Here is a 71,266-nt window from a genome sequence, read left to right on the forward strand (position 1 = left end):
TTGTAATGCTCTATTTATATACTCTAATAATAAAAATGCATATAAATAGAGCATTACAAAGGAACTCATTTTTTAACCATATAACCTAGGGCTAAAACTAATTTTAGAAATTAGTGCATCACATAAGAAGAATATTAGTAAAATTATTTTTAGGATTTTATTTGAGGCCGTAACAATTGTTATAAGTTATAAAAATAGCTATTTTTTAGAGAATTTTAGTTTAAATTCTACAAAGACTTTTTGGGTGAACTCAATTAAAATGGATTGCACATGGATTATGGAACACGTAAAAAAGTTCTAGGTTTTTCGGAGAAATAGACGACCACCGATTTTTAGAGAAACAGAATATCGCTATATCTATGAACAGTACCACAAACAGTGAATGGAAACGCAAAAGTGGTGTGTTTGACGATACGTCGGACCGAAGTATTGGTAGGTCTGTGAAATAGGCGAAAAATGTGATAGATTTGTGATAGTTAGCCCAAAAATAGTGGATTTGTGAAATTAACTCTAACATTTAGACGGAAGATTGACAGCCTGATAATCCCTCAATTAGCAGATATTACCCAAAAAGGTAAGGAAAGAAAGCAATGAAAAGTAAACTACTTTCAAAAATAGATGAACAACCACCGGAAGATGAGAGAATTGATTGAATTAACCTAGAGAAGACAAAGGAAAGCATGCATCTTTTACATATAGGAGGCAGCCATTGTTCGATTTTTTTTTCATTTTAGTCTTTTAAAACTAATATTTTAATAACAAAGCGTAAGAAACTAAATATTCAAGAAATAGCTCTTTTTTTCACGCTAAATTGCTTGGCGTGACTCCCTAACTTGGTCACGTATATAGATGTGGCGTGATATAAGGATCGGTGATGTCATAGGAGGGAGGTGAATTAGGATTGTAGGACCAAGATAGGCGATTAGAAGGGGATGAAAAGACGTCTTAACAAATTTCTTTCGAAGTTGATGGCCTTCTACTATTCTTGAACCCAACACACATCAAACACATATCTCGGACACATAATCCATTTCAAGTTAGCCGAAATCAAAATCTCTATTGAAAGAGACATCAATCAGAAAATGTGAACGTTGGATGCTCCAGCGTGTGCAATTCATCAGATCGGTCATCTTGCTACCCTCTCTGCAAGAAATGCTCCAGCATGCTGTTTATTTCATCGTCGCACCGTCCAACGTATACATCTTCACCGGACCACTATTTGCATCCTCTCTGCAACAAAAGGTCTGATATACATTCATACCCATCGTTGGACCATCCGGCGTATACAAGTCCGTCAAAGCTAGTTTGCAACCTCTCTGCAAGAAAAGCTTTGGCATACACTGATGCCCAACGCTGGACCATCTGGCGTGTACTTCAATTTTTGCTTCTTCGTTCAAATGCTCCGGTGTGTATTGCATGTGAACGCCAAATTATCTAGTGAGTTCATTTTCTTCAGCACTGGATCATCTAACGTGTACAATTTTTCTGGACTCAGTCACGAACACACTAACTCTATTTTCTCTGCAACTTTAGTTAGTTATGATCATAATTGTAGTACATAACCATACCCAAGTAATCTCAAAATCATCAAACCAAATCAACACTATTATCAATCACTCATCACATATGAACCAAAGAACATTTCAACTTGGTTTCTCAAGGGCACTTAAAACTATTCAACTCCAAAAACTTCATAAAATAAACCTATATCAATTACTATACAAATATACTCTAGACTTATCTAGTGTGTCTACTATACCATTCAAAAAAAATTAAACCTATCTAGGAAGGTAAGTTGCAAGTATGTAAGTGCAGAAACGTAAATAAGGTAGATAGAGCAAGCACGGCACAAGGGATTTTTATCTCGTGGTATCGATGGCATTAATGTCACCTCCAGTCCAGGTTGGAGCTCCACCAAGGATATGCTCTCGGTCACCAAAACTCTTTTGACCATAGCTCTTAAGCCACCAAGCCACCAAGGTAAGATCTCAAGCCGGATGAGCCACCAAGCCACCAAGGTAAGGTCTCACTACTAGCCTCTCTTCGGGTCACTTACCGCTATCTTCACTTTGGAGCTTGAGTCACCAATACAAGAGTCTTTGTGTCTCCGTACAAGCTTCTTGCAGCCACTTCACACTAAGTCGGAGGGTCAACAAGCTTGAGGTACCAAGGCATAAGGTGCCGACGAGTCACCAAGACTACAAGGTGCCGGCGTACCTCTAGTTACACAATAGGATCACTCCTTGATCCACTCTCTAGGAAGCACAAACTAGCAACAACTCTATCTAGGTCTAATAGCACTAATTACTCACTAATCTATATGCTAATTGCTTTGGATGATAACTTTAAGCACTTTGATGGCTTGGATGTTTTCACAAGTGTCTATGAGCTTCCCTTGGACAACCACACCTTCAAATGACTGAGTAGAGTGGTATAAATAACTTCATACATACGGATTAGCCATTGGCCCAACGGCTCAACTTTACTGTATATGCTAGATGATTCGGTGTAAACAACATTGTACTCATGGGACCATCCGACGTGTATATCATTCAAAAACTAGCTGTTGGAACCCCACTCAGACCTTCTGTGAATGCCGGATGTTCCAACATGTTCACCAGCTTAATCGCTGGACCATCTGACATGTACACTTGAGCCAACTGAGCCACTGACATATTCTCTGCACAAAATACTCTGGCAAGTATATCTTCAGAGCACCAGACCATCCGACGTGTATCATCTTTGTCTCTTTCTTCTGTCCAAACTCTCTGGGTTGCGAACTTCATACATTGAACCTTCCGGTGTGTACAGTTGACATAGGCTGAAACACTCTGGTGTGTGCAAACTCCTCTACACTAGACCATCTAGAGTGGTCATTTTTCCTGAGACTTATCCAATTCAACCAATCGGTGACTTCTTCATGTATTGCATATATGAGACCCACTAAAGTATATACTTTATAAACATGTTGGTCACATTGACTACGTTGTCATTAATCACCAAACATTACATGCACTAAGAGGGTCATGTTCGCTACCATCTCCCCCTTTTTGGTGATTGATGATAACACAACCAAAGCAAGTGGCAAATAAATGGTACCAAATGTAAATGACACAAATATAACAAAAATTGTAAAAAGCATGATGCCTTACCACTTTAGTTGGATGCATGGTAAGAACAACCAATTGATACCAAATGTAAGGAAAAAAATATCATCTTGTCCTACCTTGTTCTTACCTTCACTTTGTCCTTTTTTTTGTTGTGGCTCCCATTTTCTTCATCACCACTATTTCTCTTGATCGAACCATGTAAGAGCTTCCTTCTTCTCTCTCATTGTTGATTTTGGCATCCATAATCATCTTGCTTCCTTACTTGTTCTCCCTTAGATATGTCATCTTGTTTATCATGCTTCTTGCACTTACTTTGGTCATCAAAATTCTCCCCCTTTATCAACAATCTAAAAAAAGCTATAAACATATGTTGAACTCAAGGAAAAACGTTAGAGCACTTGAGAGAGAGCTTCATAAATCATGATCCGATAATAAATGGTACCACTTGTGGGAATACAATTGAAAAGGTTATATGGATACCAATTGAAGATAAAAACAATGAATCATAATTCATGAAACTCATATAATATGATCTAAACCCCCCTATATATGTGCATACATATGATGAGAGAATAACATATGCACAACTAGATAATATGTCAAGATAGGAAGTTTAAGTTATATTATGCATGAAGGTGGCTTAAATGTACAAATGAATTGACAATAATACTAATTAAAGCCTTTAAATATTACATACCTCGGAGACTTGTATATTTTTCTTTGAGCGTATATAAGATAATACTTGAAACACATGTTAGTCTCAAAATCACTCCACATAGGATATACTTCCCCTAAATATGTCATACAAATGCTGAATACTTGTAAGATACATGTAGTTGTCATTAATAACAATGGGGATACCCTATAGGTTGATTCATGACATATAAAAGATATCAATTAAAAAACTAGTGCTATATAAAAAACCTACAACTAATAAACTATTTAGATTACTCATGGGTTAGAAGGAAACAAAAGCAACCTACCATATGATAAACCTACACTAGGTATTACGATAAATTGAAATATGCATATGCAATCCTAGACGAGCTAAAGGTATACATCAATTGAATAGATTTTGCATGAATAAAAATTCTAGCTACTATTGTATCTTTTACCTTTGAATGAGGATTCAAGTATGTGATGATCAAGGTCTTCATCAATACGCCAATCTTGTATACTTAGCTTCTTTGCTTGATCTTCGTCTTGTGAGCCAAGTCTCCAAAATCCCTAATACTGATTTGGGGCTTTCAAGTCTTCTTTGGAATCCAAACCGATTGGGGTCCCTTTATATTAGTGATGACTTCTTTGGTCACCCAAATAGGTTGGTTGCACCTCTGGTCCTTTCTCATAACCATATGTGCAACCACTTTACCATTATCCTTCTTCTTGAACTTGTAGTGGTTCCTCTTGATCTTAACCTTATAGTTGGGCTTACTGTAGAGGTTGGAGGTCTTGTTGGAGAAATTTATCATCTTCTTCTCCTTGATATCCTTCTTGATTTGCTCGCATCGGAAGGACTTATGACCTTTATGACACTTGAAGCGTGTCATGGTGGACCCTTTCACAAGCTTGTTCACCGTGGTAGCATAATTATCTTGAGGAGGTTGTACATGTTCTTTGCCCTTTAATCTTGCTAAGTCATTTTTTGAGTTTCTCCACTTCTTGTTTGATCTCATCACTCTCTTATGTAATGAGATGATTAGATGTTTCTACAATAATATTCTCAATATATGTCTCATTACAAAGGAGTGTGCTACATAAATCAATCAAATCATCACAAGAAGTATAAGTATCTGCCTTAGGATTGAAATTAAAGAGAGAGTTAGATTGCTTCAAATGAACCTTAGGTTGAGATTCAATGCACTCAAATTTTGCCTTAAGCTCTTCCTGCTTCTTGTTTAGCAATTCGAATTTGTTCAATAATTTTTTATAATTAGAAACAAATGTAGCATGAATATAATTAAGGGCATTAAATCTTTAGCTTGTTTCTTTAAGGTCATTTATTGCTCATTAATCAAATCAAGAAGTTCTTTTTGAGAAGGTGAATCCTAATTGGATTCATTATCATTTACTTTTTGTACCTTTAGCCATAAGGCACTTGTGAGATGACTTACGTGATGATTTTCGTGATGACGACCTTGAGGAAGAGCGGATGGTGAAACTCTCATCACTTGAGCTTAAACCATCTTCACTCACCCATCTTCCTATGCTTGCGAATACTTTGCATCTCCCCTTGTCCCCCTCTTGTTATTGGTCTTCTTCTCTTTCTTGATATGATCAATTATGTTGACTAAGTTCTTCATAGCGATTAGATGATCAATCTTGGTGTTGATCCTCTTAAGGATTTTCTATACTTGTGAGATGAGCTTGGCAACCTTGAGATTCATTTCTTCATCACTTCTGGTGCTTTTCTCATCTTCTTTATAACTCTCTTCATCTTCATCACTATCATGTTTGCTTGAGCTTGACTCTTGCTCTTGCCTCCTCATCTTCGCCTCCATATGTGGGCATAAAGCTTGTTTGTTTATGAGAGCAAAGTTCTTGGTGTTAGATGAGGAAAAAACTTCAACTCCCATGTTTATGATCATCTTTTGAGTGGTGATCTTGCCGAGGACTTGACTTGGAGTCATATATGATGGAGACTATCAACTTATACTTTAGAGAAGAGTTTTAAATATTCTTCTCACTACTTGATCATCTTCGATTGGTGTCAAACCTAGCCTATTCAAACGTGAGTACATGCCATTTGCACTTTTATAGGGAAGTTGTTTGATGCCATTAAGCTTAGTTACTAGCACATGATATTTCTCATTGCGCACATCATTTGTGCCTTCATGTATTTCAATGAGATTAATCCAAATATTATGTGCATTGGTGAGAGAATAAGCTCTATTGAAGGCATCGGTGCACAGAGATGATAAAATGATACTCTTCGTCAAATGCATTTAATTGCCTCTACTTGTTGGTGACACAAGATATCGTCCGTTCTTCGGTGACTCTCCAAACATCTAAATCTCGAACTTGCACATATTAAGCCATTAGAATTTTTCAATGAGAAAAGTAAGTGCCGTTAAAATGTGAAGCACTATGAGTATCCATCACAACCTCAGACGTCACAACTCTAAGCGGTTAAACCTCTCAAGAGCATGAGGCTCTAATACTATGTGTAAGGATCAGTGACATCCGAAGAGGAGGTGAATTAGGACACTTCAAACTATTTGGCTCTAAGAACTTTACAAGATAAACTTATATCAATTTCTGTGCTCTAGGCTTGTGTCTACTCAACCATTCAAAAAGGATTGTAACCTATTTAGGAAGGTGAATTGTAAGTATGTAAATGCAGAAACGTAAATAAGGTAGAGAGAGCAAACTCGACATAATAGATTTTTATCGCATGGTATCGATGGAATGAATATCACCCCTAGTCCACGTTGGAGCTCCATCAAAGATATGCTTCCTATTACCAAGACGCTTCTAGTCACGGATCTTGAGCCACCAAGCCACCAAGGCAAGACCTTAAACCTGATGAGCCACCAAGACAAGGTCTCATCACTAGCCGCTCTTCCAGTCACTTGCCGCTATCTTCACTTCGGAGCTTGAGTCACCAAGACAAGGATCTCCGCGTCCCCGTAAAGGCTTCTTACAGCTACTCCACACCAAATCGGAGGGTCAATAAGCTTGAGCCACCAAGGCATAAGTTGCCTGGCGTACCTCTAGGTACACGGTAGGATCACTCATTGATCTACTCTCTAGGAAGCAAGAACTAGCAACAACTCTCTCTAGGTCTAATAACACTAATTACTCACTAATCTATGTGCTAATTTCCTTGGATGATAACTTTAAACACTTTGGTGGCTTAGATGTCTTCATAAGTGTCTATAAGCTTCCCCTAGACAGCCACACCTTCAAATAACCGAGTGAAGGGATATAAATAGCCTCATACCCATGGACTAGCCGTTGCATAACGGCTCAACTTTACTATATACGCCAGATGATCTGGTGTAAACAACATTGTACTCACCGAACCATGCGACGTGTACATCATCCAAAAACTAGCCATTGAAACCCCACTCAAAACTTATGTGAATACTGGATGTTCCGACGTGTTCACCAGCTCAACCGTCGGACCATCCAATGTGTACACTTGAGCCAACCAAGCCACTGACATCTTCTATGCACAAAATTTTCTAGTGAGTATATCTTAAGAGCATCGGATTCTCATTTCTATTTTCATTTCAGCCCATGTAGCAATAGTAGGTTATCCAATAGCTTCACGCTCATTTTTGAACTTGCTCTCACCAAATTAATGCATACCTATCAAATTCAAGAGAAGCCATTGCAATCTTCTTTTCTTCAGAGTAATTGTGCATGCGAAAGTTCTTGTCAACCTTTAACTCCCGTGTGAAATATGCTTCCAGGTCAATTCCACCTTCAAACTATTTGCGCACTTGATGCACGTTTACACTCTTGCACACTTCAACAAAAAGGATTACACTTAATTGCACAACTTGATTCATGGTTTATGCACTTGTGCAAACCAATCTTTCTAACTTCTTTCTTGAGCTTTTCTTTTTTTGCAGCAACTTTCTTTCTCTCTCTTTTTTTGACACTTTTTTTAACTCGAACACACCAAGACCAGATATATTACTAGCACGATTAGAAGATAAAACCCAACACAACCAGCAGCTAGAACTTGACAGGATCAAAGTTTTCGCAAAGGATAACTTGGGCTATGACTTTTTTGGTGGGATTTTCACTTATAGATATGAAATTCACAAGAATATAGAACAACACAAAATATACACAAAGGATGATGATCAATGACTAAAACAAATACTCTAATGGATAGAAACTTAACCAAACTTACCAAAATAACAGATGCAAATAAAGGACTTTGGCAAAAAAAAAGGTTTTTAGTGGATAGAATGAACACAAAATATATAGAGATAGGAGTAAATGGTCCTAGCATGACAATAGAGGCTCTGATACCAAATGAAATGATATAAAAATAAAAACTACATGTTTGAATTCAAATTGAATTAAAAAGAGAATATCACATGAAATGATAAAAAAACATATAAATAGAGCATTGCAAAGGTATTCACTTTTTCACCAAGTAATATAAAGTTAGAAATAATTTTAGAAATTATTACGCCACATGAGAGGAATATTAGCGATTTTTTCTAGATTTTTGGAAATTTCTTTGAGGCTTTAAAAATTGCTAGAAGTTCTAAAAGTAGCCCTTTTGGAATTTTTTTATTTTGAAACCTACACAGGGTATTGAGGTTAATCCTTTTTAAATGGATTCATCATGAATTATAGGGCCTACAGAAAAAGTTTGTAAATTTTGGAACACGGCAACCCTACTGTCTAAATAGAGAAAGAGGGAAAGAGAAAAATTTGGAATCTAGTGGTTATTCATTTGACCTCGATGGTTGTTCTGATTCACGTCAAAGTATTTGCCGTGACTCAAGAGTGCCACGCTAGCCCCACATGTAAAGGCGTTGAGATGGATGCTAGCGTGGGCACCTTGGTCACGCGTGATCAAGTTGGGGAGTCACGCCAAGGATTTCGACATGGCAAAATGAGCTAGTTCTTGAAAATTTAGTTCCTCACGTCATGTTATTAAAATATTAGTTTAAAAAAGGCTAAAAAAATTCCCCATTGTCCTCACGGCAACATACTTTCAACCGTAGGTTTTAAAGATACAAGTTCAGTTTAAACTTTTGTTTAAAAAAATACAATTCAGTATAGAATAGTCATTTTTGTGAAAATAAATAAATATTTTCCTTTAGACCTTAACCAGTGACCCATATTTTCACAACTAAGTCCCTTTCTAGAAAAATACAAATAATATCATAACTTGAAAGACACTCTTACATATCAAGTTCTTTATTAAATGTAAGTTTGCATTCACACATGCATGTATTAATCAGGATAATAAGAGCATGGGTCAGTATCAGAATAACACCATATCATTCTACCATAATATAGTTCACACCTGGTCCCAAATTGCCTTATATTTCTAACCACAAGCCAAACAGAATGCTTTACTTTCTGTAGCTCCCTAAATAAAGTAGCAGTGATCCTAAAGCATAAAGTTTTGAGTTCACACTGGTTGGATACATTAAAGAAAGTGTTGCCTTTCATTTTCGGGTCATTTGGGATTGAGTCATGCTTGGTCAAATTGAAGATCACACAAAACTTCGAATGAAGGGAACATGATATGATTGTATCTTCCTGAGTACATCCATATGAATCCTAGGAGAGCAGTATCTGGTAAGAAAATACATGGAAAATTTGTAGGAATAGTAGGAGTCCATTTCATTGTTCTAAAGGGATACATGGGATCCCCCCTCCCTCCCACCCACAGGATTCTGTTCCTATGAGATCCTCCATACGTCCTACATAAAAATCATACATTTTCATGTACTACAATTATGATAGCCTGTCATAAAATACATGTGATGGTCAGGAAACAGTTTTTTATGCATTGCTTTGATCAAATCATCGTAAATAACATAATTTCTCCTGGAAACTTAAATTTTGGCTTCATAGCAGCGTAAAATATCAAACTGCTTGAATAAAACAGCAGTGTTCTAAAAGGTGGCCGCCTAACCCACCTAAGTACTAGGTGCCACCCACCAGCCTAGCGCGTAGCACTTTTTAGAACACTGAAAAAAAGCCAAACTTTCTGATCAGATGATGTCCATCGATTCTGAATGGTAAAGCAACTGATTGTCTATAGAGCAATCTTCTCTTATTAGGAGTATTTATATATGATATACACAGACAAAGATCAGGTGCAGTTGCAGTAGCAACTGCACATGATCTGAGCCGTTCTTTTCAAATCAATGGTCCAAGTTCAGTACTACAGTACATTGGTCACATGGATTGAAAAATTGCTATAATCTTCATGATGATCTGGACCTTGAATTTTTATCTTGCAGTGCTATCGCAACTGCTTAAGTTGCAGTTACAATAGCAGCTGCACAGGAATACAGGATCCATGTCCGACATACACAGGCAGCACAAGATAAAATTGAGCTAACAAACCTTCATGATGCCTGCAACAGCTCCTTGATATCATATCCTTGCAGCTGAAGCATAATAAGAAAACACTTATTAGTTGTGTAGTCTCAGTGCTAACTGATTTACCCTTCCTAGAACAAAAATGAGAATTTGAAATAAATTTCAGGAATATAAGGTCTACCTGAAAAAAGGTTAGCAACAATATTACTCCGGAATTCCAGACAGCATGTATTGTAATAGGAGTGAGAAGATTGCGAGTTCGAGCATATGAAAATCCTAACACAACACCTGTACACATAAAATTGATGGAGATATGGTCACTAATACACTGTTAAATCATGCTAATGCAACAATTCTACATATTACATGTGAGTTTGAGATTGTTTATAATTATGTTTGGTTTAGCATGCTGCACTTTTCTTTTGCAGTACCATGCCAAGTCAACATTATTAATGTAGTCAATTACCAAGCACAAAAAGCTGTGGAAATTCTCCAGGTGTCAGATGAGCGAAGGCAAACACTGCAGCAGTAATAAGCACAGAATATGGAGTAGAAAACCTGTACCAGAAATAGATTATTCACATCTTAATAAGACAAATATTTAGATTGTCCCAATATACTGCGTTGTACTTCTACACATGAGAGTTTTAAATGAAAATATCCGGACCAAGAAAATAGTACACACATACTTACGTAACTTACCACATAGTCAAGGACACCATTAGAAATCCTCGAAACACGGTCTCCTCCAGAATTGGTGCCAGAACCCCAGTGATGCCCAGCAAACAAGCAGTGCTACCAATAAAGGAAAAAGATTTAAAAACCAAAGTATGTATATCTTGCCTGACTTATAGGCAGTAACTTATGAAAGCACAAAAAAAAGTCCAGGTAAACCAAACCTGATACTTGATGAACCAATCAGTGGTAATAAAAGGACTAGTGAGTCAGTCTGCAAGAAAAGGTTCAAGAACTAGATCACTAGAGGTGAAGTGTAACATGCTGGACATACACATTTATGTGGTATGTAAAATAGTTTGCTTTTATCTATATCTTCGTTATGTCAACTAATTCATCTAGACGAGAGGATGCTAATGGAAACATCATCTGAGTCCTGGCAAACTCCATGTATCTGTGTGATCTGCCATTGCTTCATCCAACAGATCATGTTGTGAAAGAAAATAAAAAAAGTGCATGAGGCAGGTCAATGGAAGAATTTGGTTAAGTGTTTTGAAGAGTTCCCCCACCCCCACCCCCAAAGAAATTTTATCGAAGATAGATAGTTCAGAAGTCATACTTTTCCTAATAAACATTTTTTTTCTTTAAAAGCAGAATGGATGTAGGATAACATTCAGACTGCCCAATAAGACAATAGAAGACTAGATGTTGAAGCACAAAATAGGCCAGACCTCTCTCTGTGGAGTTTCACCATTCAGAAATGTCACTGCCGCTCCAGCAAAAGCAATAGCAATCACTGCAACAAAGAGGCCGATTCCAGCCCACAGAAGCCACCCATTTTGCAAGTTAAGTGGTTCCCCAAAATCTGAAAGTTCAAGAATACAATTGCATAAATAGACAATTGTCCAGTGACTAGAAAGCTGGGAACAAACTGAATACCCACAAGTACACAATCATAGTACGAATGGAAAGCAGCACAAGCGAACACAAAAGATATTGCCTTAGATATTAGTTAATTCCATTCCGTTAAAATATCTAGTAAAAATTCTATTATTTATAAAGCTAATCTTGGGAAAGGAACTAACGAGTGAAGCAAGAACGTGAAAGTAAACACAACAAGACCATATTCTGACCATAAAGTAATATATCATCTGAGAATGGTCGAAAGGTATTGGTGATGCCAAATATAACTCCAAGCACAACCGCTGTCGTGCTACTGCACTTGCAAAAAATAGAAAATGTGAAGTAAATGTCATGCTGAAACATGATCTTCAGTGCATGCAGATGATTTTAGAACTGAATTGCAATGTCTGGTACAAATAAAGTTTATACATAGGAATAGGAACTTAGATCCATACAATTGTCCCAAAAAGAGTACTTCTGCCTTCTCATTTAGAGTTGCCTCCCCAGCTTGAAAACCTAGTTGCTCCAATACAGATTGCTCAACCATTCCTGTCAGGAGAAAGCTGTCTCAAGAACAATCAGCAACTTCTTCAAGGAGGCATTTATAGCAATTGAAATCCCTGCTTTTAGCTATTGCGGATCACAAGATATCAATCACACTAGAACATTGCTTCGTTGCATAGAATAACTGATAACACGTTACCAACTGGACTCTGCATTACATATTTGCATAATTGGATTTCTTTTTACATGACACCGTAATTGCAAATGCTAATGCATGGTACCAATCGGCAAAGTTGCAGTACCTTACTGCACAGGCCACCATGGTGAGGGAAATGGTTGGCCACTCCCACGGCACATCCCACCGGCGAAGGAAAGGCCACTCATCCAACCTTTTCTCCTACCAAAACAACATCAATGCAAGGTAATCAATCAAAATTTACAACTGAACACTGAAATAAAAAAATAAAAAAATTCACCGGTGTGCCCACAACAGCATCTCGTGGCGCACGCACCTTGTTGGGTGGAGGCGAGGGCGGTCCGTTCTCGTTTTCGTAGGAGCAGCGGCAGGCGAAGCTGCCCGTCCTCCCCGTCCGCTGGCCAGTCCTCGGCGACCGCGGCACGAGCTGATCCACCACTGCCGCCGCCAGGGAACGACGACCGGTTCTTGGCGAGGGGAATGAGTGCGGGCTCTGCTTGGAGAGGTGGAGGTAGAGGGATCCGCTGCGGTTGCACGGCGGCGGGCGGAGGCGTTGGAGGAGTGACTGCGGCGACGTCATCGAAACGAACCGTTGGGATTGCGGAAGCCACGCGGGATAAGGCACGCGGGCAAGATTAGAAGGGATTTTTTTTGGTACTTTTGAAACTTGAGAGCTTCTTTAAAAGTTATCTAACAGTTATGTATAAAAGTTGTATATATAGCTGGTAAATAATACTATAGATAATATCTCTAATAGCTTAAATATAGTATTGTGTATAAAACTAATATAGACACATGTAATAGTCTGTAAAATCAATAGATTAAATGACTAATATTTACTGGTTAGTAATTTAACTTTTATCTCTTCTTATTATTCTTCTCTCTACATAGATAAAAATCTAATATGGATAACTATATAGCTAGTTAGCATATATAGTTAGAGACAACCTAAGACTCAAGACAACTCTCGAGTCATTTAATCTGTTGTAAAGGAGTTGTATAAACAAGTTACACTTATCTGTAACGTTTTTATATAGATTAGGTATATGCTTTCTTTTAATACATGAAAACCAACAAAAACACACCTACATAATTATGCGTGCACACTAAACAAAGAAGCCTGGATATGAACCCTTGATACAAACCCTAGCACACTACCATCGAATCAAGAAGTGCTTCTTATTTAACATAAGATATAATTGTTCACATGCTACTGGCTAGAACTTAAATCTATGATATGTTATTAGACCTCACACGTCAGTGAGTAAGGTGGCCTCATGCATTATATACACACGATGATATATAGGGGTTTGAGAGTTGTATTAATAGTATATAAGGAATTGCCCCTTAAGATAACGCGCACATGGTATCCATTCTAGGTATTGAATAACACACACAGTATCTGTTCTAGGTATTGAATAACGCAAATGGCATCTATTTAGGTATTGAACCCGGGTTGATGGAACAGACACTCTAAGAAACCAAGTTGAAATATGACTTAGTTTACTTGTGATGAGTGATTGATATTGTCATTTATTTGGTTTGATGATCTTCGGTTTTGCATGAGCTTTGATGTGATTTGAATTGATTTGGGATTTCATTTGACCATATTTATTATGGACTAATTAGAATTAGAGTTGGAGATATGTGTTTGCTTGTCTTATGGTGTGCAGGTGATGGATGCAACTTGGTGGTCGACGACGGGATGATCGGGGCCAAGCGGAGTGCTTGGTGCCAGACGATTAAGGAGGCCGGGAGGAGTCAAGGGTGATCCTAGCTGAACATGTGGGGCTCAAGCAAAGCATTGAAGGCGGATGGAGACGACGTGCTGATAAAGTTAAGCAAAGGGGATGCCGGTGTACGTGACAAGGTGGTCCAAGGAATAGGGAGCGGGATAGACTTCCTGGCGGTCAGGATCGCATGATGGAGTACACGCGTCGACATCGAAACTTTTGCTTAAGGTGTAAGCAAGGAGGTGAGGTAAGTCACGCTTTGAGAAGCGTGCAGGCGATTTCACAGTTTGGTCTCAAAACCGTGTGATGACTGGAAGAGTACGTGGCACCATCACGAAGCTTACGTCAAGGCGAAACTAAGTCGTGAATGCTCCACAGCCGTCCGATAAATGGAGAAGAAAATGGACCAAAATACTCTTGGTGATAGATAAGAATGTACTACAAGATAGGGGCATTTTGGGGAAAAGCTAGAAAACTTAGGGGTCAAGTCTCATAGGCTTATAAATAGAGGGGTAGAGCTATGGAAGAGTTTGAACTAGCCATTTGAGCCATTGTATCACCCATACGAGAGTCTTATGTTAGAGTTTTAGTAGAGAGTAAGAGGAGTGCTTAGCCTATGTATTAGGTAAGAGTTTTGTGAGGAAAAATCTTTATAATCCGTTTAAAATAGGGCCGACCTCTGCTGCAATTTAGTTTATTTTTCTTCATGTTATTGTGCTCACCTCTTTCTAGTTTCTCTCTATTGATTCCCTTATAGGTTTGCAAGTTTTTGGTGTTTCTTTGTGATTTTCGTTTTGGTTTTTAAGCTGAATTTTCAGCACCTTGGTAGGTTGTTCTTCTTATTGCTAGAGGCATAAAATTCACATACGACTGTACACTTATGGGTCTTGAGTACCCTTGCCTCTAGATCATCAACTTGGAGAGGTTCTTTATCTGGTGATCTTTTCTTTGAGCTACAGTTTTTCACCTTCGCAGAGTTGTTCTTCTTGATGCTAGTGGCACATACTCATGTATTTGAGCGGGTCTTGAGTTCCCTTGCCACTAGACTATCATCTTGGAGGATAACCTTGTCCGATGACCATCTTCTCTAGTTTATTTGAAAGTTGCGAGTTTTTGTACACAAATACACATGAAATGGTCTTGAATGAAATCTATGGTTCATATTTCACCCGTGCAGTTATGTTGCCATGGAACTAATCTTCTTGCTTTGTCTCTCTAATTCTTTTGCTTCCGCTTGAACTTTTTGAGGTGCGTTAGGTGAGAAATAAGAAAAGATCATCTATTTCGAAAGAAATTTGTTGAGACGTCTATTAACCCTCTCTTTAGTCGTTATTCTCGGTCCTACACGCTCTTAGATAGATGTGTTATTGATCCATGAGTGCAAGTTTGATATAATTCAATTAAGTATATGCTCAAGTATTACGCCTTCTAGGTACTTTGGTTTGATAAGTATTGCGAACCCGATAGAGTAAACATGTGCCTAAAATGTACCAAAAATATGCTCAAAATATGCACAAAAGTATGGTTAAATGAATTTTAAACGGCTAGAAATGATGCAAAACTACGACTAAAAACGATGAAAAGTATTTTTCTGGATTTAAACTTAATTTTTCTAGAATTAATACTAATTTTATATGCAACAAAACATATTAAAAGCATTTATTTTATCAAAGAAAATATTTTTAAACTTTATCATAATTAAACTATATTATCTAAAACTATTTTCCAAATTAAAACATTTATTCTAACATTTTTGAATATTTTTTACACTAGAAAAACATTAAATATTATTTACAGGATTAAAAACAGAGCTAAAAACATATTAAAAAATTTATCTAAATCATTTTATATTTTTGGGTTTTTTCTAAACATAAAACCTATTTTTGGAATAATCTATTTTCATGAATTATTTTTCTAAAGAAAAATCGAATTACTGCGCAACGCTGATATCAGCACGCTGACTGGACACGCTGACTAGGACTGTCACATGACGAAATCGCCACCACGTCATCAAAACCACCGAGAAAAACCACTTCGAGAGATAAAATGGATGGTTTAGAAAATCAGAGTTATCTGGACAAATGTGATAGTTTGAGAGAGTAAATAGACATATTCCTAATATTTATAGGAGCATCAAACAAACATGCATTGCAAATTTCTAAACTCTTCAATTTGATGACATAAGAATGTTACACCAATGATGCCGTCATGCAAATTTTAATGAGAAAATAAAGAAAAGAAACAGCTCAATTCCTCGCCTAACAAGAATATGACTCCGACTGTCTGACACATAGAACAGAGGAAGACCTATCACTACCAGTCTTGCACTCTCATTTCCATCAGATCTTTGTAATCTTGGGGGCCACCACGGGCGGGTTGTTCTTGGCCATCTGCTCCCGGAGTCACGGTACGCATTCTTGAAGTCGAAGTCGCAGGCGTGCTTCTCGGCGTGCCGGTGCACTGAGCAGAACGTGCCGCCGCACCGGCAGGAGAACCCAAGCAGCCCAACCTTCTTGCGGCACGACGCGCACCTGTTCGGCGCCGCCTTCACTGCAGGCGCCTCGACCGCCGGAGTGGCAGTAATGGCAGCAGAAATCTGAGCTGTCGGTTGCTCAGTTGCGACCGCCGGCGCAACGACGACTTTGTCGGCCTTGACCTTGTCCTCTGCGGCAGGGGCGGCGTCGACGGTTTTGAGGTAGACCTTGTAGCAACTGGAGCACAGGTTCTTGGACGCTGCGGACCCAAAGAATCCGCACCTGTTCGCGCGCATGGTCGCGGCGCCGCCGCCGGAGGCCTCAGGCTTCTCTGTCCCCGCGCAGCCGTTCTTCTTCACTGCCGTTGCTTCGTCCGCCGGCGCCGTGGGTAGCGCAGACTCAGCGGCAGAATCTGACCCGTCGGCTCCTCGGGCGCAACCGGCGCATATCGATCTTCTTCTCGGCGACAGGAGCAGCAGCGTGGTCGGTCTTGACCAGGTGCTCTTGTAGCACTTGGAGCAGAGGTTCTTGGTCGCAGTGTTGCCGAAGAATGGAAACAAAGTCGATATAATTTGGTTTTAGTTTATAGGTAATGAGTTATTAACAATATCTAAATTGAGTTGAGTTTAGTTTGTATGAATTTGTGTATGTATGATTTTGATTGAGTAATCAAAATTGGAGAGAGAAATGAAATTGATTATTTTTCAGGAGAAGTTGAAATGATATTTTTGGGGATTGTACGTATCGGATGGTCCGGTGATGAGCAGTTATGCTCAATGAATGCTTTACTGAAATATTTTTTAGAAGTTTTTCCTCTGCTCAATGGAGAAAGAGAATTTTACACGTCGAATAGTCCGGTATGTACACCCAGAGGCTTTACTGGAGTGTTTTTCAGAGTTTTTGCATTCGTGCAATGAAAGATGGGATTACACACCGGATGGTCCATACTCAGAAATAATATACACTGAATCATCTGATGTTCATAATTTTTTTGAGATGAGCATTTCTATATGATTTTTTTTATTATGACTAATTAGAGATAGAAATGAAGAAACGTGTGTGCTTATCTTGTCATGTGTATGTGATGGATGTAGCTTGATGGTTGATAATGGGATGATCGAGGCTAAGCAGGGTATTTGGTGCTAGACAATCAAAGAGGACGAGCAGAGTCAATGGTGATCCTAGTTGTATACGTGGAGGACAAGTAAGGCATGAGATGATGGATGAAGACAGTATATTGACAAAGTCAAATGAAAGGGATGCCAGTGTAAATAATAAGGCGGTCCAAGGGATTGGGAGCAAGAGAGATTTGTCGGCGGTCGAGATCGTAAGACAGAGTATACACGCCGATATCGGGTGGCTTACGTAAGCTGTAAGCAAGTGGCGCTGAGTCATGTCTTGAGAAGCGGTTTGACTTCAAAACCGTGGGAAAGTGTGAAGTGCACATGGCATCATCGCGAAGCTTGCGTCAAAAAGAAGCTAAGTCATGAAGGCGTCATGGCCGTTCGATGGACAACAAAAAAGGTGGACAAAAATGTCCTCCGTGGTAGATAGGAGTGTATTGGAATAGATGGGTATTTTGAGAACAATTTAGAAAAACTTAGAGGTCAAAGAAACTAGGCTATAAATAGAGGGGATAGCTAGGTGACCCGTCTTGAGCTAGCCATTTGAGATTGTGTGCTAGAGTTTTATATAAGAGGAAGAGGAGAGCTTAGCCTATGTGTTAGGTAAAAGCTTTTTATAAGCAAAAATACTTTGTAATCTGCGGAAAATAGGATATTTCTATGTAAGAAATGAAGTTCATGTTTCTTCTTGTGCTTATGTTTATCTTCTTCTATTTTCCCTCTATTAGCTTCCCTGGTAAGTTTGCAAGTCTTTCTGTTTTCGGTTGTGTTTTTTGTTTTTGTTAAAGAGCTGAATTTTTCTATCGCATTGGAGTTATTCTTCTTGTTACTAGAGAGATATTTATGAGTTGAAATTAAACCATCTCTTACCTCTAGATTATCAACTTGGACACTCTCTTCACCCAGTGCCTATTTCTTTGAATCACAGTGAATCAAGTTGAAAGTTTTTTTTAAGCTATGACTCTTGAAATTGATTTATATGGAACCTAGAGTTTATATTCATCCATGAGAGCCATGCTTTCTTCAGAAATTTTTTTGCCGTATTTTATTTCTCTTAGTTTTGTTGCTTTCGCGTGTTGATTTGAGGTGTGTTAGGTGAAAAGATTAGGATAGTCTATCCAAGAAATTGGTGAGGCTCCTATTCACCTCTCTCTAATCGTTTTTCTCGATCCTATAATTGGTATCAGAGCTAAGTTGAATCACTTATTAATCTTAACCAGCTTTGTGATCTGTAAGCGACAATAGAGATATATGGAAAGATTTTATTTTTTGAGGGTCGTGACTTTTTGTACTAGAAGGTGCACATGATGGCTTATTTCTTAAGCTAAGGAAGTGTTATATAGGAGATTATAGACTCTAATTATAAAATTCCTATCACTTGCACTTCTCAGGTCTAGATTGAACAATATGAAACCAACAATATGGCTAGAAATATATTGTTCACCAGTGTAAGTCGTAATGAGTTTGATAGAGTTCAACACATCTGTACTGCTGGAGAGATTTAATCCACTCTTAGTGTCTTTCATGAGGACACTAACCAAATCAAGGCTAGGCATCAGAGCACTGAAAATTAAGAATATCATATGTTTGTGCAAGCACGCAGAGAGTCTTTGGATGCTATGTTTGTAAGATTTGATGGAATTGTTAGCAATCTTAGATCCACTGGAGTTTTGCTTCATTCTGATCATGAAAGGGCGATCAAGCTTCTCTATACCCTTGATTGTAGCATTTGGAAAGTAAAGATCTCTAGAATTGATGAGTCATCCAGTTATGATACATTAATTTGCGATGAACTCTTTAGCAAGCTAAAAATCACTGAGATAGCCAAGGCGGCTAGGATAGATCTAGGAACCTTCTATCACATCATGGCGTTGGTTTCATGATCTAGTGGTGGCAGTCAAGCTAGAGTTGGTTTTTCTTATACTAACCTTTCACCTAGTAGATTTGCTTTATCTTCCTTGGTCTCTATCAGAGAAGTGCATGTGGATACACTTGATGATGAAGATTTGGCATTGATCGTGAAGAAGTTCACCCGCTTCTACAACAACCGATGAGATCGGAGGAGAGATGGTTCTCATACTTGTTATGAGTGTGGTTACACTACTCATTTTAAGACAAACTGCCCCAAGCTCAAGAAGAAGAAAGACCGCAACAACGACCATGACAGGCACAAGAAGCCCTTCTTTAAGAATTGTGACAAGATGGCTAAGAAGGCGGCTTCACGGGCTTTTATGGCGGTGCTCAGCGACATTGACATGTCCTCAAGTAAGGATGAGAGCTCAAAAGAGGAGGAGCCGCCTGTGAAGAACAACAAGAAGAATAAGGACCTCACCAGCCTTTGCTTCATGGTAGACAACAATGACAGTGACCCCAAACTTGATCCTTCTGAGGTATCACATTTCTACAACTAAGTTTATGTTCAAGTTGATACCTTGAATGATGCTCTTGTTAGCTAGGATATATTACTTAAGAAAGTGGTTAGAGAGGTTAAAAACTCAAGTCTAAGCTAGAATATTTTTTTATCTGAGCTTGAGTTGCTTAGGTGTAGGGCTAAGGATGAGGATTGTGAAAGTTGTGTGATTGTTATGACTGAACTTGCCAAGTTTCAGACTCTGCATGCTAAAGTCGCCAGTCGGCTTGAGACTGCTGAGAAGAAGCTTATTGAGGAGTTTAGGCATTTGCAAAAATTGCCATTTGCTCGCAAAAGATATTGAAATGAAAGATAAGTGCATCAAAAAGTTAGAATATAGATTGGACAGTGCTGGATGTTCTAAGGATGTGCAGCCAAACTATTCCACCTGCATCATCTTTAAGGATAAACTCAGCTGGGTTAGAGGGAAAGTTTAGAATCTCATGGCTGAGAATGAGTACCTCCTTTCTCTTGTGGAGAAGTACTCAGAAGTCAAGAGCAAAATGAATTTGATCTTGGCCAAGACTAAGATATGTGCGGATAAGGCATGGTTAGCTCTAGGGTTGGGTTTAGAGAGAGTGACCTACAATGGGCCAAGTAAGACTGTGTTCACCACATCCATTACCTTAGAGTCTGAAAAATCCAAGATCAATGTCACATAGCCTATGCCAAAAAAGAATGATCCCACACCACAAATCAAGAAGAGAGAGCTTCAAAAGATACAACCCAAGAGAGTTCCTCAGCCTAAGATGAAAGCTCCTATGACAGAATGTAGAGTGACCAACAGGCAAGTTCCTAAGAGATGCTATGTGCACACCTACTGCTAAAGAGAGGGTCACTTGGTTGAGTTATGTTTTCACTGTAAGAGAGATGAGCAGTGCGAGTGGGAGTGGAGCACCCGGAACATGTACCGCCTTTTTTTGGCATACATGAGCCTTTTTCTCGTTCTCACTCACGGGTTTCTGACACTTTTTAGTTCTCTTCTAGAGACAGTGCCTAACGTAGATCATACCATGACTCATATGGTTTTGGTCTGTGTGTCAGCGGCTTTGAGTCACAGTGCTGGTCCATGTTTTCCTCATCGTGGTACTCACCCCCAGCATGTTAGGTCTGATTTACATACACATGCTTTCATTTCATCTTCTCGAGTGACTCGGTGCTGGATTCCCAAGAAGTTTCTGACTTACCCCAACACTAAGTACTCGAGCTTGTCTCACTTTGTGTATGTGACAGGCGGAGGCCTAGAGAACAAGTGGGTCATTGACTCCGATTGTTCACGTCATATAACCGGAGATGCATCATGGTTCTCCAGCCTCACCTCGACGAAGAGGCATGAGTACATCACATTCGGGAATGATAGAAAGGGAAGAGTGAATGTCAAGGGTATGGTAAAGATGAGTGAGAGTTTTACTCTCAAAGATGTGGTTTTGGTAGAGCATCTGGGATACAACTTGTTTTCTATATCTCAGTTGTTGGACGAGGACTTGGAAGTGCGCTTCAAGCACAATGCTTCTCGAGTTCTTGATTCCTCGGGTGCTTTGGTCTGTCAGATTTCTCGATAGGTGAGTTTTTGGAGCCAAATTTTTGAGTTTTATGGGTCTTCTCAGTGTTTAATTGCACAACCTTCTTCTAAGTTTTAGATATGGCATAGGAGGATAGGGCATATGAGTTTTGATTTGCTCACTGCAGCGAAAATGGCCCTATTAGGCCATGATTATGATTTTAGTGATTAACGATAACATAGTCATTGTGACTAACATGTTTGTCAAGAATATATGTTAGTAGGTATTGTGGAAGCAATATATCAAGAAGCTACCACTGTCGGGACAAAGTCTGATTGAATTAGAAAAGTCTTAGGAAGATTTGCCTCACCAGATGGTTCAGTGTAGAGGAGTTTACACTCACCGGATTGTGTCCAGAGGCTGATAACCTCACCAAATAGTCCAGTGAATAAGGCATGAGACCACCGGAGTGTTTCTAACAAAGGGCAAGAAGGTTGAGGACCTCATCAAATAGTCTGGTGATATGCACTGGATAACACTAGAATATTTCCCGCAGAGAAGAATGCAAGTGCAGAAGATTGAAGATCAACCCACCATATGGTCTAGTGCCTTGTGTGTTAAACTCACCGGAGTATTTCTGATAAATAGGGAGAAGGCTGAGGACCTCACCAGATAGTTCAGTGATCTGTACTGGGTAACACCGAAATATTTTCTGCAGAGAAGAATGCAAGTGCAGAAGACTGAAAACCAATGCATTGGATGGTTCGGTGCTTGGTTTATGCACACCGGATTATAGCACCAAAGCATTTCTTGCAGAGGCAACTGCAAGTGTTAAAGAATGAAGAACAACCCACTGAAAGGTCCGATGCTCTAAATCTGAATGCACCAGAGCATTCTACACAAAGAGGCTGTAAAGGTACGAATGGATAAAAAATAACTCACCGGAAGGTCCGGTGATAGATTTGAAGGTACACCAGAGTGTCTGGTGTTCACAGAGGTATTGAGTAGAGTTCTAATGGCTAGTTTCTAAGGTTATACTCACTGGATCATCCGATGTTAGTATTACTATTCTCACCGGATCATCTGGTGCTAACAGCTTTTCTAAGCCGTTGGGAAAACAACTAGTTGGCGGGTTTGAGGCTATAAATATCTTTTTACTCAGTCATTTGAAGGTGTTGCGTGCTACTGGAGTCTAGAGGAAGCTCATACACACTTGAGAAGACATCCAAGCCACCAAAATGCTTAAAGTGATCCTCTAAGACGATTAAGCACAAGATTAGAGAGTGTTTAGTGCTTAGAGGCCTAGAGTAAGTTATAGCTAGGTGCTGCAGCTTGAAGAAGGGACCAAGGAGTAATTTTATTTTATACCAAGTGGTACTTCGGTGCCTTGGAGTCTTGGTGACCGCCGGTAACTTGAGCCGAAGTTGCTCAAGCTTGTTGACCATTCGACTTGGTGTTGAGCAGCGATAAGACACATGTACGGGGACACAGAGACCCTTGCCTTGGTGGCTTAAGCTCCGAAGTGATCACGGTGGCAAGTGACTAGAAGAGAAGCTAGTGGTGAGATCTTGCCTTGGTGGCTTGGTGACTCATCCAGTTTGACGCCTTGCCTTGTGGCTTGGTGACTCAAGAGTCATGACCGGGTGCTGACTGGGAGCATATCCTTGGTGGAGCTCTAACATGGACTAGGGGTAGTGTTTATGTCATCGATAACATGGGATAAAAAATCTATTGTGCCAATTTACTCTATCTACCCTATTTACGTTTCTGCATTTACATACTTGCAATTTATCTTGTTAGAGTAGGTTGTAATCCTCTTAAGCGATAGAGTAGACATATAAACCTAGAGCACTTTTAGATAGAAATTGAGATAGGATTATCTTGTGAAGTTTTTGGAGCCATTAGATTTTAAGTGTCCTAATTCACCTCCCCTTCTTAGGACATCACCGTTCCTCACACTCACACGGTTGAGTGGTCTTGGCTTGATCCTAGGATTGTCAAAGCTCATGTTTGAGAATAACCTTGTTTATGCTCCTTATCGATATGGAAAGATGGTTTCCACCTCTCACCCACCAGTTAATCTAGTGATGATTGAATGAACAAAAAAACTTCTCCATATGGACACTGTTGGTCCTTCCCGAGTTCGTTCAGTGCGTGGGAAGTGGTCTGTAATTATCATTGTTGATGACTACTCTTGCTATTCTTGGGTATTCTTTCTTGTGAGAAAGTATGATGTATTTTCACACTTTTGGGGTTTAGCTTTGACCTCTCGTTCGACCGCCTTGTAATGCCTTTTAGATTCATACGCTCCGAAGATGTGTGCTAGAGTTTGGTGGGCCTCGTGGAATTTGGGCTCATCACTATTAACGTTTGGTTTGGCATATTTGCTATTATGCTCAGCAACATCGGCCTTGAGCTTTTCATTGACCTTTTTTTGATGATATGGCATTCGTCGAAGTCGTGTTGGCTGGTCCGATGGCCAAGACACCACTTCCCATCACCTCGACTCAGGCCTTTGTTTTCCCTAGTGTTGCGCGACTTGCTCCTGTCTCGTATCTGGACCCTTGCGCTTGTCGTTGGGTTTGTTCTTCTTACCCCCGTTCTTCAAGGACTCGGACTTGTCCTTGCCAGATAAAGGATTTTTTGTGCGTACCTGGGCTTCTGCTCACTTTGCACACTTATCGGCCAATTCGAAGAGCTCTTTGACTATGTGAAGCTTCTGAGTATCCATCTTCCCAAGCAAATCCGTGTCCTAGACACGTTGCTTGAAGGCGATGATGACTGACTCATCGGAGATGTCTAGGATTGTATTACTCCTGTCACTAAACTGGTGAATGAAATCTCAAAGTGATTCATCCTCACCTTGGTTCAGCTGATGGAGATCATTCTCCATTCCTAGTTCCTCGAATGTGCCTTGGAAGTTGGCTATGAATTGAGCCTTCAACTCGGCCCACGATCGGATCGAGTTAGAAGGAAGGTTCAACAACCAAGACCTGGTAGGTCCATCGAGAGTGATCAGCAGATAATTAGCTATTACCTTGTTGTCGCCACCCACTACTCAATAATCGTGGTATAGATATGTAACCACTGGTTGGGATTGATTTTCCCATCATACTGCTGGATTGGGCCCGCCTTGAACTTCTCAGGCCATCATATTGACCTAAGCTCGTGTACAAAAGCTTCGCAGCCTCCATCGAATTCTTCAAGAGGAGGTGGGCGAGGACTACACGCATGTTCCTTCATGCAGGGGAGTCACGTCAACCATCTCATCCTAGAGATCTGCAATCATAATGACGACGGTCATCCTCATGGTGTTCCTCACGGTGGTTGTCTATCATTGTACGTAGATCATACCGATTGTGGGGAATGTGATTCTTTAGGTCTCCCTGGTTCATGCGCCTATGGATAGGTAGTTACAATTTGGCCCATAAAGTGGTGCTCGGGCTCAATCACCTGAGCTTCCTGCCTAGGACCCCTCGACTTGGGGATACTCGCGTCCGTGGCTCCCCGAACTGACGTCTTGCTAGTTGAGGCGCCTAGAGTTGCTAGGATTGTTCGCTCGAGCAGCTTGGATCTGGGCCGCATCGAGTAAGGTCCTGACCTTGTTAACCATAGGGGTCAAAGGATTCGTTGGATCCAACTTCGAAAGAGATCTTAGAATTAGATAGGCTCTCTAGACATTAGCATCTGGAGTGCTGAAAACATCACTGCCCAGACTTAGTTGTGGTCAAGACGATGTTGCTTCGTGGTTTGTATTCTGAGGGAGCTCGTCCCTTGATGTTTGAGCCACTAGCGGTGGAGGTGTGCCCACTAAAAGTCGTTGTTGAAGACTAAGAGGTACCTGACCTCCCACGGTTCGTCGATGGAGAGTTGTGTCAAGGACACGTAAGGCTCCAGCTATAGATGTCTTTGGTAGCATATAGCCAGTAATGCTGGTACCATGAGAGGTGGCTGAAAGGACAATGATGTCGCCTAAAGGGGGGGGTGAATAGGCGTTTTACAAAAAATCATCCCCTTTTACCGTTGGCCTAAACTTGCAGCGGAATATAAATTAACGAATTTTTCACAAGTGAAAAACCTAAATATGCTAGGCTCAACTAGTGCACAATCACCCTAAATAAGTATGGAAATTATAATCCTAAGTTGACAAAAATTACTCTAATCTAGCGAGAGATATGCAATAAAACTTAAATTCAAAAAGGCTGAAAACACTGTTCATATACCTGAAATTACTGTTTATCCGGATACTCCGGTGAAGACCGGAGTCTCCGGGTTGTACAGGTCCGAAATCTCCGGTAAAGTCCGGATTCTGTACAGAACTGAGCCCGAAACTGAATATAAATGATGGGTAGAGAGTTCTAGCTCAAACCAAGTGATGTCGTGTGTTCCCGAAGATGATTTCAAGTAGATCCACGGAGAACCTACACTCAAATACACACAAACAAGTAGATCGAGCAATATGCACAAAGATTTGAGCAAGAACATAAAAGTAAGGAAACAAGAGAGGAGACACAAAGATTTATTCCCGAAGTTCGGATTCACCACCGTGAATCCTACGTCTCTGTTGAGGAAGCTCCAACGAGCCGGGTCTCTTTCAACTGCTTTCCTCGATCCACTCTTCATTTCTTCCCTTGTGGAGGCGAAATCTGAAAGTGCCTAGAGGGGGGGTGAATAGGCTTTTCTGAAAATTAAAACTAAAACAGCGGATTAAATCTGCCGGATACTCCGGTGAAGGTCGGATACTCCGGTCTGGTCCGGAGTATCCGGTATAGTCCGGAATCTCCGGTCTATACAGGAAATCTAGAACAACTACGAATTAAAGCAAGTAGCTAGAATCTATAGAAGAACCTAGGTCTACTAGATATCACAGAGTTAAAATAACAATTAACACTATCTAGATGATCACTAGAGCAATTTGTATGAAGAATCACAAATTCACACGATTAAGCAAATTGCACAAATAAGAAAGCGAGAGATTATCTCGGAGTTCGGCCACCTCACAAAGAAGTACCTACGTCTCCGTTGAGGAGCTCACAAAGAGCTGGGTCTTTTCCAACCCTATCCTCTTCTAGCGATCACAAAGATCAAGCTAGAATTTCTTACTCAATTCAAAGATGATTACAAACTTCCCGTGGCACTCCACAAAGTTTGGGTGCTCTACGGGTGACGTCTTGCCGTCTAGAAGCACGAAGCTTCAAGAGTAATGATCACAGCGAATGCTTGAGGAAGAACTCAATGCTCAAAAGGCTTAAACCCTCTCCAAACACAAACTCACTAAATTTTGCAAACTTTGCACTAGAGGTGGTTGGAGGGACTTTGAATGCTCTTAAAGTGCTCAAAGAGTCTAGAGTTCACCAGCAACAGCAAGCCTTAAATACCATGAGGTGTGGGAGTATTTATAGCCCTCTCTCAAAAACTAGCCGTTACTGTTCTGTCAGACCTGACCGGAGTATCCGGTGAACACCGGAGTATCCGGCCTCAAATCCAAAAATGGCGTCAGAACGGTCACAGAACGTGTCAGAACTAGCCGTTACAATTTTGTTAAGTTACCAGAGTCTCCGGTGAACACCGGAGTCTCCGATCCTGACAGGGCTTTCAAAAAGACTAAGTCCGGAGACTAGCCGGACCCTCCGGCCTCTCCAGGTACCGGAGTATCCGGTGAACACCGGAGACTCCGATCTTTTTATCAAAAAGATTAAAAGGTAACCGAGACACCCCTGCCGGAGTCTCTCTCGGAGACTCCGGTTAAAACTTATCCTCCTACCAGAGTGTCCGGTGAACATCGGAGACTCCGGTCTTTTTCAATTAAAATAAAGACTTAACCGAGACTCTCTGGCGGAGTCTCCCCGGAGACTCGGGCCTAAAAACCCATAAACTACCGGAGTATCCAGTGAACACCGGAGACTCCGGTCTTTTTCTAATAAAAATAAATCGGAACCGAGACTCTCTGCCGGAGTCTACCTCGGAGACTCCGGACTGAACACTGAGTACCGGAGTATCCGGTAAACACCGGAGTATCCGGACTCAGTGAACTTTTGCAGAACTAACTTGGTGTCCGTGGGTGAGTGTGTCTCTCAACTTGTTGGTTCTAAAGGATATCTTGAGCATTGAGACACTAACCAAGCAATCAAATGCAACCCTCTTAATAGAGTGGCTATCCTAGACTCAATTTCAAAAATAAAACAATTTAAATCCTATTGAGTACTCTTAGTTGCTTCTCCTTTCGTTTCGACGGGCGTCAAATGTCATGTGTCTTCTCAACTAATACTTAAACCTGTTCATAACTTAGATAAACATATTAGTTCCTTAATCGTTTTGTCATCAATAAGTTAAAACCCACTTAGAGGGCCTAGATGCACTTTCAATCGAGCCCTTCACAAACTTTCCCGCAGCTCACCACAAGCATGGGAGCTCACCGGCGACACCTAGCCGGCTAGGAGGCTTCACCTCCAAGAGTAACAAACGCTTCGAGAACTTCTTGTCAAGAACTCAAGTGCTCAAGATCAAATTTTAGCTCACTTGCACTCAATCTTCCAATCTCTCAACCCAACTCACTTTTCCTCTCAAACGACACACTAGAATGGAGTGGGAGAGGTTCTTTTGGCTCTAGAAATGTGTTCTTTTCGTGCCCTTACAGCAGCCCCAAAGGATGGGGTGAGTGGGATATAAATAGCCCACTCCAAAGAACTAGCCGTTACTATTCTCACACACCTACCCCGGAGTATCTGGTGAACACCGGAGTATCCGGTCTCAAATCCAAAACGGCATCAGAACGGTCACAGAACTGTGTCAGAACTAGCCGTTATGCTCTTTTCTGGATTTTACCGGAGTATCCGGCCTATACCAGAGTCTTTGGTCGGCACTTAACACAGAAAATAGCCCCGGAGACTTCCCGGAGTATCCGGCCACTCCAGGTACCGGAGTATCCGGACTTCACCGGAGTCTCCGGCCATTCCAGGTACCGGAGAATCCGGTCTTCACCGGAGTCTCCGAGTACAGCACAGCTGACCTCCGAAAAACGGCGATAACTTTTGATTCCGGAGTCCAATTTTGACGATTTTGGACTCTATGGAAAGCTTATTCAGAGGGCTACACATCCCAACTGAATTCATGACCTAATACACATAGGATCAAACTAGGAACACTTCAAAACCCATTTTGGACACTTCCACACTTTCCGCTTCGGACTCTTAACAACAAACTCTCACTTTGTGTTTGGTTGGGAACTCTTGAGCACTGAGACACGACAATTAGCTCACGTTGCATCCCTCTTAATAGTGCGGCATATCTAGACTCAATTTCAAAGATAAAACACATTTGAACCAATTTGAGCCTTTTGAATACTTTCAAGTACCGTTTCTTACTTTCAAACCTTTGAGGGTTGCCAACTTCCATAAAATCTTCACTCCATCTATTCTTGATTCCTCATGTGATTGATGCGAATCACTCATAGCTTCTCATGGCCTTGCACGGTCCATTGGCGCAAAGCTTCACTCGCTCTTCACCATCGCCTTGGTCCTTCGGCGCCAAGCTATTTGCTTGCCCTTCACCACCAGATGGTCCATCGCAGCCGAGCCTTGCTTGCCCTTCACCGTCTTGCCATAGAAAACCATTTTGTATTCAACATCTTCAGAGAATTCACTTTTTCATATATGGAGTCCACTTTTGTTCTTGACTCTTGGCACATATAATTTCAATTCAACTTATGCCTTCTTATAGATCCTAACCCCAACTCACTCTCAAGCACAAAGCATATGGGTTAGTCCATAAAACCTAAATGACAACTTTTATACCTTAAGTTACTTGATCTCCATAAATAACTTATTAGCCTTCATGAATATTGTCAAATCTTCATATGGAACCTAACCCCACTCATTCTTAAACACATAGCACACGGGTTAGTCCATAAAACTCTATTGATAAGTCATACCTTTAGTTACTTGATCTCCACAAGTAACTTAGCCTTCAAGCTTATTGCTAATCTTATTTAACTTCTTCTTCTTCTTATGAGTATCATTATAATCTCAATGACTTTTGATGCAATTCTTTGAACTCATGGCATTTCTCAAAGAATCCATGCTTCATCATTTATGCATCTCTTATGGAATAATCTAATAGCAATTCTCAATATGATTGTTAGTCTATAGGCATTGTCATCACTTACCTGAGCATCACCTAGAGCTCATTCATCTCGATGCATTTTCAATCTCCCCATTTACCTAGAGCTCATGGATATCTCTCATCTATGCATCACCTATGGAATAACCTACTAACAAACTCAACACCATTGTTAGTCCATAGGTATTGTCATTAATTACCAAAACCACACATAGGGGCTAGATGCACTTTCAGCGGCTACCACTACTAGATCCTTGAGAAATTTTGTGCCATTGTTTACCACGGTGTTTGGATCTACCGCCATTGGATCAAGTGGGATATCAGCTCCCCTGTCCATGAACACAAATCGATCTGTTCAGCTGCTCTAGCTGGCGGTGGAGTTGTAGTCACCACCCTCGTCCCTGTCGGTGTCCATGCAATGGAGAACATTGGGCTCCTTGAGATCCCACTCGAGATGTCCCACCTCACGGTATGCGTCCAATGGTCTGGACTCGATAATACCGGTGCGAATCAGTTCACCTTGATGATCCCAACGGAAAATTATAATTCCGAATGTGATCTCTGATCCGGCTAGGGGTGATTCAGATTCGAGGGTGATTGTTGTTGACCCGAAGTGGTCGTAGAAGTCATCATCGGAGAATATGGTGCTGATGTGCACTCGAGACATAATCGATCCTGAAAAGCAGAAGACCCCTACCTGGCGCGCCAACTGTCGAGGATTTGTTCCTGATAATGTGTCTAGAAGATAACGGGGTTACCTTCGTGAATCAGAGATCGAATATAAAGTGAGGTACATGTGATGTATACAGGTTCAGACCCTCAATTATAGTAATACCCTACGTCATATGTGGATGATTATGTATATGTATTCACTCAAGTACAGACAATGTGGCTGACCTATTACAAGAGTAGATCGGATCTAGTTTAACCTAGGGCTAAAGTCGTCGAGTTTCTTTTGTGTCAAGGTCCTGATGCTTGTCTCGAGTAGCCAAAAAAAAGAGCCTCCCCGGGGGATCTGAGTACCCTCCTTATATAGGGGTGATGTACCATCTCCTATACATCCGCAATCAATAGGGAATCCTTCTTATCATCCAAGTAAATAAATCTATTACGGATACTAGTCTTCTCGAGTTGGGTAAGCAATCGATGCCTTCCTAGTATACATCTTTTAGATTCTGGGAATATCAGATACCGCAGATTCGATTCCGTAATATCTGGAGTTGTCAAGTATGCACACGACACACCCCGTCGTATATGATACACTCATTATGTGTATATACCCCATTGTCATATATTCGACACTCCTATTTGATGCGCATAGTTTGTGACCATATATCCATATTTTAAATAAGTATTTGTATAACTTACTTTATTAATTGTCAACATCTATCAAGATTTTTTGAAATTTGACTCAACAATTTTGAAATTTTGGCAATAATTTGTGAACCTAGTTTAACAAGTTATGAATATGTCAGGATTCATGTTATTTCCTGAAACCTAGTAAAACAAAATTGTAAAACTTGTCAAGACTTCTAGGCAATCATATAGTCGCATAATTAAGGGTGCAAGTAGGGTGGGCCACACCGCTAACCATGTACCGCGAGCCCACAGTCAAGAATTAGCCCGCCTCGTCAGAGCGGTTTTTGCCAGTAGAATCGCGGGAACCAACGGCGCCGCAAGAAAGCAAGAGACACCAGACATCCTACTTTATGTAATATTGCAAACAGAAAATAAGCTACAGTATCGGATGTGCTTAGTTATGAGCCTCCTAACTTAGACTTTAGAAGATCTTTGGTGGGAGATAAATTGTTAGCTTGGCAAAGTTTGCAAGATAGAGTCCATGCTATTTAACTAAATAATGGCCAGGATATGTTTGTATGGGATTTACATAATATTGGTCTTTTCTCAGTTAATTCGATGTATAGGGCAGCTATTAATGCCAACTACATAGGTAATGGTCACTTAATATGGAGACTAAAAATTCCACTTAAGATTAAGATTTTCCTATGGTATTTATGTAGAGAGGTAATTCTTACAAAAGATAACTTAGTTAAGAGAAATTGGCAACGGGATGGAAAGTGTTGCTTTTGTAGTTCTAATGAAACTGTCCAATATCTTTTCTTCGATCGCAATTATGCTAAGTTTATCTGGCGAATTATTCAAGCTTCATTTGGACTAAACCCTCCGACTAGTGCTCAACATATGTTTGGACCTTGGCTTAGTGGAATAGGGAATAGCCTTAAGAAACAAATTTTGGCAAGAACTACTGCTATGTGTTGGGCTATTTGGCTTACTCGAAATAATATTGTTTTTGATGGAGCAACAACTAATACTTCTATGTAGGTTATATACATGGCCATGTACTGGATCAGATTTTGGTCGCTACTTCAAAAGGAAGAGATATGAGTTACAATGCACCATGCATGCTAACTTCCGGAGACAACGACAATGAACATCTTCGTCAAGTTTGGTTGAAGTTTTCGCAATAGAATAAGTGTTTAGGATGGAAACATGCTATTTGTTAAACCTCTACTCTATATTTATGTTGTTGTGCTATCGTGTGGACGAAACATACAATAGCAAACCTATGTAATAATATTCGGCTAAATGTATTGCAAAACGCAGAGAGAAACATTTCATATGCTTAATGACATACATCCCTTTATTTAAAAAAAAAAGCCTCAACTCGAGGAGCGGAGCTACTGCGGAGGCCATCGATGCATGGCACGGCAAGCCCCAGCCGCCGGGGTCTTCTGGCTACCGCGTCCGGCGCCACCGCCGTCGTCCATGCTCCCGTCGCCGCTGCCCCTGTTGTCCACGCTCCAGCCACCGGCGCCCCCCTCGTCCACGCAAGCTGCGTCTCTGCCCCCTCTGGCGGGAATGGAACGAATCGGTCCGTGAGCAGCAAGCAGCCATGAAACAGAGAGATCACCTCGCCTTGTTGGGTTCTTGTTCGGGAAAGAGAGATTTAGAGAAGGCAAGGACGAAATAGAATTACGATATGCTGTGACATAACTATAGGATCACCTCGTATGTGGCCAACCGCAAGTCATGCGGCGCTTTAGCGGGCTGCTGCGAAGCCCGCAAGGATGCTTTGCTTTGCGGTGGCGTGCTTGCGGCTGCTGCGGAAGCAGGGCAGCCCCCACGTGCATCACTAGGCATAAGGAAACTTTGAAACACACTCGATCATGAGGCCTGAATGTAGTTGCAAGGATCCGGTAGGTACCATACCACAAAGTCCACAAGATGGAAAATGTCAGTCGGTATACCTGACGACTTTCACTGCACAAAATTGTATAATTACATCAACAACATTTTGAGAACAATACATCATTGATCGATCGTGCACGAATGCCGCGCAACCCGCATCAATCTATCATACACAAGGGGCTGCTGAAACTCAGAAGGTTAATTCTGCAACATAACGTGCTGATGCGTGATTGTTCACCGAGTAAAAATCACTTTAGGAAAATCTACATACACAATCACTGGTACTCCGTTGCAGGAACACCCATTCCCAGCGACGACGCGCAAGGCTCATCGGCTGACCCTGGTTATGATGTACCGGCCTTTCTCCATGTCGTATATCGTCTTCAGCTGAGGTCTTCTCCACTTCAGGATGGAGCATGCTGTAAATACAACCACAGTACTAATGAACAGAAGTGGAACCAAGCCAGAAGAGTCATAGCTGTTTAGATATGAAACTGACGGATCTGAGTACTCTGCCCGGTTTAGTGACTTCTGCACAATGAAAACACCCAATGCCCAGTCAACGGGCACACCCCGGACTTGATTCACAACGTCAATCCTGAAACATAACTCATGTAAATATCCAAGTTTAAAATAACAAATAGAACTGTGGAAAAGGGTTCACCTCTTATCTTCCATTGGCATTTTTAGAGTATCATGTAATAAAGCGATAATATATGCTGAGGAGAAGCAAAAAAGAAGCAGATCCCCCTCGTCGAAAGAACTGTACTTCTTCTTAATCTTTGACCAATCCCCATGGCAAAATTTCTCCCCAGCCAGCATCAGATCAGAAAGGAAGGACTTTGAGTGCAGCCCAAAGAACTGTTGAGCAATCAAACATCCAAAGTAAATTTCGTACCAAAGACAGCCAAAGGTAAAGAGAAAAAGGTAAAGAGAACTATGACCAAAAAAAAAATTGTATAACTCCTGCCCTTTTGCCTGCATTATGTTGTGTACCAAATTCATCTTTCTGGAAGACCCCAAACCATATTTGTGCACACAGGCGGGCAGACAGCCAGAGGGAGGGAGGAAGGGAGGGACCTTCGAAGTATGGTAAAAGTTTTCTGTTGCTAAGAATTTCCCTTCCAGCTCTGGTACAAATACAGCACCAAGACGACATTCATGATACGTGCATTCCTCTGCAAAGAGAGATCAGTAACTTTTATTGCACTGTGAAATAAATTGAGAATGAGAAACTGCACCAAAAACTACATCCACTGAAGTATTGAATTGTTTAAAGCAAATAATATTGCAGTTTCTGTAACTAGAAGGCATCAACATTAGCAAATGAGTTTAGTTGACAACTCCTTAGCCGCACACGGTAACACACCAATGCATCCATAATTAAAAACCTTATCAGTAATGCTATAGTGTGGAGAACTTTTATTCTGCATTAAAAACATGTATGTTTTAGTGTACTCCTTGAAATATTATGGTTGGATTTAGTACACGATTACACAATTAAGGGGTCGATTAGGGGTTCAACCCACCAAATACCTGTAGGTTAGCAAGAGTTGATGTAATCTGGTCCAAATTTCTCAATTAAGCTAACCACCCAAAAGATGGAATAGGCTAATCCAAAATAATTAACCCATCAGATTTTTTTTTCTACTGCTAAACCCACCTAATCTGGCCAAATAGTAACATTTTAGCCAACTAAACCTTGTTGCCAAACACAAATGGTAGGTTAAGCTAACCTTAAATCATGAAGGCTCTATCCTGTAAGTTAATTTTAATCCTGAACCATATGCAGCCTATATCTTGTAAGTTGTGTAGGCCTTCATCTATAGTAAACAGTCTCTCTTCAATGCAGATTTCTCTTATTGTTCCCCATGGAATTCAGCAAATAGATATTCTTAACCAAATAAAATGGAAGTATTACTGGAAAAAAAAGAGAAGAAAACGGAAAATGATAACTATATGAGGTATAAGAGCAAAAGGCTACCTTTTCCTTTTTGTAATAGTGTCCGCGCTGCAGATCTACACTCGGAGAAGTTACCCACAGCATGAGCAAAAGGTCTGTACTCATTCTTTGGCTCAAGAACACTAGCAGGAAGAATTGATCCTGCCACGTGTGTAAATCCCCTTGGAGTACAAGGATCTTTGTACTTCGCTTTGGAAATTAAATGTGTGGCCACTGCATGATCAAATTAGTTTAGGTGTGACAGCTGAAGAATTACGCTAGAGTTATGGTTCCCACAGCTTTTGGTCTAACATATATGTATCGGAGGGCAAAACAAAAACTCATAACACATGGACACAGAAAGAATACGACAAGGGAAAATAAGCATGATCCTACTGAAAATGTTCCTGCCTATAATCAAGTCTTATAATCGAATGAAGTTTAATTTATACAGATGTGTGCTTGGGTTATCTTTCATTAGAAAGTACAAATGCATTGAACCAAGTGACTTACTTGATTTAAGGCCAGGTGAGCTGAGCAAGTCATGGAGTGATTCATACGCTACATTCTGCACATAGAATGAGAGATAGTAGTAAGAACTTACAAAATAACAGCAAGGGGGTGCTTAACGGAACATAGAGTGGATAGTGGATAAGTGTCATGGCGGCCAGCCAGCCCAAGGAGCACCACGGCAGTAGATCAAGCAAGGAGATAGTTTAGTAAGAGTTGGATTTAATTAGGAGATAAGTTCGATATGTTAGGATTCAAGGTGATTTGTATAGAATAAGTTTGGTAGGAGATAAGTTAGGAGTCAGATTGAATTAGGACTGCTTAGAGATAAATTCGGTAGGATATAAGTTAGGAGTTGGAATTAATGTAGGATTGTGATTTCCCCTCTCTATATAACGGGGCAGCTACACATCATTGTAATCAAGAAGAGAAGAATTAATCTACGTCTCCCCTAATATTTTAAGTCTCTCTCATCTATAGTCTAATCTCTCATCCATAGTAACTGACACCGCCCGGCTATCCTCTCGGTGGGTGTTTGTCCCCTTATGATCCTCAGATCATAAGAATTTGGTATCAGGGATCATGGCTTCTGATGCTGCGAACGAGCAGTTCAAGGCGCTTCTCGCCGTGCAGGAAGAGATGTTGTAGGAGTTCCAGGAGGGCTTTACCATCGTCAACAGCACCCTGGGCGACATTAAGAACTCTTGGTAGACGTCACTCGCGCGGTGACGGGGCTCATGGATCGTGTGACAAGACTCGAGAAGGGGAGGGTGTGGAAAGCATGCCGATCACAGGTGACACCTCTGTTGCGACTGTGTCAAGCACGGAGACCATTATCAGCACAGACCTGCCCGCCAAGTGTTCGACGATATGCCCAAGTGATGGCAATGGTGCCGCCAGCGTAGCTAACGTGTCACCACTAGTGGTTACCACCGTCACCGACCACAACATGCATGCTGCTGATGTTGCTTCAAGCACAGACACCGCCCTCGACACCAAGGCACCCACCATCTCTTCAATGAGATGTTCCAACAACAACAGCAAGACACTAAGGTCTGCGCGAGCTAGTTGTGCTCCTAACTTCATCCACGATCATCGCGTTGTTGCCACACCATCTGCAGCCCCGCTGCTGGCATTTTGCGCAAAAGACAGCATGGGATACACCTTTTGTCAACATGGGGGCTGTTGGGACTGCAACCGTAGCCGCCACCCTGCAGCTCGAGGACGAGTTGCTCAAAAGGATTGGTGTAATATCATGGTGGCCAGCCAGCCCGAGGAGCACCATGGCATGAGATCAAGCTAGGATATAAGTTTAGTAAGAGTTGGATTTAATTAGGTGATAAGTTTGGTGGTTAGGATTCGAGGTAATTTGTTCAGAATAAGTTTGGAGTTGGAACTGATCTAGGATTGTAATTTCTCCTCTCTATATAAAGACGCAACCACACATTATTGTAATCAAGAAGAGAAGAATTAATCTAAGTCTCCCTCAATATTCTAAGTCTCTCATCTATAGTCTAATCTCTCATCCCTAGCAACTGATACCACCCGGCTATCCTCCCGGCATATGTTTATCGCCAGTCTTGTGATATACTTGTTCGAAACTTTGCATAGACAAATTAAGAGAATGCTTATATCAGACAATGGTGGATGGACAAGAAACCAATATTTATGCACACAACTCACCTGACCAAGATGCAAAAAGCTGTGGCTGTACAGATTATATGTGACATCACCAAACTTAACCACATGAGCGAACTCCGGAGGCAAAGGCTCACCCGTAACGAATGTAACCTAATCAATCAGAAGTAGCGAAACAGTAAATATTCCATAATCTTTAACTGAAAGAGGATTGATTCCTTAATGTGAGAAAGTGATTCACGAAACCTGAACAGAAGCCCCACCAAGCTCAATTATCCCAGTAGTGTCTTGTGAATCACCGCCTAGAGTACCCAGTGCATAGTTTGCTGCAACCCAAGCATATATCCCTTCCTCAGCTCCTGCACAGCATTTCAAGTACTTGTTGATCACCTTAGCAAAAACAACGAATTCAATTGGACTTATCATTCTATCACAAACTACCCCATTTAACACAACTCCATCCAACTATAGTAATCTATCAAATGCAAGTGCCCCACTTCAACAGATTTACATCTGATCATACAGATCAATGGAACGCAATCACTTGAATCCAGTTCCAGACACTTCCACAACATGCATTCAAAATGAGCAATTCCACACTTCTATGTAACATGCCTGAGATCACGGTAGCCCATTCGTCCTGAAACCGGAACCCGGACTGCCGAAGCACGTCCCTGCACGACTCCAGGACGGACTCTGCCACCGCGGCATCGAGCAGACGGAGCCCGGCCGTGGCCATGAGCCGCACCTCGGTGTCCGCCCAGCTCCGCCGCGGCACCCGGCGCCGGGCGAACTCCACAAGCGGAGCCAGGGACAGCCCCGCGCCGCGGGGGTCAGCCGCGAAGGACGACAACCCAGGGGTCGCCTTCAGCGAGTCCGTGCGCGCCCAGTCCAGCCGCGGTAGCGCGTCCCGGCCCGCCGCAGCGCGGTAGGCGATGACGTGGACGCGGCTCCCGGTGCTGCCGGCGTCGATGACGACGCCGTAGCTGGGGGGCGGCGAGCGGGCCAGCAGGACAAGAGCGAGAGCGGTAGCGGTGAGGATCGCGAGGGCGCCGGCGAGGCGCCGGCGGGAGCTGGGTCGTCGCCGCTGGGCGCCCATCTTGGTGCCCGTGGGGACAGGAGGAGCTAGGGTTTGTTCCGGCGGCTCGGCGCGGGCATTGGGGCGGCGCATCGGTCGGGGGGGATCGGCCCAAGCGGTTCGTTCGGAGGCGCGGGGCGCGGCGCGTCGGCGGCGAGATGGGTGCCGGCGCGCCGCCGTAAGTGTGGTGGTGGGATCCGGTGCAGGGGGCGAGCGTGGGGGCCCGGGTGTGGCGAGCAGTGGAGGTAATACCACCGTTCGAGATGGATACAGGTGGCTGCACACGAGGGGTTGTCGCGGGCGTCCACTTCCCCGGTTGGAGGAACGTCCATTGGCCGTCCAACTTCCTCCGTTTGGATGGATTTTTTCACCTTTTTCTAAAAAAATCAGAAGTTATTTAAATGATTGGTTTTTATCTTAGTTTTTAGTGATTTTTAGCTAACAAGAAAACGGTTATGACTAAAATAAACTAAAAGCTGATAAGCATACTCTAACTTTTAGGTAGGCTGAGAAGCTAAAAATTTATTATAAAAATCAAAATTCAACAACCACGATCGTTTACTTAACTAGACAGAAGTTTTGAAACCATAGCCTATCTAAATAGGCTCGTAGAGCTGAGACTTAGGTCGTGTCATTTTCAATCTATTTACGGTATGAGTTTTGGCATGATTCAAAGTATGATATGATATGGAAAATTTTGAGTCATATCGGTACAATACGAACACGACGGTCGTGTCGTGCCTAGGACCTTAGCATCGTGGGTGTGCCGGCATTACATGATGGCTTACATGATACAATTTGTATGATCATTTTCGCGTGCTTATACTTTAATCTCTCTAATACAAAATATGAGACACTAAGAGAGATATGTGAGTATAAGGGATACAAATATGAGATTATAAGAGATAAATATATAAGCATTGTTAGATGATATAGAACATGTGTGAATATGAGAGACACAAATATGAGATGGTAAGAGATAAATATGTAAGTATTGTCAAGCGATATAGAGCAGGGCACGACGATGACACGGGTGTGCCAAGGGCCATGCTTGAACCTTTCTAGAGTTGACTCGTACCGACACAACACGACACAATCAATCTATCGTGCCTAGTGAGCATAGCACGATGTGACATGAGAAACGACTGGCCACGGCATGGCACAGCTTGGCCCGAGTCCCAACACTAGTCCAACGTAGCATCCATGTCCTTTCCTCATATTTTCTATTTCGTTAAAGGATTTCGTTGGTTAAGCAAACAAAAGATTGGATTGGTTAGCAATTTGCTGAAAAGTGAAAAGGAAATAGTTGCTTCATTAGATCACCCTAAGGGGTCCCTTCGCGGACACCTTCGTGAAAGGATTTTCGTTCCTTTCAGCGGTCCAACGGTTTCCCTTTACAGTTCTCGTCACGAAGAGATTCTCAATGTCATTCCCTCCAAGACGAAATTCTCTCTCCTTTCCTTTCACAAATCCCTTCGAAGAGAAACTGTTGGAGATTTCAGAAAATAAAGGGAATGAGAACGAGGAGAGGAAACATGAAAGGAACGAAATAAAAGGAATATGGTTGGAAGTGGTCTTAACTGTTTAAGTGTAAACCAGCGTACTGAATGGTAAGAAAATAAGTACCAGAACGCAATATATCTCGTTGTATCAGTGTCTCCAAAGAGGCAAAGATGTAAGAGATATTATGATTCTTTCATTCCAAACAATGCTATTGGGATATTTAAGTGACAAACAACAAATCAAAGCATGTTGATCAGAAATGACCACATCACATATGAAAGTATTGTAACAAACATGAGTTAAAATCAACAAGACAAGAATTAGGAACCTCTAAACTTTACACTAGGTGATCTTGATGTCACAACATGGATGGTATATCGCCACCTTCCCACATGTTAATGTCTCTAGTCACTTTTTCTTGTTGTCTTTGTTTAATTCATAAACCCCACGTAACAACACTACCGCAATTACAACTAAAAACTAAACATTTCTTACAAAATTGAAGGCTAACAAACCTTCACCTAATGCTAACCGAGAGGTGAGAACTATTCCAACTTGGCTCACTTGGTTAACCTCACTACCATGCGAGAATATCCTTACTAAGGAGGCCCTGGCTCGTGAGCTTACTCATCTTTTAGAGAAACTAGTCGGATAAGAACCAAACGTGCATAATCTTCTTTTGCACAGTGGCAAGACGCACCTAAAATTTAGATGAGGGCACAACTTACCTCAACCTTGGCCGGCGTCGGCGTCCACCGATGTACCACGATTGTGCTGGCCGCTAAACCACGGCCATTCCCGCTGTTGGACTCGTTGGAGCGTTGTTGTGTCTAGCTCTGGTGGTTGGCATGTTGCCCTTTGCTACCATCGCGCCTTGCAGCAGCGCTAGTCATCCCCCTCCCTCCCCCCCCCCCCCCTCTCTGCCTCCATTGAAGAAGGCACATGCATCAACGGCGCACCCAGCATTTGAGCTTAGGAGATGGTAGGCCTCGACTGACTATGAAGCACCAGAGATTGGAGCTGCTTGGCGGCTACACGCCTGTGCGGTGTGTGGGTGTGGCACCGCTATCACAAAGGGTTTGTCCATCTTGACCCTGATATCGAACGAAAGCAGTTCTGAACGAGAGCGAGGGGAGATGCAGCGAGAACCTAAACTAGAAAGGAGGCGGCCAGCGGCATGTAGCCTTGGGTAGTTAGGCTGCTACAATTTTTGGGCATAGACAAACCACATGCTCTCACAAGTTGACTATGGGGCCATTACTGATCCACACTATCTTAAACATGCCTATTACAGTTTAGCTCTTCATGACTACGTTCTTCCTCCTGTAGACATACGTCGAGCAGATGCCTCACCCTACCATACGGGTCCGTCTCTGCTCTTATATGCATAAAGACATATATAACAATAGCATCTCTTATTAGACCATCCATTAACTTGTATCTAAACATATAGACGATGATGACACATAAGATATGCTATGTGTTAGGTGTCTATATGGTTTCACAAAATTTAGATATCTTAGAAGTGATATATATTTCACCAATAAATATGTAAAAAACCATCTCTTATAGAAGAGACGGCATACATTCTTTCTGGTCTAATATTTCGCTGACGTGGCTATGCTACGAGATGGTTAAGACATTGTGCATGTCCTAGGTCGTTTGTTGACAGGAAAAAAATGTTGACCTCGCGTGATCAATGGCTCAGATCCGGCGGCGTGCCCCGGCGGTATAGAAGATGGCACGCCACCAGAAACTTCACCATGCCACGCGAGATTCAAAGCAAACTCTGGCCTCCACGCTCGCGCCCGTTCCTCTCCTCGGGCCATGGCATCAGCGTCGCATCTCGCGCGCGCTCCCCGCCCCACCCCGACCTCCTCCTCCGTCGCCGCCGCACTCCTCGCCTCCGTATCGCCCCTCCCCGCTCGCCGCTTCCTCCAGCTCCACGCGCACCTCCTCCGCACGGGCCTCCTCGCCCTCTCCCCCGCCGCCGCCGCCTCCTCCTTCCTCTCCCTAGCGGCCGCCTCCCTCTCGTCCCCGCGCACGCTCGCCGTCCTCGACCACCACCTCACCCCGGCCTCCCTCCCCTCCACCTTCCGCTGCAACTCCATCCTCCGCGCCCTCTCCGATCCCCATGACGCGCTCCGCTTCCTCCGCCGCATGCGCGCGCTCGGCCGCCGCGGGAACGCCTTCACCCTGGCCATCCTCCTCAAGCCCCGCTGCACACTCGCCCATTCGCGCCAGCTCCACGCCAACGTCGTGGTCGAGGGGCACCTCAGCGACGCCCTTCTGGCTACCTCGCTGATGAGGAGCTATGCTGATTGCGGTGACGGGGGCGGCGCGCGGAAGCTGTTTGACGAAATGCCGGTGAGGGACACGGTCGCATGGAACGTTTTAATCACCTCTTATGCGAGGAACCGGCGGACAAAGGACGCTCTGAAGATTTTTGAGGAGATGAGGGGCAGGGAGAGTGAGGCGGAGCCGGATGAGGTCACCTGCATTCTGCTCCTCCAGGCATGCACAAGCCTGGGTGCACTCGATTTCGGGGAGAAGGTTTGGGTGTATGCGGAGGAGCATGGTTATGGGGGCGAGTTGAAGGTGCGCAACTCTTTGATCGCGATGTACTCGAGGTGTGGGTGTGTCGAGAAGGCATACCAGGTGTTTTGTGAGACTCCTCGGAAAAGTGTGGTCACATGGAGTGTGATGATCTCGGGGTTGGCAGCAAATGGCTTTGGGAAGGATGCTATCGCAGCATTTGAGGAGATGATTAAATCGGATGTTCCTCCTGATGAGCAAACATTTACTGGTGTGTTCACTGCATGTAGTCATAGCGGATTACTCGATGAGGGTTTCAGGTTTTTTGACATGATGCAAGATGAGTACCGATTGAAGCCAAATGTTTGCCATTACGGGTGCATTGTTGACCTAATGGGCCGCTCTGGCTTGCTTGATGAGGCATACGAGCTTGTGAGCAAAGAGATGAGGGTTGCACCAGATGCGACAATTTGGCGGACTCTTCTTGGTGCTTGCCGAATTCATGGTCATGTTGATCTTGGGGAGCGCGTGATCAGTCATCTAATTGAACTGAAAGCGCAGCAAGCTGGGGATTATGTTCTGTTGTTGAACACTTATGCAGCAGTGGGGGATTGGAAGAAGGTAGCAGAAGTCAGGAAGTTAATGAAGGACAAAGGAATACAAACTACTCCTGGCTGCACTACTGTAGAGCTTAACGGTGAGGTTCATGAGTTCATTGCAGATGATGATACACATCCAAGAAAGGTGGAGATTTATGAAAAACTCAATGAGATAAACAGGCATTTAAGGATTGCTGGCTATGTTCCAAATGTGTCATCAGAGTTGCATGATTTGGATTCAGAGGGGAAGGAAAGTGTCCTCACCTATCACAGTGAGAAGCTGGCAATTGCTTTTGCTCTTCTTGTCACGCCGCAACGCAGACCAATAAGACTTGCAAAGAATCTTCGTGTTTGTGTAGACTGCCACAATTTCACGAAGGTGTTTTCTGGTGTTTATAACCGGTTAGTTATTGTCAGGGACAGAACACGATTCCATCATTTTGAGGGAGGTCAGTGTTCATGCAATGATTATTGGTAGTCCATGCTTGCCTGTCTGTTGCATTTACGGTGCATCACATGTGAAGTACTCACGTCCACACACGCATTGGATGTCAGAGCAACCCTGAATGCTGGAATTGGCAGCCTTAACATCATAAGCACTTGAAGAGCTTTAGCGTGACGATAATAAGTTTTTCACACAAGTGGCTTCTTGTTTGTCTGTTGTCGAAACTCGAAAGTACTATCATCGCATAAGAACCAGATCCCAAGTAAATATATAAGAATGAGGTCCTTACAGAGTTACAATAGGACTCTGGCTCACAGCTGTATCAGTATTGGGGATCTTGCCTACAACAGCAATATCCAAGACTCAGCTATTGACTAGTCAAAAAGATTGTTTATACTGGTAATAGAAACACAAACAGTGCTTATAATAGGCATAATATGTTGGCAAGCCGTAAAGAAATTAAGAACAAGTGGATAGCTGCGTAACTATATTGTGTTTAAAATTTCAACCGAAAATGTGCAATGAAAGCAAATGAATCAAGTGCACAAATGAACGAGCATAGCATTTCCTACCAACTGCACTCTGCAAACACATTTACTTCCCATTTTTTTCTTAAATCTGCAACTGGATAGATCAGTTTTAGGGCATCGTATGCAGTACACGGATGTTTGCACTAAATACATTAAATGGTCATGTGTTTGATCAATGCGCAGATATTCATTTGTTTGATCAAACAACCAAGCAAAATGTCATACAACTAGCGTACCTTGTTGGCAATGATGTTGGAAAGTCAGTCAAGCCCCTCATACAACCTTGTTGGCACATGTGCTCTGGATGCAGGTAGCAAGTGAATAATTTGGATTGCTACATGGTCCAATGCACAAACAGTAAAAATGAGTCATTATCAATCAGTTACAAACATACACCAGTTGCATATTGCAAATCTAGCAGAATATTTGGCGCCTTAGTGGAATATTTGATTTATGCAACAGTAAAATTTCAAATTTTGGTTATTTTTCATCCTCTGCTATATGGGTCCTATATCTCAGTGAAAACAATTATGAAATTAAATTTTTCGTTCCCATCTGAAATTCGCAAAATTTCACTAAAGTTTTGGCCAAAGTTTAATCCCTGCATACTGCTGCCTAACCACGAAAATTAAGCATGCAAATTACTACAAAGGAGGAGGAGAAGAAGTGATTCGATTTAAATGCTGTAAATGTCCCACTCAGAGTTTTTTTTTGGCACTGGTATTTATAGATGTAAATCCAAATGTTGGGCAGAAAAAACCAAGCGTTTCCATTGGAGCATTTAGTTTCAATTCGTGAAAACTGATTCAACAAAGTAAGGCAAAAAAAAAAACTGAAAATACTACACGTTTTTCTCAGTCTCAGTCGTGCCGACCATGCACCATACACTGCCTATAAATATATGGCGATGAAATCCAAATGGAAAAGACAAAATACGAATTCAATTGCTGCTCCGTCCCGTCCGACCTGTTACTCACTCTCCAACTGGACGGGCATCGGAGCACGAGATCATTTTGTCTTATTAAATATGGTGAGCGTTTCTTTTAAGAAGGAGACTCAAACTTACAGACAAAGTTTGAGATGAAGAAATACTATAAATATATTGATAGTACAAAAATAGAACGGTCTGAGGGAGAATCACAGCGTGGTTTAGTGCTTGGGAACCTCTGTGTCCTGTGTATTGCCTTGAGTGTTCTCATTGTGACATCTTCTTTTCTCAGATGACCACGATTCCCTATTTATAGGGTGGTATGTAGCTTAATGTACAAATTATCATGATATACAAATATCTAAGACCTGTTTGAATTACTAGGCCTTATCCTAGATAACTACTTTTTACCATACATAGAAGATAAATATCTACCGTGATAACTTTCGTAGTGCCTGCCCCCTGAGGGGTGAGCCGGTTGCCAATTGCGGCTCGGCATCGCTCTGTCGGGGGTGTCAGGACGACTTTCATTGCACTGGGGTGTCAAGATAAGTATCACTTGCACCGGTATTAATCGTCCATCACTTCGCGTCAGGTCGGCTATAGAGGAGTGTCTTTTCTTTCTTGATATTACCTCCGAAGATCGGTTGCATCTTTAGGCTCGTATGGGTACCGGAGGGGTGGGTAGCCTCGGGAGCTAGGCCTTCTGTGAGAATCCGGAAGCTGAAGGCTCTGGAGGGTCTTGCTGTAGTTTCGAGTCTTCGGAAGGCCACGTCCGTGCCGGAGAAGTGGTCCGAAGGGGCTCGCAGTCTCCGAAAGTCGAGTCTTCTGTTGAGGGTCCGGAGACCGAAGGCTCCAAAGGGACCTTTGATAGCGATCGTCAACCATTATCCTCAGGCTAGTCTATTTTCCCTCAACAGTACCCTCTCATTTTCTGGCCCCAACGTTTGGAGAGGTGAGAGGATGTAGAGGAAAACCAACTCCAGCCTGGGCTAGTAACAAGAATGCCCGAAGGCAATTCCCTGTCCTTGAGAAGTTTTTCCCCAGCAACTAAGAAGTTTTTCGGTGGAAACCGTGGGTGTTGATGGCGAAGCTCAAGGCTGTTGGTGCATTGGTGGTGGCGACACGCCCTGGGGTTATGCTGAGGTCGAAGGTGCAGTCGGCGTTGAAGTCGAAGTCGAAGACCGAAGACGTATTAGCAGAGGAGGCACGCTCCGGAGCCTGTTGGAGTTGGTGTATGCGGTATCGGGACCCAAGGTCAGAGGGGCGTCGGTGGAGGTGATGCGCTCCGGGGTCCATGCCGAGACCGATTTAGATTCTTCAGACTTTTTGGTGATGATTCTTCTCGCCATTTGAGTTTGTCAGAGTGAGGGATTATGTGTGGGATCGGAGAATCCTCACGTTCGCCTGTTTGAGGATGGTAGGATGGGATGTGTTACTGGCGCATTCTGACTGGATAATGCGTGGGTTCGCTTAGGATCTTGTGCCCATGCCCTTGGCATGCGTCGAAAGGAGTCTAGGTCATTAATGTGACGGGATGTTCGTGCAAGGAAACGAGACGTTGCCGTGGAATGTTGCCATGTGTCGGTGGAACAACTAGGATATGGCCGCGGGCCCCCAGACATTAATGAGGGACACTATGGAGTGACACTGCGTTGGTTCTGCTTCATCTCCTGGGCAGCAAGTCGCAGATGAGGTGCATGGCGGCAAGCCGCGGATGAGGTGCATACGTCACTCCATGGCGGCCCCTACCGGGATCCGTAGAAGGCGGAGGAGGCCTTCGGGGGTGCTTCGTGGACATCCTTATCTTGCTGTTCGACTATGGCCCTACCGTGGGCCATAGTTGCCTTTTGCCACTTTGTACTCTTTCTCCCCCTGGTTTGCTCTTTCGGGGTCTGTCTCCTCCATAGCGGCCTTTGTACTGTTACTTCTTTGTACGCGTCCTCCTGGTGCACAATTTTTTTAATAATATAATTTGGACCTTTGGGAGCGATTGTATCTCTTTTTGGGCCGAAGTGTAAGGGGATCCTTTGAGCAGGTGACCGCATATCTATGTGCCTTCGTGCCTTCGTGTCGCGCTTCTTTGTCCCCTTCATAGGCGATGGCTAGTTTTTCAGATGACCGAGGTACCGAGCCTTCACATAGACCATAGTCGGCTTTTCTCCTTCCTGGGGAGAGGTGGCCTCAGGAATTTGGTAGTGGTAGACTCGTAGGGTAACTAAGGAGGGCCGGGCGAAGCAGTGGCGACCTCGTCGTTCTCGATCATCGTGTACTCCTCGGATTCGGTGTTGGTAGGACCTTCTTTCAAATTTGTTCCAGATTTTCGACCCAACGAAGTCCATCTGGAACCTTTAGGGAGGTGGTCCGCGACCCTTCGGGTTCTTAGCCGCTGCTCGGCTTCAGAGGCGATCCGTCTAAAGCCTGGCGACAACGTGTCAGGGGCGAAGCCGAATGCTAGATGGGAGAGGTGCTCTTTGACCCCCTTGGCCCTTAGCCGCTGCTCAGCTCCGGATGTAATCCGTTGAGCCTGACGACGGCTTGTTGGAGGCGAAGCCAAAGGTTAGACAGGAGAGGTGGTCCTCGACCCCCTCGGCCCTTAGCCGTTGCTTAGCTCTGGAGGTGATCCATCCGGAGCCTAGCGACAGCGTGTCGGAGGCGAAGTCGAAGGCTAGACGGGAGAGGGGGTCCTCGACCCCCTCGGTCTTTAGCTGTTGCCTAGCTCCGGAGGTAAGCCGTTCGGAGCCTGGCGACGGTGTGTCAGAGGCGAAGCTGAAGGCTAGATGGGAGAGGTGGTCCTCAACCCCCTCGGCCCTTAGCCGTTGCCTGGCTCTAGAGGTGATCAATCTGGAGCCTAGCGAAAGCGTGTCAGAGGTGAAACCGAAGGCTAGACGAGAGAGGTGGTCCTCGATCTCCTCATCACTTAGCCACTGCTCGGCTCCAGAGGTAATCTGTCCGGAGTCTGGCGACAGCGTGTCGGAGGCGAAGCCGAAGGCTAGACGAGAGAGGTGGTCCTCGACCCCCTCGGCCCTTAGCCGTTGCCCGGCTCCAGAGGTAATCTGTTCGGAGCCTAGCGATGACGCATGTCGGAGTTGGAGCCGAAGGCTAGTCGGGAGAGGTGGTCCTCGACCCCCTCGGCCCTTAGCTATTGCCCAACTCCGGAAGTAATCCGTCCGGAGCCTAGCGACAGTGCGTGTCAGAGGTGGAGCCGAAGGCTAGTCGGGAGAGGTGGTCCTCGACCACCTCGGCCCTTAACTGTTGCCCGGCTCCGAAGGTAATCTGTCCGGAGACTAGCGACGGTGTTCTCCGACTTAGTCCTCGTCGCTGGGATATTGCACCGTCGGTGGGGATATGCCCCAGAGTTTTCCTCGGGCTTCCAACCCCTGTGCCGTCCTTCGCCGATTCCTTCTGTGGCCAGGTATCCTGCTTGTCTTCCGAGGGACTCCTCCCGGAAGGTCGTGAGGGTTTGGCAGTTGTTGGTGTTGTGGTCGTGCCCTAGTCCGTGCAGGATGCACCTGTATGCCTTCGGAGGTACCAGAGCTTGTGGCCCCCCGCAGTGACCTCAACTGGGGGTACCGGAGCTTGTGGTTGACATTAAGCTTGTGGCCACGTGGTTTCCCTAGGGCTTCCTTTCTTTTGGGGAGACCGTTGAGGTCGTCCAGTGAACCAGCTTTCGGAGCCGAAGTGGCTAGGACTACGCCTCCCTAGAGGAGGTGGACTTGGGGTTCCTTGCACGCGGTTGGCATCACGAGGGCTATGTCAGGGGCGTTGGCAGGGTCTACGCACTCCGGAGCCTTGCGCCTCCTCGGAACCCTTTTTCGCTGGAGGGGCCCGAGGAGGATGCTGGGTAGACAGATTCTCCAAAGATGTTGGCTCGCCCGGGGCATCCCAGGTGCTGTCGAAGGAGATACCTTGGGACCAAGTCCAGGTGGGAATATTCCTGGGTTTGACCGCCTAGAACCACTGGAAAGCGGCCTGCTCGGCCGTGACCTCTCCTGGTGCAGCAAGGTCTTCGCCATGCAGAGGCTGGAAGGGCTCCGTGCTATCTGAAGTTTCTATACCGACCCAAGGTTCTGGGTTGGTCAAGGCTGGAGGAACGCCGTCCCATACGGCAGCGGGGCTGGAGGGTACATGTGGTGTGCATGGCTGAGACAGTCACGCATATGGTTGCATGGTTGCAACTGTGGATATGGCGGCTAGCGTGTTGGTGGTTTTTCTGTTGGATTCCTACCTCTCTTTAGCAGTTCTGTGTTTAAGTCCCCACGGACGGCGCACTGTTAGAGTAAGAGATCGTCTTGCCCGAGCAAGTATGGCAAGAGTATCTTCTAAGGAGGAGACTCAAGCTTGGAGATGAAGTTTGAGAGGAAAGAACACCATAAATGTATTGATAGTAGAAAAATGGATCAATCTGGGGGGTATCATAACATGGTTTAGTGCTTGGGCACCTTTGTGTCCTGTGTGTTGCCTTGAGCGTTCTCGTTGTAACCTCTTCTTTTCCCAGATGACCATTACCTCCTATTTATAGGGTGGTATGTAGCTTAGTGTACAAGTTATCACGATATACGAATATCTATGACCTAGCCGAATTACTGGACCTTATCCTAGATAACTACTTTTTACCCTACATAGAAAATAAATATCTACCGTGATAACTATCATGGTGCCTGCCCCTTGAGGGGCGAGCTGGTCGCCAATTGTAGCTCGGCGCCACTCTGCCGAGGGTGTCAGGACGACTTTCGTCGCATTGGGGTGTCAGAATAAGCACCATTTGCACCGGCATTAATCGTCCGTCACTTCGCATCAGATCGGCTGCAGGGGAGTGTCCTTTCTTTCTTGATATTATCTTTGAAGATCGGTTGCATCTTTAGGCTTCAAAAGACCGTATGGGCACTGGAGGGGTGGCCCGAAGGGGTCCACAGCCTCTAGGGGCTAGGCCTCATGCTGAGGGTCTGTAAGCTGAAGAGGTTTTGCTGTAGCTTCAAATCTTCGGAAGGCCACGTATGTGCTGGAGAGGTGGCCCGAAGTCTCCTGAAGTTGGGCCTTCTGCTGAGGGTCCAGAGGCAGAAGGCTCCGAAGGGACCTTTAATAGCGATCGTCAACCATTATTCTCGGGTTGGTCTATTTTCCCCCAACAACAGATGACTTTTCTTTTGAATGTTGGTCCCTACGGATTAAATTTATATTAAAAAACAAGATAAGTACATATAAAGAATTAGGGAGAAAAACATAAAACCTAGATATTACATCCCTGAGTTTATCCATTAAAAGAGTTGGTCATAATATTCCTGTTTGATCCCTCATGGAAGAACCTCTTTTAGCATTGTAAAATTGTTAGGTCGATGTTATTAACACTACGTAAAAAAAGTCATACGTGACGGATGATAACCATCATTAGTGACGGATCCTACACCCGTCACCCTAAACACGTTATTGATGAGTCATCATCAGTAACGAGTAAAAATCCGTCACCAATGAGATCAGATGTGACGGGTCACAACTTGACCTATCACTAATGAATGTCATAGGTGACAAATTATAATAGTGACATATCACATATAACTGAACATAAGTGACAGGTTTTAACAGTGACTCGTCACTTATAACTTATTCGTATTTTTAGACCAGAAAAAATCAAAAAAATATTTTTTTCACCTGAGCCACCCTAACACATGAACCCATCGCATATGCTTCACAAGCCACGTCTTTTTTTCAAACTGTTTTTAGTCTTTACGATTTGTAGAAATCGAACTCGCGACCTTCCCCCGCACGTAAACCCCCTTACTACCTTAGTTATCATGTCATCGTGCTATAAATCGAATATTTTATCCTTTTAATCTTCGTTGTTGAAGATCATAAGTGACGGGTCATAGTAATGATCATCACTAATGACTGTTTTTGCCAAATTGTTAAATACTAAATTGTTTGATACTGAATTTAGTGAATTATTGGTTACTAAATTATTGATTTACATATAATTTTTTTTTCATCCAAAGTTGTACGAATATTTTATAAATTTCTGAATATCTCATACCAACGATCATAATTTGATATGTGAACCGGAATACTTTTAATAAAACAGATCTAACTTTTATATACGAACTCCAATTTTAATATTTTTTTTTACTCTACGAACATTACATACAATCTATGGCCCACATGAGCCAGTGGAAATTTTCCTTCCGAGTTGACACCCACGAAATATGTGGCTCACAGGTGCCTAATGTTGCCGACACGCCATGCAATCTGCGGCCCTGAACGAAACCATGGCGTGCACGGGTAACAATTCCATTTCCAGGTTTCCCGTCCAAGCTAAAAGACGGTTAAGAACAGAAGAGACGGAAACGCTAGACTTTCAAGAAGAAAAACAAGACAGACTCTCAATCAGAAAACATGACAGCAGCGAAATTCAAGCAGTACCTTTTCTTACATGTCAGTTCTGGTACTCGGTTGTGAACTCCGAATCTACCAAAACATATATGCACTTCCAGCCGTCCCTGTCACCGATCGTCCCCATCAAGGTCTAACATAACAAATTGACAAGAAATAGCCAATCAATTAGACAATAATACATGAAAAAAATGACAAGGAGCCAAGGAAACAGTGCTTTGTTGTTCAACAGAAGGCAATATGACAGTGCCAGCATGGTCCACATCACTAGATATTGCAGGCAACGTTCACAGAAAAGCTTTATTAGCTCTTGGGTAGTTTGTAAACTCCAACAAGCTACAAACACAACCTCAATATACAACGGGCAAAATTTATGCAGTGTGTTAAACAAGGCCTGGAAGCAGTCGATAACTTGGGGGCGTCGACGCCCCCATGTGATCATTAGAAACTAACAACAAACAATACTTATAGATGATATGGAGCATCTTCCTACGCGTCGACACAAAAAATTCTCGGCTGCAAAACTAAAAGCCATCGAGAACCATTATTCCTTTATTCTCTTTTTGTGGATTTTTCATTTCACCCGCTTCAAACAGATGCGACAGCTTCCTGCGGTTTATGCGCGAACGCAATTCCCTTCTCAATGCTGGCTTTCAGCTCAGGCTTCAGTGCCTCGAGTGCCTTGGTCTCGTACTCAGTCACTCCCTCGAGGTCGGCAGAAATGATAGATTCAACACCATTTTTCCCAAGCTTAACCCTTGATGCAAAGAATGGCAGATCAGTTATCTCAGATTGAATAAATGTGCACTCATAAACATCTGTATCGCCAGCCAGTGCGCGGAGTGATGACTCGACAAATCTGGCAGCAGCGTAGGCCATGGACAGGGTAGCAGATCCAGCACCAGCCTTCGCCTCCACCACCTCTGTCCCGGCATTCTGTATCCTCTTTGTCAGCTCTTCAATTTCCTCATCTGTGAAGTTGACAGATGGCCTGGTCTTTGATAGTAATGGCAAAATTGTTATCCCGGCATGACCACCCACAACTGGGACATCGACATCAATGAGCTTGAGGTTCTTCTTCTGCGCGACGAATGTGTTAGCCCTGACAACATCAAGGGTGGTAACTCCAAAAAGCTTCTTGGGGTTGTAGACACCCTTCTGTTTCAGAACCTCAACAGCAATTGGCACTGTGGAATTCACAGGGTTGCTGATAATATGGATAAAGGCTTCTGGGCAATTGTCTGCAACAGCCTCAACAAGTGACTTGACAATGCTCGCATTGATGTTAAAAAGGTCATCACGAGTCATGCCTGGCTTCCTTGGAACCCCGGCAGGGATGACAACAACATCCACGCCTTTCAAGCAGTTTGCCAATTCTGAGGGCCCAGTGAAGTCCAGAACCTGAGCAGGTGTGTTGCAATGGCTAAGATCTGCAGCAACTCCCTTGACATTTGCAATATCATACAGATGCAGTTCTGACACCAGAGGAGACATCTTAATCAACAGGCCCAAGGGTTGACCAATGCCACCAGCAGCACCGAGTACTGCAACTTTGTAAGATGCCTGAGGAGATATCTGAGATCCAGACTTTGCCTTCGGCACAATCCTTGGAGCTACAGATGCTTGAAGGGATGCATTCCTGCCGAGGAATGACGACTCCAATTCAAATCTAATTGATGATGATGCCCTTAAACCAGCGTAGCTTGTGACACCATGGTTTCTTGGCTTTGGGATAAGGCCAGCCTGAGCGCTAATTGAGCTGATGGTAACAGATGATGCCATGCCCAACTGCAGTAACAAAGTTCCGTTAGATCTATTTGTAAGTGATATAGCAGATAATAGACACAGCGGTGAGTTGAAGAATCAAATTTAAGTTTTTCAACTACAGCAATAGATCTAGAAAACTAAAAAGGTGGTGATGGCTAAGAGTGAAAGTAGTATCTTTTGGCTAAACATCAACAGGACAACTGAGAACACACTCCAAGAATCGGAACCTCCGGATCTTAAAAAACATTACATCAGCATATGGAAAAAAAATGTTAATCAGATGATATGGCTTCCATTTACAAGTTACAACGTGGATAACTCAGCTCAAATAATCATTAAAAAAGGGCCATGTATAACCAATCAAACTGGCAAGCAGGATGCAACGATCTCACGGGATATCTATGGCCAAATTCCAGAACAAACACTATTCCATTCCTGGCTTAGCCACTGTTGCAATTGAGATTAACCTTCTAATCTTTTACTAAAAAGTCGAGCTAGAACGTTGGATCAAATACTCTAATACTCCGATGTCAAAGCTTCTGTCTGAAATTGTACCGAACGTGCTCTGTGTTTGGAACTCGACACGTAAGGATCGAAACCAACCAGGTTCTCCTCAGAAAGGAAATTCCTCGGGACTCTACGACAAAACCATCGCGCCAACGCGAACAGATCGGGGCCGGCGACACAGAGGAGCACTCAGATCTAGACACGACGCAAGGAGATGAGCGGCCGAAAGAAAATGAAACAAGGGGACCGAATCCGCGCGGGATCCGGCCCCTCTCCAACCTGCGGAGACGAGGAACGGGCGCGCAGAATCCAACCTTGGGAGAAGGACGGGAGATGGGTCGGCGTGTTACCTTTGCACGCGCTATCTCCTTTGCTGGGCGGGGCGGGTCAGCGGGTGAGGTCGCTCGAGAGCCTCGTGAGCAGCGGCAATGGCCAAACGGAAGGGGGCGGCAGCACGGGAAAAGCGTCTTGGCTCTGGGCTCCTCGGTCGTAGCAAGGGGCACCGCGGCGGCGCTTTTTATTTCTGGGGTCGACGGACGGAGACGCACGGAGGCGGCGAGGGTAGGTGGGATGCGAATGCGATGCGCGCAGTTCCCGTCCCGCCCGTGGTGGCGCCGTGCACGGTGCAAACGCACGCAGGAGACGTCCGTTTTCGACACCTTTTTTTAGTGTTCCTGGTGCGACGAGAGCGAGAGGGACGCGTCTCGTCTCGTCGATATTTTGTGGAGATCGACGGACGCTTGAGATGAATGGCGTTCGCCACGTGTGGCGTGGAGAAGGAATCACGATATTCCTTTCGGTGGGCTGGGCCTCAGCTCGACCTCATGAAGCAATGACGCTGGGCCATCGGAATGGGCCAGGAAATCCTGCAATTCGGGCCAATGGGCCATGTCGCGTAAGCAGCCCACGGCACGAGGACAAAAGGGCTAGGCCGGCCCAACATGAATCATGCGACGTACTAGGTCTTGATAAGAGGTACGATAGGCTTCCTGGTACGAGAAAAAAATAGACCGTGCCTAGGTCGGCTCGGCTCGGAAATGATCTGTCGTGCTCACTAGATCCAATTCCCACAATCTCGATGCAGATGGGATGGAATACATTTTTCCTTTTCCGGTTATGGATGACCATTTTTATACTGCTGTTATGCAGGATCGATCAGATATATGGTGCAGAGACGATTTTCAGCTGTTGGATACTACTCCTAGCTAGAACTGCAATTACTGGTTTTCAAGGAGTTTTACTGACCCAATAAACACGATTGCGAGGGGCTAAGACTAGGCTGCATTGCATGCAGTCACATTATACTACACTTAACTTGCTCCTCGGTGTCGTGTTGCAAACAAGAGTTTATTATTACTGAATCAGGAGCAGCTAGATGCTTGCTTACGGGATGGTGACATCGTGCGCATGCACCACTGTGTCTGCGCATCAGCGTAACTAACCAGCTAGCTAGCTGCGTCTCTCTGAGCAGAGCTCGGCATACACGCATAGCCAGTGCTGAGCAGCAGCTAGCTTTTTTTTTTCTTCCGAAGGCGGGGAAACCAGTACATAGTTTCATACGTTTTGATACAGACAAAAGGAGGAAAACCAGACCAGAGGTAGTACCAGAAGCAGGACAAGGAAACCAGATTCTAAACAAAAGGTGACAGATCGTAAGCACTCAATCTTCATCCTCCACATTCTTCTCTACTCATCCTTACGAAGAAGCCTCAGCTGACCGCAGTAAGGGTGTCTGATATTGTGCTAGCATTTGCGACATAGATTGCAGCAGGCTATGGGCACCACGAATCAACTCCGTTTTGCTCATATCTTTCAGAAAATCTGCCTATAGGATTAACAAAGAAATGAAATATAATTTCATTGGAAAGCTAAATCAGCTTCTTTTCAAAACAAACTCTGTTCCTAGCTTTCCAAATAGCCCAGCAGATAACTGCAAGTCCCATGGTATAGAAAGAAGTATCAATTTTCATATGAGACTCAATCCACTTATAGTATTGATTTATAGAGCTAGGAATGGTGCTAGTCCCAAACCATCTAGCCACCATGCCTCACACTGCCTTTGCAATAGGACATAGGAAGAATATATATCTACAGCTCTCCGGTTGTGTACAGAAATAGCTTATACCCTCACCAACCTATCTTCTTTTTAGCATGTTGTCTTTAATTAAAATTGCATTCTGTTCAAGGAGCCAAAGAAATATTTTGATCTTTTCGGGAATTTTAGCCTTCCAGATATATTTATATGGATGGTTGAGAGTGTCTCTCATCAACCAGCTATACATGAATTTGATAGAAAATTTACCAGAAAAATTAAGGCTCCATATCACAGTATCTTCCTCAATAGACAACTAAAATTGAGAAACTCAATTACTTATCAGGTTCCACTAATCAAGAATACCACCAGTTAGCCATCTCAAGAAGATTTGCCATTGATTCATAGCAACCTCATGAACAAAAGAGTTTTTATTCAAACATATATTATAGAGGGTAGGGAAGAGGACAGAAAGGGGTTTATCTTGAATTGAGACATCTTCCTAGAATCTGGTTTTTAGACCATTACCCACAATGCACTTTCTTCCAAGAAGGTAAAGAGATTTAACCTTTAAAAGATCAGCCCAACAGGGGGAATCGTCAAATTTATATTTGGCAGGACGATAGAGGTATTTTTTTCCCTAACAATCTCCTACTACATCCCTTCATTGTTCTCTAAACCCACTACTATTTGCATAACAGAGCATAATTCATTTTACTTAAATCCTTAATACCCAGGCCCCCTTTTTTTCTTAGTCATACAAATCTTATCCCAAACAATCAAGTGGTACTTTTTCTTAGTTCCACCCCCTACCAGAAAAACTTTCTCTTGGCAGCATCAATATATTGAAGAACAGTCTTGAGAAGAAGATAAATTGATATATGATATATGGGCCCATTAGAAAGACTAGCATTTATTAAGGTAACTCTTCCACCAATGGAAAGAAGTCCACCTTTCCAAACATCTAGCTTTTTCATTATTTTTTCTTCAACTGAAACCCAGTCAACAACATGAATCCTACTATGACTGATAGGCACTCCTAAGTATTTAATTGGGAAATGTCCAATCTGATAGTGAAAAAGCTCAGCATATTCAACTGCAATCATGTCATCACCCCAAACAAATAACTTCACTCTTTTGGAAGTTAATTTTAAGACCAGACATCATCTCATAAAGATAAAGCAAAAGCTTGAGATTGGTAGCTTTGATCAAATTTTGCTGAATACAAATTATTGTGTCATCAGCATATTGAAGAATTGCAATCCCCCCATTAGTCAAATGTGAAACCAACCCAATAATTTCACCTGTTTCTTGAGCGAAGTGTATCATTTTAGCTAAACAATTAGCAGCAAGATTGAATAACAAGGGAGGCAGAGGATCTCCTTGTCTCACCCCCTTATGGCTAGTAAAGTAATGTCCAATCTGATTGTTTAGTTTAACACTCAAAGTACCCCCTTTCACCACATTCTTGATCCAGTTTTTCCAATTAGTACCGAAACCCCTCATAGATAGGCAATGAAAGAGAAATTCCCAATTAACTTTATCATAGGCTCTTTTCAAAGTCCAACTTTAGGACAATTCCAGTTTGATGGCCCCTTTTAATCTCATGAAGAATCTCATGTAAGGATAAAACTCCATCCATGATATTTCTATTTTTAATAAAAGTATTCTGGTATTTATTAATGAGTTTATCCATATGTGGTTCTATTCTCAGAGTCAACACTTTTGTTATCCGCTTATAAGTACAATTCAAAAGGCATATAGGTCTAAACTGTTGAATTCTTTCAGCCTCAACCACTTTGGGCAAAAGGGTAATTGTCCCATAATTCAATCGGCTTATATCAATCACACCTTCATGAAATTTTTGAAAAAGAACCAAAAAGTCGTCTTTAATGATCTCCCAATAATGTTGGAAGAACTATCTGGTATGGCTACTTTATTTGGTTCCATTTGGAATAAAGCATCCAAATCTCACTACACTGCCTCATTGCGTCTAGCTCGTGGCCAACAGCCATGGGTTACAGGTCACGATCTTGACCTTTCTGAATTGAGCTACGGTGCACACGACTGAGATGGGACTAGGCCGTGCCTGAGCTAGCCCATCATGAACCAGTCCAGCATGCCTATGGATCATGCTTGGGCCTTGCTTAAGAAAGCCATGCCAGCCCAGCACGGCTCGCTCTGTAATTCGTGCCTTGCGACCACATGTCAGAAGACCTGAATCACGATCGGGCCGTGTCGTGCCGGCCTAGTCCAAGTCCCACCTCTGTTGTATTACATGTAGGTAAGAGACACAAAGTTGATGGTAGCCTCTAGTGGGGGTGGTTAGGGTTTCACCCGTCCCCTAAACCTCTCAGTGGTAAGTGTAACACACTGATTTTCAAATTTCTCAAATTTTTAAAAATTTTCAAGATTATTGAATAGCTTCACCAGTAGTATAGGTTTAAAACCTATTTTCTTAATCAATCAATCAATATAGGTTATTATTTTGTGTGCATTGCATGCTGAGTTTTATTAGGAGCCAGGTAAATGCATTAGAGTTCCTTTTCTTTTCTTTCTCTTTGGTGTTTTGAGTGAAAAAGATTTTGAAAAGGTTTTTACAAAACTCAGTAGTGAATAAGTTAAGGATCTTAATGGTTGAAATGCGAAATCTTTGAATTCATCATCTATTCAATCCTTGATCATACCTAATCCTTCTCCAAGTCAATTCAAATCTTATCCAAATCCTTGTTTAAAGTCAATCTCTACTATTTCTCAAATTCTACCTAAATCTAAATTCAAATTCCTTATCTGCTCCTATTCTTGTTCAACCTCAATTTTTCGTTTCTCTTAAATTCACTCCAAACTCAATTCAAATTCAAACGCTATTCAAATTTCTCTGTAAAAGTTTCTTTTCTAAACCCTAGATATACCTAAAGTGTCTTTGAGCTCAATCTTGCTCAAGTCCAAACCCTTAGCCAAGTCTTCTAGATGGCCCACCAAAGGATCCACGAAAATCTGCAAATTTTCGTGAAGTCTTGGACAACCTTATCTTCTCATGAAGTTTCGGAATTCAAAACGGCCTCAAATGCAAATCTTGACAATACCAAAGTTGCAGGCCTCATCGAGAGCTTCGATTTGAAACTATGTAAGCCCTCTTTTGGATAATGGAGTTAGGAGTTAGGGCCCCTGAAATCAGTGCTGCGCAGATAAGTTCAAGTTCAAACAGTTTATCTTGTGGTGCATTTTGGATATCAAGATGACGTTTTCAGAAGTTCCAATGACTACCAAAGTTGTAGATCTTTTCGAGTACTATAATTTAGAATCAAGAAACGTCCAATTTGAAGTCCGGACGATGGAGACATCATCCTCGAAATACAGAGCTGCGAAAAAGGAAACCGTAACCGACTCGAATTCGAATCCGATTCGTGTTCGGTTTGGACTTCACCTCAACCAGCCGCCCCTAGCCCTATATATATGAGTTGCACGCCCTCTCCTACCCCTATTCCATACGTCCAAGCCCTAGAAGTCGCTGCTGCCATGTCCGTGCACCGCCGTTCGCCGAAGCCGCCGCCGCCACCCATGATGCGCTACGCCGTCTTCTCCGCGAATCCTCCTTCCTCGACCATCAAAGCAAGGTGAGGACCCCTTCTTCTCCTCCCTTACTACTGTTTTAGTATCATACTAAGTCCCTAGCCAAGCCCTAGCCCCGGCTACAGCCGCGGGACAGCTGCGCTGTAGCCGATTGGCATCGATGTTCCCGACCGACCAGAGGTCAAATCACTAAGCCCTTTCACCGGTGCATGTCCCCCATACCATCACCAACTAGGTCAGCCAGTAGAGCAACCAAACCACCTCAATCAAGGTTAACATATCCGCTGTCCAGTTTCTGAACATGTTCTGTGCACGCACCGGATTTGCATTTGCGTTCCCCGTCAATCCGAAAGCCATATGGATGCACCAACTGCGTCACGGCGTGTCCCATCGAGTCTTCTACGTGACCCTAGGAGCCCATCCCCGTTTGTGCAGTGACACAACCAGAACACCATTGCCAACCACGGCACATCGTAGCTATCACCCATCTCATCTTTGCTGATCGTTCTTCCTCTCAGTGGATGATCTACCCAAAACTATGCCGTAGAATTGTATTTCCAGGATATATGAACATCTCTATTCAATTGGTTTCTCAAATTTCATAGCCAATCTCCTGGAACGCCGAGCGTCTTCGTTCCTGAATCTGTTCGCGGTCACCACCAAACCTAGAAGCAATTATCGCTGTTTGGCCGCTACCTCGGATGACCCCTTCCAAAACCAACCATACCGCTGAGTTAGTCTTTCCACATTCTATGCCATGCTTCTCTCGTTTCACTGAAACACCACCGAAGCTGACATCGATGTCTGTGGCCACACGCCCGATCGCCATCTCCAACGAAACCCGAACCACCACCGCTACATAGAGTCACCAGTAGTATCCTTAAACTAGAAGCGCAACCTTTGACCTTTTTGATCCATCATAGGTTATCGAGACTAGATCTTCGTGTATTCATTCTTTAATCTAAGATGATACTTGCATAGCATGCCAAGTCAGTGCCACATCATTCTCTTTAGCCTAGTCAGCGAAGTCTGGTCTGCCCTACACTTCTTAAATCTTGCGCAATAATGTTGTCAAGCCTGACACAGTGATTGTGCAATAAACTCTTTTCCTATAGGAAGATAACTCCAGTAAACTAGTATTTCCTTTTTAGTCTAATCCATCTTCCGAAATCTGTTCTCTTTTCATCTTAACTTTGATTTAGGTGATTCTTGCGCCTAAATGTTCCTAAAATCATCCCTATCCAACCATAGTGTTTTTAAAGTGTTTTGATGATGTTTGGTATGTTGTTCTTAGTGTTTTCTTTGTGTTGTTTGTCGGTAGTTCTCGCGATTAGTCGATAACGTTCCGAAGCAGTTCGAGGGACTTCAAGACCAAGATTTCAACAACATTGAGCAGCATTGGGTAAAAGGCAAGTGTCCTTGAACATTTTGATCCCAGTTTTGTTTAAAATGCATTCTTTTATTTCAAATATGTATGTTGTTAATCCTGAATCCTATGTACTTATAGTACCTTGTTCTATATAATTCCTTATCGCTATGTTGTTAGTAGTGGATATGATGGGTAGTCATGCTTAGCTTTGCACAAGGGGATGTAAGGGTTAATGGTTAAACATGATTAATAAATTAATGCAACTATGAGTTGGGAATATTAATGATGGCATTAGCAACATGGAACCTTAGGCTTTGAGCAAAGTTGTGTCGATGATGATGAAGTTATGATGTTGGGTTAGTGTTTGCTCAAGTGACCTAAGTAAGGACCGGTTCATAAAGCGACAACCCAAAAAATATCGTACCAACTACGAGACCTGGTATGGGATAAACCTAGCTTATTAATTAGTGGATTCTAGTTTTTGTGCGTGCCAAATGGAAGAGTGGTTGTGTGGGGACGGTAAAGGACAGAACCATTTGGATAGTGGTATGAGATGTGTAGTGGAAGGGAAGGGTGAAAACTTTCCGGAGCTACAAGGCGCAAAAGGGGGCTTCTGGGTGGTGTGAATGCCACTTTGACGGCGGTGAAACCTAGCGGGCATGCACATGCTGAATGAAACTTTGTAACGACTTTGTAGTGACTTTCCGGCCAACACACCACTGGTGTGTGTTAAGTGTTTTGCGAACACGGCAACAAGGAAAATCACAACTTGTGGGGAAAGTTGGATAACCTCTGCAGAGTGTAAAAAAAACTGTTATAACAGCCGTGCTCACGGTTATAGGAGACTTGGATCCTCACATGATTAGCCGAATGGGTTTAGGTTGATTTGGTCTTTTGGGAGCCTGATGTGGGATTCAGGTGGTTGGGAAACATGTGGAGATGTTTCTGGGAGTTGGAGGTCTGCTGTTGATTCACCTAGACAAGTAGTATGCTATCATAATACTTCGTTAGAATAGTTGGCTTTTATGCAAAACTTAAACTATTTCAGCTTGTTTCTTGTTTAAGCTTGCATGATATTTTTTTTTTCAAACTTACGGAGTACAAGTTGTACTCACACTTGTTGTTTTACCCAAATATTCTCCAAGCGCTGCTCAAACATTGAAGGAGATCCAGACTTCTTTGTTGATGAAGATGAAGACTGCTAGGCTGGCGTTTCCCTGGTCAATTGCCTGTGGAAGTTGGAGTTCGCGGAGTTTAGCTGTGTGCTTTTGTTCAAGACTTTGTGGTTTCTTTATTTATTCTAGTTAAACGTTTGTAATAATGACACTATGTGTGATACACTGATGAAGTCGCTGCATATATGAAACTTGATCCTGGCATACATGTGGTTTACATCTAGTTTTGTCCCTTTCTAAAACCAGGTGTGACAGTAAGTGAGGCCCACCCAAGGGCGGATCATGCAAAGGCAATTCACGACGGTGGAGACGCTTGTGGTGGCGCGGATGGAGCCGGATCGACAATGCAACTGCGAGTGGCCATAGAGGATGGCACAGGCAGCGACGGGCCTCACATCGTGCCTGCCGCATAGGGACAGCCTCGCGCGGTGGAGCATAGGGAGCTCTAGTGGTGGCGTCGTCGAAGGGAGGCACCAGCGAGCAAGTCGTGGATGCCATACGGCGTGGCGACAGTGGTGGGGATTGAGAGGCAGCGGAAGAGTGGAGGAGCACTCGTATTTTTTTTCCCGCTGGGGCGTTTGCATGTCCACATGATACAACGCTAGGTGGCCAAAAGCATGGGCATGCAATGCTGAGCGATGGATAGGAGAATCAGCTCGGTGCGCAGGATCGACAATTGCGAGCACCTGGAAGGGCACGTGGTATGGCGAAGAGATGGGCGACATCATAGATGTTATCCAAATCTAAGCCCGATTAGAGTATATATATGATGGTGATGATTAAAGACGAAGGTGATCCATATGGTAGCACCCAATCCACTACACTCACTCACTCCCAAGTCCAATTTCCAATCACTTTTAACATAGGCCCTTTTAAGAGAACATCACTTAGAAAATCTAAAACAACATCTACTCCCTCTCCGTTTTCAAATAGATGTTTTAAAATTTTAGTTTTGTTGTCAAAGAGATGTCGTTTTAAGTTTTTTATAGTGTTTTTCAAAATTTCCCCTAATTAAAGCTATTGGAAGTTGGAATATGATTAAATGAGCATGGTGGATTGATGGGTTGGGTGTTATTAATTGGAAATTAGAGCAATCATGATGGGTAGGCGTGTTAAAGGTGAGAGTATTAATCGTGAGCTTGGTTTATGTGTTGGAGCAAAAATGACATTAAAAAAGAATAGGCTAGCCTTTATAATAAAACTAACTTCCTAAAATGATGTCTATTTTAAAAAAATGTGCTGCCTGTGCATGTGTACCGTATATACAAAGCATGGCTCTTGACAGTCCTTGGTCCTAGTAGCAATTTCACACGTATTTCATATATGTGGAATTAATTCAGTATATAGTAATATATGGAAGGTAAATATTAAACGTCTAGGTATGGAAGATAAATAATGAGAAATTGAATGCATTTTTAGAATGTATGGAAGGTAAATATTGGACGTCTAGATATGAAAGGAAATTAATGTGAAATTAAATGTATTTTTTTAAGAAGGAATGGGGAGAATTTTTGTACGGTAACCGTTTGATCAACTCAGGTGGATAATGAAAATTGTTCGATTCTACCATAACTCGTATATTTTATAGAAGTATATATATAAATAAAAAATACAGAAACTATTGGACCGAGATGTCAAGTTGCCAACACACTTGTCATGCAATTCGTGAACTTAGTCTTAGTGTCTGCATCAGTTGAAAGTAGGGTTGGACAAAAGCTCGTAGCTCCGAGCTAGCTCGGATTTATAGAGGTTCGGCTCAGCTCAACTCGACTTATTGGGTAAATTTGGGATTTTAGACAACAGACACCGCCGTATTTGAGAAAATAGATAACATGTTGGCGTATTTACAAATTTAGCATCCGTATTCGGAACCTCAAACGCCAAAAACTGACTTTCGGTAACTCAGAATCCGAAAACAGCCCGGTCCCACAATTTTCGGCAACTCAGTTGCCGAATACGGCACTGTTCATCGTATTCGGCAATTTTTGACATAAAATGATAAAAAAATATATATAAATGGAGCATTACAAAGGCTTAATATTAATATGAGAACCAAAATTTTGTGCATGTTGCATTATTTTTATTCAAATTGAATTAAAAAGAGAATATCACATGAAATGATAAAAATGCATATAAACGAAGCATTACAAAGGAACTCACTTTTACACCAAATAACATAGGGATGAAAATATTTTTATAAATTAGTATATCATATTATAACAATATTAGTGAATTTTTCTAGATTTTTTAGAAATTATTTGAGGCATTAAATATTGCTAGAATTTATAAAGTTGACTTATTTGGAGAATTCTAATTAAATATTGGCTCGGGCTTTTTGGACTAAATTAATTAAAATGGGTTGCTGGTGATCTCTAGTTTGATCATGAAAACATTTAGAATTTTTGGACTATTTTTATATTTTCAAACAAAATCATGAATTAAATAAAAAACATGCACTTTTATACACTTTTGCTTGCTACCTTCTTCAGCTTCCGGGCGCCGGCGCATGCAGAGGCCGTATTCGGCAACTCAGTTGCCGAATACGGCACTGTTTACAGTGTTTTCGGCAACTGAGTTGTCAAATACGGTGAACAGTGCCGTATTCGGCAACTGAGTTGCCGAAAATTGTGGGACCGGCTGTTTTCGGATTCTGAGTTACCGAAAGTCAGTTTTCGACGTTTGAGGTTCCGAATACGGATGCTAAATTTGTAAATACGCCAACATATTGTCTATTTTCTCAAATACGACGGTGTCTGTTGTCTAAAATCCCAAATTTTCCGACTTATTATCCAAACGAGCTAAATTCGAGCCACACAACTAGCTCGTTTATGAATCGAGTCGAGCCCAATCGAACTATGGACTCCTGGCGCGGCCCAATAGTCCAGCTCCAGCACTCGAGCAGTCGAGGCCCTGGATCGGCTCAGCGCGTGATCTCCACAGACGCACGTCCCGAAGCAGCGCCAGGCCGTCCACTCGTGAGGATTTGCGTCTGCCTACGTTGGTCCCCGAGCCGGCTTCGATCTCTCGCGTCCGGTTTTGCCGCTCAGCCTGATCCTGCTCGAAGGTGCTGAGTACTAGGTCCACTACCATGCATATCGTTCTACTTGGCCACGCGTGGGGTGGTCCCGATCTGCTGCAGCTACACCATGTATTGTGCTGGGCCATCTCCTCCTGTCTCATGTGCTATGCCGATGATTCACACACACGGCTACACTATGTTGTTAAAAATGGAAGGCCAAGAATCCAAGTGCGTCCGGCCGTTCTCACCGAAAATGGCAACGACCGCAGCACCACCGCTCCCAGCGAATCTGGCAGGCTCGTGAGCCCTCAGAGAGTCAGCCCGAGCCAGTAAACGAGCCGAGTCAAATTGAGCCTACAGTTTATCGAACTTTTACGAGCCAAGCCGAGTTAGCATTTCGGCTCGGCTCGTTTCTATCTCTAGGGGGAAGCATCTCAGGACGGCATCATTCCAACTGTAATGGGCCTCGGCACGAGGGAAAAAATTATATGCAACGGCACTACAGACGTCTCCTCCTACAATACCGTATGTATGACCATCATTTATCCTCAATGTGAATCTCAAAGCGGAGGATTATGCCCAAATAAAAAATTATCTTACATACTTATTACTTAACATATATAATTAACGTTGAGTGGATCTAATCCACCGCTTTGAGATCCATATTGAAGATAGATGGTGTCTATCCAGATGGTGCTATATGAAGAGGTGTCTGCAGCAACTATGCATGGATTTTTTTTTTTTCTACAAGGAGAGCCACCAACAAATACTCCATGCATCGTTTGGTAAAGATAAAAGGAATCAGGCCAAATGGCTAGGGGTGTGGGTGCACACTCTTCTCACCAGAGTTTAAAATCTAGAATCTGCGCTGATGTTTACTTTTTTTTCTTCTAATTTGGTGTCTACCATTTTTATGAGCACACACATGTGCGTGTTCAACTAATGCCTCTGATAAAATTAGTAGCGTGCAGAGGATGTGCATGTGTGAGTGGTTTTTACATAAAAGGGGTAAAACTAAAGCTAGCCAAATGGGCCTGACGGGTCGGTCTGATACGGCTATGGTTGAGCACGGCCTGTCAAGCCTGTTAATAGATCCATGCCATACCATATTGGCCCGTGTGTCAGAGCCTCAGCCCATGGCACGGCCTGTGATGGAGCATGCCATCACGGGTTAGGCTCGGTTAGGGCATGAGTCGTTAGGCCCGTTAACAGATCCGGGCCATGCCATGCTGGCCCGCGTGCCAAAGCCTCGGGCCATGGCATGGCACATGATGGAGCGTGCTAGGTCAAGCCGGGCATGGTTAGACCCGGTTGGCACAGGTGGGCCTGATCGACACGTTTAGACCCGGGTAGCCCGTTTAGAAAGAACCCCCCTCCTCCCGAAAATTAGAAAATATCATGAAAACCCTCTAACAGGCTGTGTCGTGCCGTAACTTGCCGAGGCCTCAGCCCAGGCACGACCTGGCTAATCATGCAGTGCCATGCTCGGGCCAAGCCAAAAAAAAAACTATGCCTCGTGCTAACCCGTTTGGCCTGGCCCATTTGGCCATCTCTGGGTAAAATAACATGGCTTATGCATAAACCTCCTCGACCCTCTTTCTTTCATGGCATCCCTTGATGCATTTGCTCTCGAAAATAGATCGGTTGATGACCATCACTTCAGATCAATTAAAAAAGGGACCTCCTGTTAATCACCCAGCCACCATTGTGGGTTGTTCGATCAAGATCGAAGCATTCAGATTTTTCGAGAGCTCATATTAGGAACAACCCTTTCTGTAACTCTAAATCCAACCTCACATCGCCACCCTTCATGCCTAGCCGCCACCATCCCCCTCCCCCTCCCCCACCCTCATGCCACATTCCATTCTCGATGGCGTAGCCCTCGGTGCAGCAACCCCCGTTATCCATTGCCTGTACCACCGCCTAGGAGGCTACCGGTGCCAAATTTAATAGTTGGTTCCTTTAAGCAACAGAAACAATGACACCATCCTATTGTTATTCAAAATACGGATAGGTACCTATTGATTTTTTAAATGCGCATCAAACAAGACATGTTGTCATATCGGCAATTGAAATAATGACGGGTGCTAGTCGGTATTTTGAATGCCGACACACGTCTATTATTGCTATTTTTAAAACTTCATACCCAAATTGTAATTTCTATTCAAATAATACTGTTATTTTATAATCCTAAGCAGGCACCTTGGCAGGCTCCTAAGCTGTCCAGGGAACTTGGCAACGTTCTCTTACAACTTGCAGATGCAATAATTGAAGGGCCACATAGGCAAGAAACCCTCTTGGCACAGTGGCACTGAACTGAGCGGAAAACAGTGATCATGCCAAGCCAAATTGCCAGCTTGGGAAGGCCTTCTACACATATATGGCAAGGGTCCAGAGTTCAGAGCAGCTCATAATAACCATGCGTGTGCTAACATCTCTATCGTCAGTCTTTGTCAGATAGTCATAATTCTAGCATCCAGGTTTCTACAAACAGTGGCCGAGTGTCTATACATTCATATTGCTTCAATGCTTGCTGCACGTGCCATTCTGTGCAGAGTGGCCATCTGCCATCAGGAAACAGTGCAACGATAGTGGCCACCATGTGTCCATGTCGTCGCAAGATTATGCATGCCATCATGTAGCTTGGGACCCTAAATCTGCATGCATGCTGCTACTGATCATTTTGGCGCTATGGCCAATAGTGTGCGGTGCAGTGTGCCTTGTCTACCATTTCAGTGGTCACCTGGTTGAGTGCTTTTGGGGCCTCGTTTTGACAAAGTGCATGTCACATGGACAAAAGGCAGTATTCTCCTGGATAAAAGATGCACGGAGCCTTCTAGCTTTAACTTTAGAACAAGCTGGAATACGAAACAAAAGGCAGTATTCTCCGGGATAAAAGATGCACGGAGCCTTCTAGCTTTAACTTTAGAACAAGCTGGAATACGAAAGGGTTACACGCTGGTTGGCGAGATGTTGTGAAACACGAGCATTTTTTCTTTTTGAAACTGAAACACGAGCAATATTATTTACTATAAGCCAAACGTCATTGTTTTCTCACCAACCCAAACCCAGTTATTTGACAATACAGCTTAGCTACTACGATTGTCAATTTTTGTCATGTATCTATCTGTTCACGCCCACGATGCGCATGTGTACGACACAGAGCAAGCTTGATCTTGACACAATCACACAATCCAAAAAAGCAGAAACCAGTGGATCGGATGCCAATGCAGCACATTTTGTCTTGTAAATCATGGACCTATTCTGTCTGCATCCGATGGAGGCATCAAAACCTACTTTCAGAACGACGCCGCTCCAACCGAAAATGGGCCTCGATGAAAGCAGAGCCACCAACAAAAATGGTTCGTGCTTTGTTCTCAGAGATGGTGACTCTACGGCAAAATAATCTCCTCTACACGCTTCATGACATCCCAGCTTGATGGTAGTAAAGATCACACTACTACATAAAAGTTTATTCATGTCCTCCTTTCATTATCGGTTTGATAATAACTGGCAGTGATATAACGTTAGAATTACTGTTATTTCTTTATCACTGTCGGTTTGAAATACGAATCGGCGATGATAATCATACTATAAATATCCCAGCCCTCCTTCACTTCACTCCCCATCTCATTTCGCCCCCATCTCACTCACCCCCAAAATATCGATTCCAACGGGTAGTGGCAGTCGAAGTAGTGTGATAGTCACCGTTGCCACTTCGACCGTCGCTACCCCTCGAGCCCGTCTTCCCGTCTCCTCTTGGGCCCATTGCCGACCTCGCCGCCGTCCCAGTCACCTACTGCGGTCGCGCCGCCTCATCTCCCCTCGGGCCCATTGCCAACCTCGTTGCAGTACCTGTCGCCTACCACGGCCGTGCCACCCTATCTCCCCTTGGGCCTGTCGCCTACCTCACCGTCGTCCCCGTTTCCTACTACGGCGTGCTGCCCCACCTCCCCATCTCCCCTTAGGCCCGTCGCTGACCTCGCCGTGCCGACCGCGGTCACGTCATCCCGCTCCCCATCTCCTCATCTCCCCTTGGACCCAAAAATGAGTGGCAATAAGTTGAGTGTTCAAGATTATGACAATAAAATGATTTAAACGAGTGGTAGAAAATACATTCGTTTCAAGATGGTTGCATTTTCATCATTTGTTTAAATTTATTGTTGTCACTCGAGTTTAACAACTTCGGATAGCGCAAGATGTAAAATAGATGGTGTAAGACTATTCTACCAGGAGCTCTTTGACATATAGGGATTTGATGCTAGATCGCCAAGCATAAGAGCTCATAGTAGAGCAGTTTTGTAACATCCGTGTCTATTTGTCACTGCGGTTTCAAATTGTGTTTTTACCATTCATTTAGATTTAAAATACTCTACCACAAATATTTTTGGTATGAGATCTCTATCTCAAGTTTGATAAACATATCCCCATACTGAAGTGTTCTTGGTAAAGTATTTTTACATATGTGAATGGATTATCACTGCCGCTTCAAGATATGAGTTAGTAGTGATAGTTGGGTAATGACTACCGGTTGAGGACTTGAACCGCAATGATACTAACTATCACTGTTGTTTTCAGAGCCGATTACCGCAAATTCACTATCGGTTCCAAAATCAACAAGACAGTCTATTTTGTGGTAGTGTCAATAAATAATAAGGGGAAACTCTGTAGCAGACAGCATGACGGATCCAGCAGGGGGGCTCAAGCCCTCCCTACCCGCTGATGCTCTATGCTCTCCTGAGAGGAAGGAGAGATATGAAGAAGAAAAAGAGGGATGGGAAGAAAAGGATGGGGGCGTCGGGAGAAAAAAAAAGATGAACCCACTAACAGTCCATCTTGCCATCTTGCATCCGCCACCGATAACAGATATGCAGCTGCAAACACCGGAATCATTCGTCAAAAGAGGAAAAAGATTACTGGAATCGCGGCAGATACTAGCTAAACCGTGGTTTAAATCTGAAGCCTGCGCACTGCTTGAGAATACGTCTGCGCGTTTCGCCTCGCGAAATTAATAAGCACGTGCGCTGTGTACGTTCTTCCATCTGCGTGCGTCAGCACTCGGGCGCGGCACGTACGTCAAGGCGCCAGCGTCATGCGTGGACTCGCGCTAAACGTGCGTGTGCTGATGAATCACACTCAACACTAACGACATGTTTGTTTAGCCTTCTATTTCTAACTACTCTTAAAAACTGTGTTTTTAATTTTTTTAAAAAACTATTTTTATTTTAGAGGTTGTATTTTATAATAATTTTTTAACTTCTCAGCACACTACTTTTAAAAAAACTAATCTTAGTTAGTATCTTAGCTTCTATTCATTTCCTCAGAAATATGCTTTCGGTATTTTCAGAAATCACTTTTCAACAAATTCATTTGTTTGGGTTTCTAACTTCTAACAGAAATAAAGATCAGAAATAGCCTAAAACAAACAGACTTAAGCTAGCTTCAACTGGATCGGATTGGTTGAGATGTCATTACCAAGCTAGCAGCTTCAATATAATGGGAACCTCGCGGTCGCCGGCCGGATCGGTCGAATCAGCAGCGTCTCTTCCTCGCGGTCGCTCCAATCATCGCTCGGAAGATTTATCCTTACCATATTACCTCGAGGCAATATAATTAATGTAGTTATGCCAGTGAAAAATTCCACTACAACGATAGAATATGAGTAACAAATTCGAAAGGATCGACATGCATAAAGGAACGACCGGGCCGGTACGTATTCCAAAATGCGATGGCGACTTCGCCCATTTCGGTCGCTTAAATCCATTTAATTTATTCTAGCGACGGAAAATAATGCCATGTAACAGGGAGGAGGGTCATATCGTGCAAAAAGCTTCTGCTTTATCGTTAAGGCCGTCTTCGACAACTCTGACGATCGAATTGATTTTGTTTAATTTATATGTTAGCTTTTGATGTTAGGAAATGTTGGGTTTTTTCTCTTTAAATTATGCCAGGAGCTCTGGCCTCTAGTTAAGAAGGAGGCACGCATACGTTGATAGAATTAATCTTGTCTTTAGGAAGGTTTAGTCATATAAGGAAATTATTAGTACTAGTATAAGAAAATTTTAGCATATAGGAAAGATACTAATATCAATACGGGAAAGTATTAGGAAGCAATGTGCTTCACAAGACGAAGTCGTCATGCACGTCCAGGATGAAAGGAGCTGCATGTATGGAGTCCTGGCATGATTGGTTTGGTAACGTGTGCCAGTAGTAGTGCATGCAGGAAAGCAATGTTTTGGTAGGAGTTAGCACGCATAGATGCAGTCTTAAGTCTGGCATGCGTGTGTGTCGAGTCCGGCCTATATAATCAATATGCACGCAGGCAATTGTAACGTGAGAAAAAAAGAGAGAAAAAAAAGAAAAGGTTAAGCTATCGCAGCATTAGGAAACTGTGTGTTCTTGCGTTGTCCTATTTCTACTATTGTTGATCTCCGTAAAAAGCTAACAATTGACATTGGAGCCTTGTGTGCGGTCTATGGGTAGCAAAGATAGCAAAATCAATATTGACGTGAAGATGTCAAAATCATCGGTGAAGGAGAGTTTTCTAGTGTCGCTACACTACCCAATACTCACGAGGAGCAACTACACAACCTAGACGATCAAGATGAAGGTGTTAATGCGTGCAAGGCATTTGGGACGCTGTCGAGCATGATGACCCGAATGAAAAGGTGGACATGAAAAGAATCAGATGGCGCTCGGCTCCATCTGTCAAGGCATCCCAGAGAAGACGCTGTGGGCGGT

The 71,266-nt window shown here is 43.1% G+C and overlaps 4 protein-coding genes and 1 pseudogene across 15 annotated transcripts; 1 reads left to right on the top strand and 4 right to left on the bottom strand.

The window, feature by feature from the left end:
* Positions 1-9,253: 9,253 nt before the first annotated feature.
* Positions 9,254-13,067, bottom strand: LOC133896474 (uncharacterized). 9 transcript variants are annotated; one of them, XR_009905766.1, is made up of 12 exons: positions 12,737-13,067; positions 12,527-12,621; positions 12,176-12,283; positions 11,951-12,033; positions 11,549-11,682; positions 11,042-11,091; positions 10,845-10,937; positions 10,609-10,700; positions 10,324-10,430; positions 10,167-10,210; positions 9,734-9,784; positions 9,482-9,514 (listed from the first exon to the last, which is right to left on the bottom strand). XR_009905766.1 is itself a non-coding variant. In XM_062337085.1 (11 exons), the coding sequence occupies exons 1-10, from the start codon at positions 12,998-13,000 to the stop codon at positions 10,169-10,171; spliced, it is 1,068 nt and encodes a 355-aa protein (XP_062193069.1). In that variant the 5' UTR covers positions 13,001-13,067; the 3' UTR covers positions 9,269-9,514; positions 10,167-10,168. The 9 variants fall into 9 exon arrangements, 5 of the variants coding, with proteins under 5 accessions (XP_062193071.1, XP_062193069.1, XP_062193068.1 ...); XR_009905767.1 differs by lacking the exon at positions 9,482-9,514 and adding an exon at positions 9,540-9,558; XM_062337085.1 differs by lacking the exon at positions 9,734-9,784 and having other exon boundaries at positions 9,269-9,514.
* Positions 13,068-16,083: 3,016 nt separating this feature from the next.
* LOC133895135 (zinc finger A20 and AN1 domain-containing stress-associated protein 9-like) lies at positions 16,084-17,573 on the bottom strand (annotated as a pseudogene).
* A 15,455-nt stretch (positions 17,574-33,028) lies between these two features.
* On the bottom strand, positions 33,029-38,460 carry LOC133895517 (probable apyrase 6). Of its 3 annotated transcripts, none has more exons than XM_062335910.1 (9): positions 37,697-38,460; positions 37,328-37,440; positions 37,127-37,234; positions 35,447-35,501; positions 34,976-35,167; positions 34,072-34,169; positions 33,656-33,852; positions 33,503-33,589; positions 33,029-33,410 (listed from the first exon to the last, which is right to left on the bottom strand). In XM_062335910.1, the coding sequence occupies exons 1-9, from the start codon at positions 38,250-38,252 to the stop codon at positions 33,245-33,247; spliced, it is 1,572 nt and encodes a 523-aa protein (XP_062191894.1). In that variant the 5' UTR covers positions 38,253-38,460; the 3' UTR covers positions 33,029-33,244. The 3 variants fall into 3 exon arrangements, with proteins under 3 accessions (XP_062191894.1, XP_062191893.1, XP_062191892.1); XM_062335909.1 differs by having other exon boundaries at positions 33,491-33,589; positions 37,697-38,458; XM_062335908.1 differs by having other exon boundaries at positions 33,029-33,589; positions 37,697-38,458.
* A 2,971-nt stretch (positions 38,461-41,431) lies between these two features.
* On the top strand, positions 41,432-43,726 carry LOC133894743 (pentatricopeptide repeat-containing protein At3g47530). Its single transcript, XM_062334907.1, has one exon. The coding sequence runs from the start codon at positions 41,490-41,492 to the stop codon at positions 43,272-43,274; it is 1,785 nt and encodes a 594-aa protein (XP_062190891.1). The 5' UTR covers positions 41,432-41,489; the 3' UTR covers positions 43,275-43,726.
* Positions 43,727-51,357: 7,631 nt separating this feature from the next.
* On the bottom strand, positions 51,358-53,999 carry LOC133895433 (malate dehydrogenase, chloroplastic-like). Of its 2 annotated transcripts, none has more exons than XM_062335740.1 (2): positions 53,637-53,999; positions 51,358-52,871 (listed from the first exon to the last, which is right to left on the bottom strand). In XM_062335740.1, exon 2 carries the CDS (start codon positions 52,863-52,865, stop codon positions 51,672-51,674), a length of 1,194 nt encoding a protein of 397 aa, XP_062191724.1. In that variant the 5' UTR covers positions 52,866-52,871; positions 53,637-53,999; the 3' UTR covers positions 51,358-51,671. The 2 variants fall into 2 exon arrangements, with proteins under 2 accessions (XP_062191724.1, XP_062191723.1); XM_062335739.1 differs by having other exon boundaries at positions 53,708-53,997.
* Positions 54,000-71,266: the final 17,267 nt, after the last annotated feature.

This window comes from Phragmites australis, chromosome 16, assembly GCF_958298935.1.
Source record: "Phragmites australis chromosome 16, lpPhrAust1.1, whole genome shotgun sequence".
Classification (NCBI taxonomy): Eukaryota; Viridiplantae; Streptophyta; class Magnoliopsida; order Poales; family Poaceae; genus Phragmites; species Phragmites australis.

Coding starts and splice junctions, on each gene's coding strand:
- LOC133894743 (XM_062334907.1), top strand. CDS start 41,490: ATGGCATCAGCGTCGCATCTCGCGCGCGCTCCCCGCCCCACCCCGACC.
- LOC133895433 (XM_062335740.1), bottom strand. CDS start 52,865: ATGGCATCATCTGTTACCATCAGCTCAATTAGCGCTCAGGCTGGCCTT.
- LOC133895517 (XM_062335908.1), bottom strand. CDS start 38,252: ATGCGCCGCCCCAATGCCCGCGCCGAGCCGCCGGAACAAACCCTAGCT. Junction 37,441..37,696: donor ATGGGCTACCGTGATCTCAG/GCATGTTACATA, acceptor AATGCTGTGCAG/GAGCTGAGGAAGGGATATAT. Junction 33,590..33,655: donor ATGCCAATGGAAGATAAGAG/GTGAACCCTTTT, acceptor GTTATGTTTCAG/GATTGACGTTGTGAATCAAG.
- LOC133896474 (XM_062337085.1), bottom strand. CDS start 13,000: ATGACGTCGCCGCAGTCACTCCTCCAACGCCTCCGCCCGCCGCCGTGC. Junction 10,938..11,041: donor ATTGGTTCATCAAGTATCAG/GTTTGGTTTACC, acceptor CTTTATTGGTAG/CACTGCTTGTTTGCTGGGCA. Junction 10,431..10,608: donor TCCACAGCTTTTTGTGCTTG/GTAATTGACTAC, acceptor TTATGTGTACAG/GTGTTGTGTTAGGATTTTCA.